The 70,557-nt window shown below is 34.0% G+C and overlaps 1 protein-coding gene across 1 annotated transcript; it reads right to left on the minus strand.

The window, feature by feature from the left end:
• Positions 1-31,763: 31,763 nt before the first annotated feature.
• LOC139904311 (probable pectinesterase 53) lies at positions 31,764-54,295 on the minus strand. The gene is made up of 5 exons (XM_071886246.1): positions 53,921-54,295; positions 52,685-52,874; positions 52,358-52,564; positions 34,132-34,367; positions 31,764-32,279 (listed from the first exon to the last, which is right to left on the minus strand). Exons 1-5 carry the CDS (start codon positions 54,280-54,282, stop codon positions 32,132-32,134), a joined length of 1,143 nt encoding a protein of 380 aa, XP_071742347.1. The 5' UTR covers positions 54,283-54,295; the 3' UTR covers positions 31,764-32,131.
• Between the last annotated feature and the right edge of the window lie 16,262 nt (positions 54,296-70,557).

Raw genomic sequence — 70,557 nt, forward strand, 5'->3', positions numbered from 1 at the left:
TTGTATTGTAGTTAACTTTAGAATCATTGTGTAACTGAAGAAATATGGAAGATATTAAGAAATATGGAAGAAGTATGGAAGATATTTGCAAGAGAAATCGAAACAGTAACTTCCAGCACAATGGGACGCCGTTCAGGGCTTCGGGACGCCGTCCAGCCCTTTTAACCGGGACGCCGTCTAGTGTTTTGGGACGTCGTCCTGAACTTTAAACTGGGACGCCGTCTGGGAAAATGGGACGCCGTCTTGCTCCATGAAACGGGACGCCGTCCATCCTTTTAGGACGCCGTCCCGTAGTAGGTTTCAGCTGACTTTTGTGCTTTTTACCTACTTTCTCCACTTTAAAACCTCATTATTGAAGATCAGTTAGAAAAGGGACGAACCAGGGAGTACAGAAACAGAATTTTCAGAGGCTTAGGTGACGATTCAAGGTGATCCTTGGAGTAATCCAGGATCACCTAATCCATCATTCCAATCCAAATTCAAGAATCATCAGGATCATCATCCAAGATTGCTTCAAGAGGTCGATTCTTTCAGTTCAATGAATTCTATCTTTATTTCCAGTTTGTTATTGTCTTTAAATATGATTGTTAGCTAGCTCTTTTATGCTTGTCTAGATTAATAACCAAGGTGTTGAATGTAATCTTATTGATTGAATGTATTATGCGTGATAGATTAAAGCTTGAATTAAGAACCATGCTTATTGCTGTTAAAAATCATTTGTATCTAGTTAATTGATATGTTGTTGATAAAGAGAACTCTTGTTGATGTATCATATTGATTTACAATCAACTTGTCTTAGATTGATTGCTTGCTAAACCGGACCAAGGGGGTAAACTAGATTAAAAAGGTTAAACAAAATAGGAATGAATTGTGTAGAGCGAACGCAAAGACAATTGTTATTCAAGTCTTTAATCTAGCTAATCAACTAGTCACAAACGAAAAGGTCTAAGTAATAGGGAACCCTCGCTTAGTAATTCTAGTTTGAGTACTTGCTAAAGAGAACTCTTGGCGAGTCGATTTAGGTGATTAGCATGCTTATAGTTGTTTGATTACAAATACAAGAACCATAGTGAAAAGGGAACCCTTGATCTTGTTATTGTGTTTGCGTGTTTATCCGAGAGAACTCTTAGTAAACCTATTAGATAACTTACACACATAATTATTCAATCAGGCCTTAATATCAAAACTTACATTCAATATCGAGGGTAAAAAGTCTAGATGAGCATATTCCTTTTATTTGTTATAAAAACTATCTTTCATCTTCATAAACCTAAAATACCAAAAATTATTGTCTTTAAACTTATTCCTTTATTGATTTGCCCATCGTTAAAGGGCAACCCAATATCTTGTACTTGTGTGATTCCTTTTATTTTAGCTTAATCACAATTTAGTTCATACAATCTTAATTTGCACATATAACTGTCCTTGGAACGATACACGGATTTTACCATTATCTATACTACTACACGATCGGGTACACTGCCCGTTAGTGTGTGTAATCTTTAAAACCGGTACTTTCCATACGATAAATTCATATACCACTTTCTGCACATCAACGCAACAAGATTCTGATCGTCCGAGTACGATGGAATGCCAAACGAGGACCTGAGTTTAATTGGGAACGAGAGGATCAAATGATGCGAAAGTATCCACACCTTTTCCCGACTCCTCCATCTACCTCAGCTTAAAATTTCGGGATGAAATTTTCTTTAACAGGTGGGTAATGTAACGACCCTGGTTTTTCCAACGTTATTTGTTAATAATTATTATTATTAATACTTGTGATTAAACGAATGCATGTTATTACATTTACTTGTTGCCATGATTAACCGTACTAGACTTTAATTGCCCGAAACGTCTTTGTGTCACGCGTACATTACACGAATAATATTTTCAAGTATTATTTACATTCATGATTGATTTTATTAATCATTTTAATTAACTATGGTGATTAGTTAGTTACTTGGGCTTTAATTGAATTTATTTGTTAATTAATAGAACTTGGACTTGTTTAATATTAATGGACTCATGAATATAGACTTATAAGCCCACCCTACACCTTATTGGATTAACTAGTCCATTTCTTCTACATGTAAGTATCACCTTGGAGTTTAACTAGTTAGTTGTTACACTTGGAATCTAGTTTACACATAATCCCCATGCATGGCCACCTATTAACCACACTTTTAAGGCTTTTCATGCAAGTGACCTTTGAACACTTCCCTCCCCTCCTCTTTTTTCTGCTGGCCATGGCCTAGGGTGCATCAAGGGTGGTTGTTTAATTTTTTTTTACATTACTTAGCTACTAGTTTCTCTCACACTTCATTCATTCTGAACACACACTTACTTGCATACTTTTTTTTCTCTCTTTTCTCTCTAAAATTTGTAAGTTACAAGGCTTCTTTTCTTTCTCTTTTCTTTGCAAAACCGATTTACATATACATACATAATCATCATCATCACTTGTCTTTGATTATTGTTACTTGTTGTAGTTGTTTACTTATTTGTTGTTACTTGCTTCATATTGTTGTTGTTTACTTACTATTTTCTAAGAAGCAAACTTGTTAGTTTGATTCTTCATCTAACTTGTTCTTACAAGGCATACAAGAACATAAAGTTTCTAGCTTATGTTCTTCATTTATTGTTTCAAAAGATTTAAGGTTCATGTGTTGTAAATCATACTTGTAATTCATGTTAGTAAACTTTAAAGTTTACTTTCTTAAAGATCAAACTTTGGTTTGAATCTTTAAAGTATGCAACCCATGAACTTATTTACTTGTGTACTTAGTTTAATTCTTCATATTATGCACTTTAATTTCATGTTTGTTGGTTGTTATTGGTCAAGTGTTACTAGTTAACCTTGATCTCATTAATCTTAAACTAAAAGTTAACTTTGAAGGTTCAAGAACATGTAAGTAAGCTTTCTTTAATTATAACTTTGTACACTTATGTTAGATCTAGACTTTTGAGTCTTGGATCTTCAAGATCAAAATAAGAACTATGTTCTACAACTCAATATCTTGATTTCATAAGATTACTTTCAAGTTTGTAACTTATTATTAGTTTTAAAGATCATGTATGTGTTAGATCTAAGACTTGATGTAACTTTGGTTCATCAAAACACTTGTAACATTTAAGTGAGTTGTGCTTCATGTCTTAGACTTACACTTGGGTTATGATGGTCAAACATTGGTGAAAATGATTCAAACACATCAACGAGTTGCACACTTGAAGCTATATGCATCAAGGATGAGAACCATGATAAGCATCGAGCACCAAGAACCACCGGAACCTACTGACCCTACTGTTCTACTGTTTCTGTGTCTGACCCGTATGACCTGGGCTACTGTAATTATGATTTTCAGATAGCTCTGTTCGAGTATATAACTTTTCATATAGGGCTTGTCTTAATCCGAGTTACGGTTTAGGATTTATGGCCCTCCGATCGTCACTATGTCCATTTAACGTTGTGCAGAAAATTCTGACCTACTCGCACTTAGACCGTCGCCACGGTCAAACGAAGATGAGTTTGCTTCTGTAATTTTTACCACCACTAAAGAACTCATATACGGAGCCATGGCCACTGGTATCACCTTATTTCAGTAGGTATAGAGGCCGTGGTGACTGACCGAACTCAACCTTTGTTTAAAACCCTTTACTTGAAAGAAACTTACTTTACACCTTTTGTTTGATGATGAATGATGATGACCCTTAAGACCTTATTTACATACTTTTAAACCTATTCGGACAATTTACTGACTTAGTACTATTTGACTTAGGTTGAGGACCCGTTTGGACAACCTACATTACTTGCTTACTTTCCGAGTCATACTTTACCGCTACTTTATCATTGTGAGTTATAGCATTCCCTTTTTACTTTAACTTATTTTGGGAACTGAGAATACATGCAGATTTTATGTTTTACATACTAGGCACGAGTTCTTAAACTTATATATGTGTGGGTTATACAACGGCATAAACATTCCCTTTAGCTCGGTAACGTTTAATCATTGGTTTTTGAACCGTGAACGCGAATCTTAGATATGGATCCATAGGGTTTGACATCCCCACTCGGGCTAGTCGCGCTAGCATTTAACGAGTGTTTAATACTTCGTAGACATACGCACTTTCCAAGTGTACTTTCAGGGGGTATAAACGTTAAGTTAGTTACCAAGTGCCCACGGTTAACATATACTTTATCATACTGTTTTGAAACGCTCTTTGTAGCACCGAAATCTCGTGGCCTACCTTACATACTGTTATACTTAAACTATAGCTCACCAACCTTTGTGTTGACGTTTTTAATCATGTTTTTCTCAGGTGCTTAAGGTTATTTGCTTCCGCTGTCGTGCTAGTCTTGCCGTAGACACCCGCTGCTCTAGTGTTATCACCGCATGAACTGTTTATCCTGCATTCATAAATTTTATACATTTGAAACTATGTTTTGTAACGACCTAAGGGTCACATACATTTATTCATGCTTGCTATTCGTAGAAGCATACTGTTGGTGTAAAACATTTGATGTTGGTTATGACGTCACCTTTTTATCGTGAATGCAACTTCTTTTATTACAGCATATAGTACTTAACCTTGTAATGATCCTGTTGTTGATGATTCGTACACGATGGTTTTGTACGGGGCATCACATTTGGTATCAGAGCATTGGTTGTAGGGAATTAGGTTGCATTAGTGAGTCTAAGACCGACCCGATTAGGATTCACTAATAGGACTAATCTACAACTTGCTAGTTTACTTGTTTCCGCTGACTTACTGCATGCTGCTGCTTACTTTTACTGCTATATGCCATATGCTACTACATGATTTCACTACTGTATGATATTACTTGCTTTCGATTGCATGCTACCTCTGTACGATTCGTTATTATTGCCATGCTACTTATTGTTATACATAATTTAAACTGTTGGCCTAATACATGCTTGCTTTATGACTTACTGACATGGAAAAATTTATTTTTCCATGTTCAGATGTCAGATATTCCACCTGCTATCGTTTTGGGCAGTTTAGACTCGTCAGCCACCCCACCTGCTGCTGATGCCGCCGACACACCGATCCCGCTACCCACGAGTGACCCCGACGCTTCATCTTTCGGGACTAGCAGCCAGGCGCCTGCCCCAGTGGTTACTTCTAGCGGAGCCCAGGACCCTTCGGAGATTTCAGCTCCATCTGCCCCCGGACCCTCAGGATCACAACCCCGCTCCGGTGAGATTGTGATTCCCGCGGAGTTCGGGGAAGGTCCTTTCCGTAACCGGTATCGCCATTGGTGGTTCATGCATTGAAAATTTGGCGCAACTACTTGTATGCCGTCAAGTGTACAATTTATTCGGACCTTAAGAGTTTGAAACATCTCTTTACTCAATGAGATCTGAATTATCGTCAACGTAGGTGGATGGATGTGGTAAAGGATTATGATTGTGAGATACTTTACCATCCGGGAAAGGCGAACGTGGTCACGGATGCATTGAGTCGAAAGAGTCAACATCCGGCGATACGAGTAGGATTGTTACGCATGATTATTACTAACGATTTCCTTGTAAAGCTTGGTGAGATTCAAATAGAAGCGTATGTTCACAACAAGCATGAAGAGCGGATTGTGGGGCAAACAGTGTTCATTTCTATGGGCTCGCGTGGTTTGTTGTCATTTCAGGGAAGAGTGTGGGTACCTAAGATGGGTGGTAACTGACAAGTGCTACTAGATGAAGCACATAAGTCGAAGTATTCCATTCATCCGGGTGCAACAAAGATGTACTATGACTTGAAGAAAGATTATTGGTGGCCCGGTATGTAGTGACCCGAACTTTTCCATGTTTATATATATTAATTGAGATTGATATTTACATGATTAAATGTTTCCAACATGTTAAGCAATCAAACTTGTTAAGACTTGATTAATTGAAATATGTTTCATATAGACAATTGACCACCCAAGTTGACCGGTGATTCACGAACGTTAAAACTTGTAAAAACTATATGATGACATATATATGGATATATATATAGTTAACATGATACTATGATAAGTAAACATATCATTAAGTATATTAACAATGAACTACATATGTAAAAACAAGACTACTAACTTAATGATTTTTAAACGAGACATATATGTAACGATTATCGTTGTAAAGACATTTAATGTATATATATCATATTAAGAGATATTCATACATGATAATATCATGATAATATAATAATTTAAAATCTCATTTGATATTATAAACATTGGGTTAATAACATTTAACAAGATCGTTAACCTAAAGGTTTCAAAACAACACTTACATGTAACGACTAACGATGACTTAACGACTCAGTTAAAATGTATATACATGTAATGTTTTAATATGTATTTATACACTTTTTAAAGACTTAAATACACTTATCAAAATTCTTCTACTTAACAAAAATGCTTACAATTACATCCTCGTTCAGTTTCATCAACAATTCTACTCGTATGCACCCGTATTCGTACTCGTACAATACACAGCTTTTAGTTGTATGTACTATTGGTATATACACTCAAATGATCAGCTCTTAGCAGCCCATATGAGTCACCTAACACATGTGGGAACCATCATTTGGCAACTAGCATGAAATATCTCATAAAATTACAAAAATATGAGTAATCATTCATGACTTATTTACATGAAAACAAAATTACATATCCTTTATATCTAATCCATACACCAACGACCAAAAACACCTACAAACACTTTCATTATTCAATTTTCTTCATCTAATTGATCTCTCTCAAGTTCTATCTTCAAGTTCTAAGTGTTCTTCATATATTCTACAAGTTCTAGTTACATAAAATCAAGAATACTTTCAAGTTTGCTAGCTCACTTCCAATCTTGTAAGGTGATCATCCAATCTCAAGAAATCTTTGTTTCTTACAGTAGGTTATCATTATAATACAAGGTAATAATCATATTCAAACTTTGGTTCAATTTCTATAACTATAACAATCTTATTTCAAGTGATGATCTTACTTGAACTTGTTTTCGTGTCATGATTCTGCTTCAAGAACTTCGAGCCATCCAAGGATCCGTTGAAGCTAGATCCATTTTTCTCTTTTCCAGTAGGTTTATCCAAGGAACTTAAGGTAGTAATGATGTTCATAACATCATTCGATTCATACATATAAAGCTATCTTATTCGAAGGTTTAAACTTGTAATCACTAGAACATAGTTTAGTTAATTCTAAACTTGTTCGCAAACAAAAGTTAATCCTTCTAACTTGACTTTTAAAATCAACTAAACACATGTTCTATATCTATATGATATGCTAACTTAATGATTTAAAACCTGGAAACACGAAAAACACCGTAAAACCGGATTTACGCCGTCGTAGTAACACCGCGGGCTGTTTTGGGTTAGTTAATTAAAAACTATGATAAACTTTGATTTAAAAGTTTTTATTCTGAGAAAATGATTTTTATTATGAACATGAAACTATATCCAAAAATTATGGTTAAACTCAAAGTGGGAGTATGTTTTCTAAAATGGTCATCTAGACGTCGTTCTTTCGACTAAAATGACTACCTTTACAAAAACGACTTGTAACTTATTTTTCCGACTATAAAAATATACTTTTTCTGTTTATATTCATAAAATAGAGTTCAATATGAAACCATAGCAATTTGATTCACTCAAAACGGATTTAAAATGAAGAAGTTATGGGTAAAACAAGATTGAATAATTTTTCTCATTTTAGCTACGTGAAAATTGGTAACAAATCTATTCCAACCATAACTTAATCAACTTGTATTGTATATTATGTAATCTTGAGATACCATAGACACGTATACAATGTTTCACCTATCATGTGGACACATCTATATATATTTCGGAACAACCATAGACACTCTATATGTGAATTTTGGAGTTAGCTATACAGGGTTGAGGTTGATTCCAAAATATATATAGTTTGAGTTGTGATCAATACTGAGATACGTATACACTGGGTCGTGGATTGATTCAAGATAATATTTATCGATTTATTTCTGTACATCTAACTGTGGACAACTAGTTGTAGGTTACTAACGAGGACAGCTGACTTAATAAACTTAAAACATCAAAATATATTAAAAGTGTTGTAAATATATTTTGAACATACTTTGATATATATGTATATATTGTTATAGGTTCGTGAATCAACCAGTGGCCAAGTCTTACTTCCCGACGAAGTAAAAATCTGTGAAAGTGAGTTATAGTACCACTTTTAAAATCTAATATTTTTGGGATGAGAATACATGCAGGTTTTATAAATGATTTACAAAATAGACACAAGTACGTGAAACTACATTCTATGGTTGAATTATCGAAATCGAATATGCCCCTTTTTATTAAGTCTTGTAATCTAAGAATTAGGGAACAGACACCCTAATTGACGCGAATCCTAAAGATAGATCTATTGGGCCTAACAAACCCCATCCAAAGTACCGGATGCTTTAGTACTTCGAAATTTATATCATATCCGAAGGGTGTCCCGGAATGATGGGGATATTCTTATATATGCATCTTGTTAATGTCGGTTACCAGGTGTTCACCATATGAATGATTTTTATCTCTATGTATGGGATGTGTATTGAAATATGAAATCTTGTGGTCTATTATTATGATTTGATATATATAGGTTAAACCTATAACTCACCAACATTTTTGTTGACGTTTTAAGCATGTTTATTCTCAGGTGATTATTAAGAGCTTCCACTATCGCATACTTAAATAAGGACGAGATTTGGAGTCCATGCTTGTATGATATTGTGTAAAAACTGCATTCAAGAAACTTATTTTGTTGTAACATATTTGTATTGTAAACCATTATGTAATGGTCGTGTGTAAACAAGATATTTTAGATTATCATTATTTGATAATCTACGTAAAGCTTTTTAAACCTTTATTGATGAAATAAAGGTTATGGTTTGTTTTAAAATGAATGCAGTCTTTGAAAAACGTCTCATATAGAGGTCAAAACCTCGCAACGAAATCAATTAATATGGAACGTTTTTAATCAATAAGAACGGGACATTTCAGTTGGTATCCGAGCGTTGGTCTTAGAGAACCAAAATTTTGTATTAGTGTGTCTTATCGAGTTTGTTAGGATGCATTAGTGAGTCTGGACTTCGACCGTGTTTACTTGAAAAATGATTGCTTAACAAATTTTGTTGGAAACTATATATTTTTAACATGTGAATATTATGTGATATATTAATCTCTTAACGCGTTTGATATTATGTGATAGATGTCTACCTCTAGAACAAGTCCCATTGACTCACCTAATAATAATGAAGAGTCAAATGTAAATTGGAATAATTCGTGGACTGATTCACAAGTTCCCGAAGAGGAACCGGAAGAAGAGTCGGAACCGGAAGAAGAATCGGAACCGGAAGAAGAATCGGAACCGGATGAAGAAATAGAACCGGTGGGGGAAATAATAAAATGGTTAAGTAAAAGAAAATCCTCAACCAACCGACCAGGGTTAATTATGGTCAATGGTGTTTCCGCCAAGGAAGCAAAATATTGGGAGGATTACCAATTCTCCGATGAATCGGATTCCGACGAGAATTCCGATGATGTTATAGAAATTACCCCAACTGAATTTAAAAAGGCAAAAGAAAATAATAAGGGAAAGGGCATAAAAATAGAGAAATCTAATTCCAACCCCGATGAACTTTATATGTATCGTCAACCCCCGAAGTCCTTAAGTTGTAACAATGACCCGGGAACCTCTAAACCACCAGGTTTTTCTAAACCAATGTGGAAAACGACGGCTCGTATTAGGGGAACATCATATATCCCTAGAAACTTGGCAAAACGAACCAAAATCGAAGAAGAAGAAACAAGCGAGTTGGAATAAGATAGTTGTATTCGTGTGGTGTAATATATGTAATATAGTGTGCTTATGCTTTATGATATATGTAAAAATTGCTTGTATTAATAAGTATTTTTTTTATGAAACTAACTCTTGTCTATTTTACAGTATAAAAACACAAAATGGATAGACAACCCAATATTTTAAGAGACCTACCCGGAGACATGATTGATGAAATCTTGTCTAGAGTCGGTCAGAATTCTTCGGCACAACTATTTAAGGCGAGATCAGTTTGTAAGACATTCGAAGAACGTTCCAAGAATGCCTTGGTTTATAAAAGGCTTTCGTTCGAAAGATGGGGGAATCACATTGGGACATCCATAAGTTACGATGTGTTTACTTTGACGCATATATTGCGGGGAACCCAAATGCTATTTTACGCAATGGGTTAAGAAATTATTTTGACTCACTATATCCGAATATTGGACTTCGTGATTTAGAAAAATCGGCTAACATGCAACATAAAGAAGCATGTTATGCTTACGGATTAGTAATGTTCGCTTCTCACCAAAGTGAGAACAAGAACATCGGGCTACAACTATTAAACAAAATGTTCCCACAAGTGACGGAGTCGGTAATTGGGGTAAGAAATGAGGTTTTTAGATTATTACGGGACTGTTGGACATTACGTAACCCTCGTCCCTTTGACGACGTTACAACACGCTGTCTTATCAACGGCCATAACGGTTATGTTCCACAAGACCAAGGATGGGAAGTAATCCTAGTAAAACCAGAATGCATGACTTGTTTCTGGACGTATGAATTACGTGTCTTTATTGCCTTTGCTGAACGACTTGTGTACTAGCTAGAATTATCTTCACAACCATCTTGTATCAAATTTATTGTGTGCTATATTTCATGCTATATATAAAATAAGCGGTATTGTAAGTTTGTAAAATATTGTGTAAAAGTTTGAACGCGAAATATTATTATAATCAGTTTTTCATATAGAATTGTAGTAGTTGAATTGTATATTAGCTACTAAGTATGAACTTAACGGGTAGGTACTACCCGAATTTAAACTTATAAAATGCTAATATGAAGAAAAAGCTTTTATAAATGAGTTCATATTATGCTACGAAATACTATTAACTACTCTTAATATTCTGTATGATTAACTTGTTCCATTTGACTATTTTGAAGGAAATGGCACCGACTACTCGACACACCGTGAATATGAATGAAGAGGAATTCCGTACTTTTCTAGCTTCAAACATAGCCACAGTACAGGCTGCGCTACATACCAACAATAACCTTGGATCTAGCAGTACAGGAAATCGTGTAGGATGCACCTACAAAGAATTCACTGCCTGCAAACCTTTGGAATTTGATGGAACCGAAGGACCGATCAGATTGAAATGGTGGACCGAGAAGGTCGAATCGGTGTTTGCCATAAGTAAGTGTACTGAAGAGGACAAAGTGAAGTACGCTACATATACCTTCACAGGTTCTGCGTTAACATGGTGGAATACCTATCTAGAGCAAGTGGGACAAGACGATGCGTACGCACTACCATGGTCAGCATTCAAGCACTTGATGAACGAGAAGTACCGTCCCAGAACCGAGGTCAATAAGCTCAAGACAGAACTTAGAGGGTTACGAACCCAAGGATTTGATATTACCACGTACGAAAGACGATTCACAGAATTGTGCCTATTGTGTCCGGGAGCATTCGAAGATGAGGAAGAGAAGATCGACGCGTTTGTGAAAGGATTACCGGAAAGAATCCAAGAAGATATAAGTTCACACGAGCCCGCCTCCATACAACAGGCATGTAGAATGGCTCACAAACTAGTGAACCAGATTGAAGAAAGAATTAAAGAACAGACTACTGAAGAGGCCAATGTGAAGCAAGTCAAAAGAAAGTAGGAGGAAAACGGTGATAAGAATCACCAATACAACAACAACAGTAATTACAACAATAATCGCAACAATTATCCCAACAATCGCAACATCAATCGAAACTACAACAAACGGCCCAACAACAATAACAACAACAACAGCAACTACAACAATCATCCTAACAACAATAATAACCGCAACAACAACAACAACAATCAGAAGCAGCTATGCCAAAGGTGTGAAAAGTATCACTCGGGGTTCTGTACCAAATTTTGCAACAAGTGTAAAAGAAATGGTCATAGCGCGGCGAAGTGTGAGGTCTACGGACCAGGAGTTAATAGAACGAAAAGAACAAATGGTGTCGGAACGAGTAATGGCGGAGCAAGTAGTGTCGGAGCAAGTTATGCCAATGTAGTTTGTTATAAATGTGGAAAACCGGGCCACATTATTAGAAATTGCCCGAACCAGGAGAACACGAATGGACAAGGCCGCGGAAGAGTTTTCAATATTAATGCGGCAGAGGCACAGGAAGACCCGGAGCTTGTTACGGGTACGTTTCTTATTGACAATAAATCTTCTTACGTTTTATTTGATTTGGGTGCGGATAGAAGCTATATGAGTAGAGATTTTTGTGCTAAATTAAGTTGTCCATTGACGCCTTTGGATAGTAAATTTTTACTCGAATTAGCAAATGGTAAATTAATTTCAGCAGATAAATATGTCGTAATCGAGAAATTAAACTGGTTAGCGAAACATTTAAGATTGATATGATACCAGTAGAGTTAGGGAGTTTTGATGTGATAATCGGTATGGACTGATTGAAAGAAGTGAAAGCAGAGATCGTTTGTTACAAAAATGCAATTCGCATTATACGAGAAAAAGGAAAACCCTTAATGGTGTACGGAGAAAAGGGCAACACGAAGCTACATCTTATTAGTAATTTGAAGGCACCAAAACTAATAAGAAAAGGTTGCTATGCTGTTCTAGCACACGTCGAGAAAGTACAAACTGAAGAAAAGAGCATCAATGATGTTCCCATTGCAAAAGAATTTCCCGATGTATTTCCGAAAGAATTACCGGGATTACCCCCACATCGATCCGTTGAATTTCAAATAGATCTTGTACCAGGAGCTGCATCAATAGCTCGTGCTCCTTACAGACTCGCACCCAGCGAGATGAAAGAACTGCAAAGCCAATTACAAGAACTTTTAGAGCGTGGTTTCATTCGACCAAGCACATCACCGTGGGGAGCTCCTGTTTTGTTTGTCAAGAAGAAAGATGGTACATTCAGGTTGTGTATCGACTACCGAGAGTTGAACAAACTTACCATCAAGAACCGCTACCCACTACCGAGAATCGACGACTTATTTGATCAACTACAAGGCTCGTATGTTTATTCAAAGATTGACTTACGTTCCGGGTATCATCAAATGCGGGTGAAAGAAGATGATATTCCAAAGACTGCTTTCAGAACACGTTACGGTCATTACGAGTTTATGGTCATGCCGTTTGGTTTAACTAATGCACCAGCTGTGTTCATGGACCTTATGAACCGAGTGTGTGGACCATACCTTGACAAGTTTGTCATTGTTTTCATTGATGGCATACTTATTTACTCAAAGAATGACCAAGAACACGGTGAACATTTGAGAAAGGTGTTAGAAGTATTGAGGAAGGAAGAATTGTACGCTAAGTTTTCAAAGTGTGCATTTTGGTTGGAAGAAGTTCAATTCCTCGGTCACATAGTGAACAAAGAAGGTATTAAGGTGGATCCGGCAAAGATAGAAACTGTTGAAAAGTGGGAAACCCCAAAAACTCTGAAACACATATGCCAGTTTTTAGAACTAGCTGGTTACTACAGAAGGTTCATCCAAGACTTTTCCAGAATAGCAAAACCCTTGACTGCATTAACGCATAAAGGGAAGAAATTTGAATGGAATGATGAACAAGAGAAAGCATTTCAGTTATTGAAGAAAAAGCTAACTACGGCACCTATATTGTCATTGCCTGAAGGGAATGATGATTTTGTGATTTATTGTAACGCATCAAAGAAAGGTCTCGGTTGTGTATTAATGCAACAAACTAAGGTGATTGCTTATGCGTCTAGACAATTGAAGATTCACGAACAAAATTATACGACGCATGATTTGGAATTAGGCGTAGTTGTTTTTGCATTAAAGACTTGGAGGCATTACTTATATGGGGTCAAAAGTATTATATATACCGACCACAAAAGTCTTCAACACATATTTAATCAGAAACAACTGAATATGAGGCAGCGTAGGTGGATTGAATTATTGAATGATTACGACTTTGAGATTCGTTACCACCCGGGGAAGGCAAATGTGGTAGCCGATGCCTTGAGCAGGAAGGACAGAGAACCCATTCGAGTAAAATCTAAGAATATAATGATTCATAATAACCTTACTACTCAAATAAAGGAGGCGCAACAAGGAGTTTTAAAAGAGAGAAATTTAAAGGATGAAATACCCAAAGGATCGGAGAAGCATCTTAATATTCGGGAAGACGGAACCCGGTATAGGGCTGAAAGGATTTGGGTACCAAAATTTGGAGATATGAGAGAAATGGTACTTAGAGAAGCTCATAAAACCAGATACTCAATACATCCTGGAACGGGGAAGATGTACAAGGATCTCAAGAAACATTTTTGGTGGCCGGGTATAAAAGCCGATGTTGCTAAATACGTAGGAGAATGTTTGACGTGTTCTAAGGTCAAAGCTGAGCATCAGAAACCATCAGGTCTACTTCAACAACCCGAAATCCCGGAATGGAAATGGGAAAACATTACCATGGATTTCATCACTAAATTGCCAAGGACTGCAAGTGGTTTTGATACTATTTGGGTGATAGTTGATCGTCTCACCAAATCAGCACACTTCCTGCCAATAAGAGAAGATGACAAGATGGAGAAGTTAGCACGACTGTATTTGAAGAAAGTCGTCTCCAGACATGGAATACCAATCTCTATTATCTCTGATAGGGATGACAGATTTATTTCAAGATTCTGGCAGACATTACAGCAAGCATTAGGAACTCGTCTAGACTTGAGTACTGCCTATCATCCACAAACTGATGGGCAGAGCGAAAGGACAATACAAACGCTTGAAGACATGCTACGAGCATGTGTTATTGATTTCAGAAACAGTTGGGATCGACATCTACCGTTAGCAGAATTTTCCTACAACAACAGCTACCATTCAAGCATTGAGATGGCGCCGTTTGAAGCAATTTATGGTAGAAAGTGCAGGTCTCCGATTTGTTGGAGTGAAGTGGGGGATAGACAGATTACGGGTCCGGAGATTATACAAGAAACTACCGAGAAGATCATCCAAATTCAACAACGGTTGAAAACCGCCCAAAGTCGACAAAAGAGCTACGCTGACATTAAAAGAAAAGATATAGAATTTGAAATTGGAGAGATGGTCATGCTTAAAGTTGCACCTTGGAAAGGCGTTGTTCGATTTGGTAAACGAGGGAAATTAAATCCAAGGTATATTGGACCATTCAAGATTATTGATCGTGTCGGACCAGTAGCTTACCGACTTGAGTTACCACATCTCGAATTTAAAGAAATGTTTTGCTAAAGAAGATCTCACTATTCCGTTAGATGAAATCCAAATCAACGAAAAACTTCAATTCATCGAAGAACCCGTTGAAATAATGGATCGTGAGGTTAAAAGACTTAAGCAAAACAAGATACCAATTGTTAAGGTTTGATGGAATGCTTGTAGAGGACCCGAGTTCACCTGGGAGCGTGAAGATCAGATGAAGAGAAATACCCACATCTATTTCCAGAAGATTCGTCAACACCTTCAACAGCTTAAAATTTCGGGACGAAATTTATTTAACGGGTAGGTACTGTAGTGACCCGAACTTTTCCATGTTTATATATATTAATTGAGATTGATATTTACATGATTAAATGTTTCCAACATGTTAAGCAATCAAACTTGTTAAGACTTGATTAATTGAAATATGTTTCATATAGACAATTGACCACCCAAGTTGACCGGTGATTCACGAACGTTAAAACTTGTAAAAACTATATGATGACATATATATGGATATATATATAGTTAACATGATACTATGATAAGTAAACATATCATTAAGTATATTAACAATGAACTACATATGTAAAAACAAGACTACTAACTTAATGATTTTTAAACGAGACATATATGTAACGATTATCGTTGTAAAGACATTTAATGTATATATATCATATTAAGAGATATTCATACATGATCATATCATGATAATATATTAATTTAAAATCTCATTTGATATTATAAACATTGGGTTAATAACATTTAACAAGATCGTTAACCTAAAGGTTTCAAAACAACACTTACATGTAACGACTAACGATGACTTAACGACTCAGTTAAAATGTATATACATGTAGTGTTTTAATATGTATTTATACACTTTTGAAAGATTAAATACACTTATCAAAATACTTCTACTTAACAAAAATGCTTACAATTACATCCTCGTTCAGTTTCATCAACAATTCTACTGCACCCGTATTCGTACTCGTACAATACACAGCTTTTAGATGTATGTACTATTGGTATATACACTCCAATGATCAACTCTTAGCAGCCCATGCGAGTCACCTAACACATGTGGGAACCATCATTTGGCAACTAGCATGAAATATCTCATAAAATTACAAAAATATGAGTAATCATTCATGACTTATTTACATGAAAACAAAATTACATATCCTTTATATCTAATCCATACACCAACGACCAAAAACACCTACAAACACTTTCATTCTTCAATTTTCTTCATCTAATTGATCTCTCTCAAGTTCTATCTTCAAGTTCTAAGTGTTCTTCATATATTCTACAAGTTCTAGTTACATAAAATCAAGAATACTTTCTAGTTTGCTAGCTCACTTCCAATCTTGTAAGGTGATCATCCAACCTCAAGAAATCTTTGTTTCTTACAGTAGGTTATCATTATAATACAAGGTAATAATCATATTCAAACTTTGGTTCAATTTCTATAACTATAACAATCTTATTTCAAGTGATGATCTTACTTGAACTTGTTTTCGTGTCATGATTCTGCTTCAAGAACTTCGAGCCATCCAAGGATCCGTTGAAGCTAGATCCATTTTTCTCTTTTCAAGTAGGTTTATCCAAGGAACTTAAGGTAGTAATGATGTTCATAACATCATTCGATTCATACATATAAAGCTATCTTATTCGAAGGTTTAAACTTGTAATCACTATAACATAGTTTAGTTAATTCTAAACTTGTTCGCAAACAAAAGTTAATCCTTCTAACTTGACTTTTAAAATCAACTAAACACATGTTCTATATCTATATGATATGCTAACTTAATGATTTAAAACCTGGAAACACGAAAAACACCGTAAAACCAGATTTACGCCGTCGTAGTAACACCGCGGGCTGTTTTGGGTTAGTTAATTAAAAACTATGATAAAATTTGATTTAAAAGTTGTTATTCTGAGAAAATGATTTTTATTATGAACATGAAACTATATCCAAAAATTATGGTTAAACTCAAAGTGGAAGTATGTTTTCTAAAATGGTCATCTAGACGTCGTTCTTTCGACTGAAATGACTACCTTTACAAAAACAACTTGTAACTTATTTTTCCGACTATAAACCTATACTTTTTCTGTTTAGATTCATAAAATAGAGTTCAATATGAAACCATAGCAATTTGATTCACTCAAAACGGATTTAAAATGAAGAAGTTATGGGTAAAACAAGATTGGATAATTTTTCTCATTTTAGCTACGTGAAAATTGGTAACAAATCTATTCCAACTCATCTACTCTAAGAGTGAAGAAGAGCATGAGCAACACCTCCGACTAGTACTTGAACTCTTGAGACAAGAGCAACTTTACGCCAGATTCTCCAAGTGTGAATTTTGGTTGAAGGAAGTACAATTTCTGGGTCATGTTGTGAGCGATCAGGGTATCAAAGTTGATCCCACCAAGATTGAAGCTATCAGCAAGTGGGAGACCCCCACTACTCCGACTCATATTCGCCAATTCCTAGGTCTCGCCGGTTACTACCGAAGGTTCATTGAAGGATTTTCTCTGATTGTGTGTCCTTTGACCGCACCGACTCACAAGGGCAAGAAGTTCATTTAGGAACCTGCACACGAATCAGCATTACAAACTTTGAAGAAGAAGTTAACCACCGCACCTGTCCTATCACTTCCTGAGGGCAGTGACGACTTTGTTGTTTATTGTGATGCATCGAAGAGTGGTTTTGGTTGTGTACTGATGCAACGATCAAAGGTTATCGCTTATGCCTCCTGACAACTGAAGATTCACGAATGGAACTACACTACTCACGATCTCAAACTTGGAGCCGTTGTCTTCGCGCTCAAATTGTGGAGACACTATCTTTATGGAACTAAGAGCACTATCTTCACCGATCACAAGAGTCTCCAGCATATCTTTGATCAGAAGGAACTAAATATGAGACAGCGTCGATGGATCGAGACGCTCAACGACTACGATTGTGAACTCCGTTATCATCCCGGCAAGGCCAATGTTGTAGGTGACGCTTTAAGCCGAGAAGAGAGGACGACACCTCTTCGTGTTAGGGCTCTGAACATCACCATCCATTCAAACCTCAACAACCAGATCAGAGTAGCCCAGGATAAGGCTCTCAAGAAGGAGAATATAACTCACGAACATGATAACATACTTGTCTCTCGATTCGAGGTTAGGGAGTCTGGACTCCGATGTTATGCCGGAAGAATTTGGGTACCTCTTTATGGAGATCTACAGAACCTTATACTTGATGAAGCCCACAAATCGAGATATTCAATTCATCCTGGAGCGGGCAAAATGTACCACGACCTTAAAGAACAGTATTGGTGGCCGAATCTTAAAAAGGACATTGCGACTTATGTTGGTAAGTGTTTGACTTGCTCGAAGGTTAAAGCCGAGCATCAGAGACCTTCTGGTTTACTTCAACAACCGGAAATCCCACAATGGAAGTGGGAAAGGATAACGATGGATTTCATCACCAAGCTACCAAAGATGGTGGGCGGATACGATACCATCTGGGTTATTGTTGACCGCCTTACCAAATCTGCACACTTTCTAGCGATGAAGGAAACGGATACAATGGAGAGACTTGCTCAACTATACATCAAGGAGGTTGTATCTCGTCATGGTGTACCGTTATCGATCATCTCAGATCGCGATCCCCGTTTTGCTTCTAGATTTTGGCGTTCTTTGCAAGAAGCCATGGGAACTCGTCTTGACATGAGTACTGCTTATCACCCTCAGACTGACGGGCAAAGTGAACGAACGATTCAGACCTTGCTGGACATGTTGCGTGCATGTGTCATTGATTTTGGAAAGGCCTGGGAAAGGCATTTGCCGTTAGCCGAATTCTCATACAACAACAGTTATCACTCAAGCATTAATGATGCACCTTTCGAAGCATTGTATGGCCGCAAGTGCCAATCTCCTATTTTTTGGGCCAAAGTAGGCGAAAAGCAAATCACCGGACCCAAGGTAGTCCATGAAACAACGGAGAAGATTGCTCAGATTCAAGCTAGACTTAAGACTGCTCGTGACTGTCAAAAGAGTTATGCCGATCTTAAATGTAAAGACTTTGAATTTAACGTCGGTAACCGTGTAATGTTGAAAGTTGCACCTTGGAAAGGTGTGATTCGTTTTGGAAAACGCAGAAAGTTAAACCCACGATACATTGGTCCTTTCGAAATCTTGGAACGTGTTGGACTCGTTGCTTACCGTTTGGATCTACCAGCACAATTGAGCTCAGTTCATCCTACCTTCCATGTGTCAAACTTGAAGAAGTGTCTTGCTGCACCTGAACTTATCATACCACTTGAAGAACTTACGATTGACGACAAACTTCACTTTGTGGAAGAACCTGTTGAAATTATGGATCGTGAGATCAAAACTTTGAAACGCAACAAGATTCTGATCGTCCGAGTACGATGGAATGCCAAACGAGGACCTGAGTTTACTTGGGAACGAGAGGATCAAATGATGCGAAAGTATCCTCACCTTTTCCCGACTCCTCCATCTACCTCAGCTTAAAATTTCGGGATGAAATTTTCTTTAACAGGTGGGTAATGTAACGACCCTGGTTTTTCCAACGTTATTTATTAATAATTATTATTATTAATACTTGTGATTAAACGAATGCATGTTATTACATTTACTTGTTGCCATGATTAACCGTACTAGACTTTAATTGCCTGAAACGTCTTTGTGTCACGCGTACATTACACGAATAATATTTTCAAGTATTATTTACATTCATGATTGATTTTATTAATCATTTTAATTAACTATGGTGATTAGTTAGTTACTTGGGCTTTAATTGGATTTATTTGTTAATTAATGGAACTTGGACTTGTTTAATGTTAATGGACTCATGAATATAGACTTATAAGCCCACCCTACACCTTATTGGATTAACTACTCCATTTCTTCTACATGTAAGTATCACCTTGGAGTTTAACTAGTTAGTTGTTACACTTGGAATCTAGTTTACACATAATCCCCATGCATGGCCACCTATTAACCACACTTTTAAGGCTTTTCATGCAAGTGACCTTTGAACACTTCCCTCCCCTCCTCTTTTTTCTGCTGGCCGTGGCCTAGGGTGCATCAAGGGTGGTTGTTTAATTTTTTTTTACATTACTTAGCTACTAGTTTCTCTCACACTTCATTCATTCCAAACACACACTTACTTGCATACTTTTTTTTCTCTCTTTTCTCTCTAAACTTTGTAAGTTACAAGGTTTCTTTTCTTTCTCTTTTCTTTGCAAAACCGATTTACATATACATACATAATCATCATCATCACTTGTCTTTGATTATTGTTACTTGTTGTAGTTGTTTACTTATTTGTTGTTACTTGCTTCATATTGTTGTTGTTTACTTACTATTTTCTAAGAAGCAAACTTATTAGTTTGATTCTTCATCTAACTTGTTCTTACAAGGCATACAAGAACATAAAGTTTCTAGCTTATGTTCTTCATTTATTGTTTCAAAAGATTTAAGGTTCATGTGTTGTAAATCATACTTGTAATTCATGTTAGTAAACTTTAAAGTTTACTTTCTTAAAGATCAAACTTTGGTTTGAATCTTTAAAGTATGCAACCCATGAACTTATTTACTTGTGTACTTAGTTTATTTCTTCATATTATACACTTTAATTTCATGTTTGTTGGTTGTTATTGGTCAAGTGTTACTAGTTAACCTTGATCTCATTAATCTTAAACTAAAAGTTAACTTTGAAGGTTCAAGAACATGTAAGTAAGCTTTCTTTAATTATAACTTTGTACACTTATGTTAGATCTAGACTTTTGAGTCTTGGATCTTCAAGATCAAACTAAGAACTATGTTCTACAACTCAAGATCTTGATTTCATAAGATTACTTTCAAGTTTGTAACTTATTATTAGTTTTAAAGATCATGTATGTGTTAGATCTAAGACTTGATGTAACTTTGGTTCATCAAAACACTTGTAACACTTAAGTGAGTTGTGCTTCATGTCTTAGACTTACACTTGGGTTATGATGGTCAAACATTGGTGAAAATGATTCAAACACATCAACGAGTTGCACACTTGAAGCTATATGCATCAAGGATGAGAACCATGATAAGCATCGAGCACCAAGAACCACCGGAACCTACTGACCCTACTGTTCTACTGTTTCTGTGTCTGACCCATATGACCTGGGCTACTGTAATTATGATTTTCAGATAGCTCTGTTCGAGTAGATAACTTTTCATATAGGACTTGTCTTAATCCGAGTTACGGTTTAGGATTTATGGCCCTCCGATCGTCACTATGTCCATTTAACGTTGTGCTGAAAATTCTGACCTACTCGTACTTAGACCGTCGCCACGGTCAAATGAAGACGAGTTTGCTTCTGTAATATATACCACAACTAAAGGACTGATATACGGAGCCATGTCCACTGGTCTCACCTTATTTCAGTAGGTATAGAGGCCGTGGTGACTGACCGAACTCAACCTTTGTTTAAAACCCTTTACTTGAAAGAAACTTACTTTACACCTTTTGTTTGATGATGAATGATGATGACCCTTAAGACCTTATTTACATACTTTTAAACCTATTCGGACAATTTACTGACTTAGTACTATTTGACTTAGGTTGAGGACCCGTTTGGACAACCTTCATTACTTGCTTACTTTCCGAGTCATACTTTACCGCTACATTATCATTGTGAGTTATAGCATTCCCTTTTTACTTTAACTTATTTTGGGAACTGAGAATACATGTGGATTTTATGTTTTACATACTAGGCACGAGTACTTAAACTTATATATGTGTGGGTTATATAACGGCATAAACATTCCCTTTAGCTCGGTAACGTTTAATCATTGGTTTTTGAACCGTGAACGCGAATCTTAGATATGGATCCATAGGGTTTGACATCCCCACTCGGGCTAGTCGCGCTAGCATTTAACGAGTGTTTAATACTTCGTAGACATACGCACTTTCCAAGTGTACTTTCAGGGGGTATAAACGTTAAGTTAGTTACCAAATGCCCACGGTTAACATATACTTTATCATACTGTTTTGAAACGCTCTTTGTAGCACCGAAATCTCGTGGCCTACCTTACATACTGTTATACTTAAACTATAGCTCACCAACCTTTGTGTTGACGTTTTTAAGCATGTTTTTCTCAGGTGCTTAAGGTTATTTGCTTCCGCTGTCGTGCTAGTCTTGCCGTAGACACCCGCTGCTCTAGTGTTAGCACCGCATGAACTGTTTATCCTGCATTCATAACTTTTATACATTTGAAACTATGTTTTGTAATGACCTAAGGGTCACATACATTTATTCATGCTTGCTATTCGTAGAAGCATACTGTTGGTGTAAAATATTTGATGTTGGTTATGACGTCACCTTTTTATCGTGAATGTAACTTCTTTTATTACAGCATATAGTACTTAACCTTGTAATGATCCTGTTGTTGATGATTCGTACACGATGATTTTGTACGGGGCATCACATTTGGTATCAGAGCATTGGTTGTAGGGAATTAGGTTGCATTAGTGAGTCTAAGACCGACCCGATTAGGATTCACTAATAGGACTAATCTACAACTTGCTAGTTTACATATTTCCGCTGACTTACTGCATGCTGCTGCTTACTTTTACTGCTATATGCCATATGCTACTACATGATTTCACTACTGTATGATATTACTTGCTTTCGATTGCATGCTACCTCTGTACGATTCGTTATTATTGCCATGCTACTTATTGTTATACATGATTTAAACTGTTGGCCTAATACATGCTTGCTTTATGACTTACTGACATGGAAAAATTTATTTTTCCATGTTCAGATGTCAGATATTCCACCTGCTATCGTTTTGGGCAGTTTAGACTCGTCAGCCACCCCACCTGCTGCTGCTGCTACCGACACACCGATCCCGCTACCCACGAGTGACCCCGGTGCTTCATCTTTTGGGGATAGCAGCCAGGCGCCTACCCCAGTGGTTACTTCTAGCGGAGCCCAGGACCCTTCGGAGATTTCAGCTCCATCTGCCCCCAGACCCTCAGGATCACAGCCCCGCTCCGGTGAGATTGTGATTCCCGCGGAGTTCGGGGAAGGTCCTTTCCGTAACCGGTATCGCCATTGGTGGTTCATGCATTGAAAATTTGGCGCCACTACTTGTATGGCGTCAAGTGTACAATTTATTCGGACCTTAAGAGTTTGAAACATCTCTTTACTCAACGAGATCTGAATTATCGTCAACGTAGGTGGATGGATGTGGTAAAGGATTATGATTGTGAGATACTTTACCATCCGGGAAAGGCGAACGTGGTCGCGGATGCATTGAGTCGAAAGAGTCAACATTCGGCGATACGAGTAGGATCGTTACGCATGATTATTACTAACGATTTCCTTGTAAAGCTTGGTGAGATTCAAATAGAAGCGTATGTTCACAACAAGCATGAAGAGCGGATTGTGGGGAAAACGGAGTTCATTTCTATGGGCTCGCGTGGTTTGTTGTTATTTCAAGGAAGAGTGTGAGTACCTAAGATGGGTGGTAACTGACAAGTGCTACTAGATGAAGCACATAAGTCGAAGTATTCCATTCATCCGGGTACAACAAAGATGTACTATGACTTGAAGAAAGATTATTGGTGGCCCGGTATGTAGTGACCCGAACTTTTCCATGTTTATATATAATAATTGAGATTGATATTTACATGATTAAATGTTTCCAACATGTTAAGCAATCAAACTTGTTAAGACTTGATTAATTGAAATATGTTTCATATAGACAATTGACCACCCAAGTTGACCGGTGATTCACGAACGTTAAAACTTGTAAAAACTATGTGATGACATATATATGGATATATATATAGTTAACATGATACTATGATAAGTAAACATATCATTAAGTATTTTAACAATGAACTACATATGTACAAACAAGACTACTAACTTAATGATTTTTAAACGAGACATATATGTAACGATTATCGTTGTAAAGACATTTAATGTATATATATATATATCATATTAAGAGATATTCATACATGATCATATCATGATAATATAATAATTTAAAATCTCATTTGATATTATAAACATTGAGTTAATAACATTTAACAAGATCGTTAACCTAAAGGTTTCAAAACAACACTTACATGTAACGACTAACGATGACTTAACGACTCAGTTAAAATGTATATACATGTAGTGTTTTAATATGTATTTATACACTTTTGAAAGACTTAAATACACTTATCAAAATACTTCTACTTAACAAAAATGCTTACAATTACATCCTCGTTCAGTTTCATCAACAATTCTACTGCACCCGTATTCGTACTCGTACAATACACAGCTTTTAGATGTATGTACTATTGGTATATACACTCCAATGATCAGCTCTTAGCAGCCCATGCGAGTCACCTAACACATGTGGGAACCATCATTTGGCAACTAGCATGAAATATCTCATAAAATTACAAAAATATGAGTAATCATTCATGACTTATTTACATGAAAACAAAATTACATATCCTTTATATCTAATCCATACACCAACGACCAAAAACACCTACAAACACTTTCATTCTTCAATTTTCTTCATCTAATTGATCTCTCTTAAGTTCTATCTTCAAGTTCTAAGTGTTCTTCATATATTCTACAAGTTCTAGTTACATAAAATCAAGAATACTTTCAAGTTTGCTAGCTCACTTCCAATCTTGTAAGGTGATCATCCAACCTCAAGAAATCTTTGTTTCTTATAGTAGGTTATCATTATAATACAAGGTAATAATCATATTCAAACTTTGGTTCAATTTCTATAACTATAACAATCTTATTTCAAGTGATGATCTTACTTGAACTTGTTTTCGTGTCATGATTCTGCTTCAAGAACTTCGAGCCATCCAAGGATCCGTTGAAGCTAGATCCATTTTTCTATTTTCCAGTAGGTTTATCCAAGGAACTTAAGGTAGTAATGATGTTCATAACATCATTCGATTCATACATATAAAGCTATCTTATTCGAAGGTTTAAACTTGTAATCACTAGAACATAGTTTAGTTAATTCTAAACTTGTTCGCAAACAAAAGTTAATCCTTCTAACTTGACTTTTAAAATCAACTAAACACATGTTCTATATCTATATGATATGCTAACTTAATGATTTAAAACCTGGAAACACGAAAAACACCGTAAAACCGGATTTACGCCGTCGTAGTAACACCGCGGGCTGTTTTGGGTTAGTTAATTAAAAACTATGATAAACTTTGATTTAAAAGTTGTTATTCTGAGAAAATGATTTTTATTATGAACATGAAACTATATCCAAAAATTATGGTTAAACTCAAAGTGGAAGTATGTTTTCTAAAATGGTCATCTAGACGTCGTTCTTTCGACTTAAATGACTACCTTTACAAAAACAACTTGTAACTTATTTTTCCGACTATAAACCTATACTTTTTCTGTTTATATTCATAAAATAGAGTTCAATATGAAACCATAGCAATTTGATTCACTCAAAACGGATTTAAAATGAAGAAGTTATGGGTAAAACAAGATTGGATAATTTTTCTCATTTTAGCTACGTGAAAATTGGTAACAAATCTATTCCAACCATAACTTAATCAACTTGTATTGTATATTATGTAATCTTGAGATACCATAGACACGTATACAATGTTTCAACCTATCATGTTGACACATCTATATATATTTCGGAACAACCATAGACACTCTATATGTGAATTTTGGAGTTAGCTATACAGGGTTGAGGTTGATTCCAAAATATATATAGTTTGAGTTGTGATCAATACTGAGATACGTATACACTGGGTCGTGGATTGATTCAAGATAATATTTATCGATTTATTTCTGTACATCTAACTGTGGACAACTAGTTGTAGGTTACTAACGAGGACAGCTGACTTAATAAACTTAAAACATCAAAATATATTAAAAGTGTTGTAAATATATTTTGAACATACTTTGATATATATGTATATATTGTTATAGGTTCGTGAATCAACCAGTGGCCAAGTCTTACTTCCCGACGAAGTAAAAATCTGTGAAAGTGAGTTATAGTCCCACTTTTAAAATCTAATATTTTTGGGATGAGAATACATGCAGGTTTTATAAATGATTTACAAAATAGACACAAGTACGTGAAACTACATTCTATGGTTGAATTATCGAAATCGAATATGCCCCTTTTTATTAAGTCTGGTAATCTAAGAATTAGGGAACAGACACCCTAATTGACGCGAATCCTAAAGATAGATCTATTGGGCCTAACAAACCCCATCCAAAGTACCGGATGCTTTAGTACTTCGAAATTTATATCATATCCGAAGGGTGTCCCGGAATGATGGGGATATTCTTATATATGCATCTTGTTAATGTCGGTTACCAGGTGTTCACCATATGAATGATTTTTATCTCTATGTATGGGATGTGTATTGAAATATGAAATCTTATGGTCTATTATTATGATTTGATATATATAGGTTAAACCTATAACTCACCAACATTTTTGTTGACGTTTTAAGCATATTTATTCTCAGGTGATTATTAAGAGCTTCCGCTGTCGCATACTTAAATAAGGACGAGATTTGGAGTCCATGCTTGTATGATATTGTGTAAAAACTGCATTCAAGAAACTTATTTTGTTGTAACATATTTGTATTGTAAACCATTATGTAATGGTCGTGTGTAAACAAGATATTTTATATTATCATTATTTGATAATCTACGTAAAGCTTTTTAAACCTTTATTGATGAAATAAAGGTTATGGTTTGTTTTAAAATGAATGCAGTCTTTGAAAAATGTCTCATATAGAGGTCAAAACCTCGCAACGAAATCAATTAATATGGAACGTTTTTAATCAATAAGAACGGGACATTTCACGGTATGAAACGTGATGTGGTTAAGTATGTTGAACAATGCGTCACGTGTTTGCAAGTTAAAGCCGAACACAAAAGCTGTACAGTAAGTTACAACCCTTGGAAGTCCCAAAATGGAAATGGGAGCACATTACCATGGACTTCATTACTAAGTTACCGAAGACGGCGAGAACCCAATATGATACGATTTGGGTGATAGTTGATCGATTGACGAAAAGTGCTTTGTTTCTTCCCATTCGGGAAACGATATCATCGGAGACTTTATCCAAGTTGTTTATCAAGGAGGTGATATCGAGACATGGGGTTCCTATATCTATTGTTTCGGATCTAGATACTCGTTTTACATCCCAGTTTTGGAACAAGTTTCATGAAGATATGGGTACTCAATTGAAAATGAGCACGGTGTATCATCCTCAAACGGACGGTCAAACCGAGCGTACGAACCAAACATTGGAGGATATGTTAAGGGCATGTATTATTGATTTTGTTGGAAGTTGGGATGAGCACTTACCCTTGGTGGAATTCTCATACAACAATAGTTACCATGCTAGTATTGGAATGCCACCTTATGAGATGCTCTATGGGCGTAGGTGTCGAACTCCCATTTGTTGGGGAGAAGTGGGTCAACGAGAAATCGGAAGTTCCGATTTGGTTTTGGAGACAAATAGTAAAATTGAGATGATTCGGGCTCGACTTAAAGCGGCGCAAGATAGACAAAAGTCTTATGCCGACAAAGGTAGGAGAACGATAGAGTTTCAAGAAGGTGACATGGTGATGCTTAAGGTTTCTCCATGGAATGGTGTTATCCGGTTTCGGAAACGAGAAAAGTTAGCTCCTCGGTTTATTGGTCCTTTCAAGATTTTGGCACGTTTTGGTGAGGTTGCTTATCGACTAGACTTACCCGAAGAACTTGCGGGAATTCATAACACATTTCATGTTTCCCATCTTCGTAAGTGTCTTGCGGATGACTCGACTTGGGTGCCTTTAGATGAGATTACGTTGAATAACAAGCTAGAGTATGCAGAAGAACCGATTGCGATCCTTGATGAGAAGGTTAAGATGTTGCGAAACAAGGAAATTAGAACTTTCAAGGTGCAATGGCGACATCGAAAAGGTTCCGAGTTTACATGGGAATCCGAAGAGTTTGTCTTGGTCTATCTTCCGGCTTGTCATGCGGCTTGGATCGCGAGGACGCGCTCCGATTCAAGTGGGGGAGAGTTGTGACATCCCGTTTTCCCTATACGTATTGAAAGGTACATACTTAATCATTTGTACGTTTATAACTCGTTAGCTTATGCGTAAATGTATGAAAATATGTATAGATATATATAAATGTATACTTGATAATGTGTGCATATGCAAGTCTATACGTGGGTTTTGATAGCGTTAAGTCTTGTGAGACTATTGTTGAAGGCTAGGTGAAAATAGGAAGCGGGTTTGGGATGTACAAATTAAATTAATTCAAAACTTGTTTAAGATGGTCGAACTGTCTAGTTCCAGCCTTAGGCCGCGCCGCGACCAACTGGTCCGTGCCGCGGCATAGCAAGCAAACCAGGAACAGAAGTTGAGTTAAGAGTGGTCGATTTTTATGTTGTTCGTCGCGCCGCGACGATTTGAGCCGCGCCGCGGCATTTCTGCCAGACTGGTGTCGGACTTAGATCTTTTTAAGGGATTTTAAGGGGTAAAATGGTAAATTGACATGTGGATCTGATGGGAGCATTAAATCTCATCCACTAGTTCATTTAATTCATTTTCTTTATCTTTTCTTTCATTTTCTCTCCCAAAAAAACTCAACACCCATTTAGATTAAAAGTGAGATTTGAGAGGGAATGATTGAGGGTTGATCTTTGGAGCAAGAATTAAAGTTGTTCCTTGTATCTCTAGCTACGCGTTGATAGTCTCGGTAAGTCCTAACTCTAAGTTTTGAGTTTCAATTGGTTAATGGCTAGGGTTTTGGTTACTAGAGACTTGTTTGACCCATTTAAGGGTAAAATGGGCGAATTGGGGTTATGTTGTTGTAATGAAACCCTAATAGCCACAAGCTAGGGTTTGGTCTAATGAAAATAGGATTTGTAAGTGTTAATGGTGTTATTGAGCATTAAACACTTGTTAAAATGTTGTTGAAATGGTAAATATGTCATGTTTGACAAGTTTGGTAGTGTAAGAGTTAAAATGGGTCAAAAAGAGTAATGTTGACCTAGTTTGGGTGAATTGGGTATGAATTACCCTAAGTTTGTGTTAGTTGAAGTTAGTAGACTTTAATTCACTAGCTTTAGTGATTAAAGGCGTGTCTTGGCCATTTAAGGGCGGTTGTGGTGTGATTAAGTCATTTAATGCGAGTTGGGTCATTAAATGCTCAAGTAGGTGTAATGTGGTTAATTCCACTAGTTGTGTATTGAAATTGTACTTAATGTATTAGGTACTTTGCTTTGAAGCTCGGAAGTGCATAATCATCACCGAAGTACTAAGGTGAGTGGGATAATTATGTGCGTGTATATATGATGTATTTATTTGTGTAGTATGAGTTGTGAAGTGTCAAGGTGTTAAGACACCACTTCTCATGTGATGGGTGAAGCATCGAGGTGTTAAGATGCCACTCGGGGTGAAGCATCGAGGTGTTAAGATGCCACATAGGGGTGAAGTGTCGAGGTGTTAAGACACCACTCCGTAGAATAGATGGGTGAAGCATCAAAGTGTTAAGATGCCACTCGGGGTGAAGTATCGAAGTGTTAAGATGCCACCCGTGAGGTTAGTGTACGAGGTGTTAAGTGCACTAATGGTTGTTATGAACTCTGACGGTCCTTTAAATACCGTTTCCTCGTTCGATTGGTTAACCATGGTTGTGTGCGGATTGTAGCATATTATATTGTTTAAATTATATGCTATTGTTATGCTAGCTTATGTTGTTAGAAGTTTAGTATTATAATTGCGATGGTATGCTTAATCATATTGCTAGCATGTATGCGGAAATGTGTAAGTGATTGCAAGTAAGTAGGTTGTATATGTAAACATATAATTATTGCACTCACTAAGCGTTAGCTTACCCCCCCTCGTTGTTCATATTTTTAGATGCAGGTGCGGATAAAGGCAAGGGGGTTGTTGGGCACTAGGTGTCCCCTGTTGATGTTATGATGAAGCTTTTGGAAGTTGGCCTACGTTTTGGGTAGTTTAGTCCCAAACCATGCTCAAGAGGTCGTTTGGATTATAAACTATCATTTGTAGTTGGTCAAACTTGTATCACATTCGTTAATGGCTTTTGTGCCTTTTTGTAAACATTAAAATCGTAGTATGTTTTAACGAAACGTGTGGAATGGTTTACATATTTAATTGGCGCGTAAATGTGTATAAAAAAAAAAATTATCGTACGGAGTACGGGTTGGGTTGTTTCATTCGAGGAACTACTGATTTAGGATTATTTTATTCTAACGAATCAAAACAAGATTTGGTTGATTATGTAGATGCAGGTTATTTATCTGATCTACATAAAGCTAAATCTCAAACTGGATATGTATTCCTAAATGGAGGTACCACAAAATTATGGCGTTCTTAAAACAAACACTTGTTGCAACATCATAAAATCTTGACGAAGTGATTGCATTATATGAAACTACTCAAAAATGTGTTTGGTTGAGATCAATGACACAAATCATTATTGATTCTTGTAGACTAGAACGCTATAAAAGATCAACAACTATCTTCACCAACAACTATATATGAAGATAATGCAGCTTGCGTAATACAAATGAAAGAAGAGTATCAAAAGTGACAGAACAAAATATAAATGCTGACGAGGCGTCAAAGCCATAGACGGTCTTAACGGTCATAAGTTTGATGGAAAAGAATAGTATGTTAGTAAGGCTCAGAAAAGACTAAATGGGAATAGGAATTGAAACAAGGGTTTGAGCAAACCATGAAGGAGATTGTAGACAAATCACAGGGGCTAAACTTGTACATAAAAGATTTAGATGATACAGTTTCAGATGAAAACCTCAGATTCTTCTCATATACTCAAGATCTCGTAAAAGACAACCAGATTAAAATGAGATACGTTCAATCAATAACTCTGCTGATCTTTATACCAAAGCACTGTCAACCGCTGTTTTCAGAACATACTTTCACAATATTGGCATGAGGCAAGTTCAAAAGATGTGACGACTAAGCGATGTCTACTTGAGGGGGAGTCAACTCTATACTGCACTCTTTTTCCCTTGACTAAAGTTTTTATCCCACTGGGTTTTTCTTTAGCAAGGTTTTTAACGAGGCAGTACTAGTTGCTCTTTAATAAAATTGTCATCCAAGGGGGAGTGTTATAATATAATATAAATGTAAACAAAGTCAAATATGGATGGCCAATTTTTAGTATAAATACTACATCAATGTAAGCTTGTAAACATACAATAATTTCATAATCAAAATTCTCTAAACTTATTCTCATTCTCTTTGTTCATGAATATTAGTAAATAAGTATTGCTTGCAAAAGGGCCATAGTAATTATTAATAATAATTAAAATTACAACACAAACCAAATTTACGAAAATCAATTCCAATATAACATGACATGATCATGTAACTAATGTCAACTTTCAAACCAAAATAAAACACAAATCAACCCATATGAAAAAACACACTTGATAAATTATATTATTTGATGTAAATACTTTATCTCACTCAATCCCATATCCTTCAACTGTGCTAAAATCGACATGAGAAGGATATACGAGGGTCCAAATCCGATCACATTCGTTGACCTCCGAATGAACTTTAGATATAGACTTGTTAGGAGGTACACAATCTAACATCATAATCGACTTGGGTGATGGTCGATTTGTTGTCTGTATTTCAACTTCCTCAACCCAAAAGAAGACTTTAAGAAAATCAACAAAAAAAGATTATTGCTGTATTTAACTATATACAAAAAAGTTTATGTGATAAACTCGTCACAATTTGATCCATTCAGAACCATCAATAAAGCTAAGTGAGAGGAAAGGCTTAGCTTCTTCGTCAGTGAGTTCTCTTGACCATGACACTCTTCCTGCAAATGTTGCCCCTGGTCCACTACATTTATATTGTCCATAATACACAGTCCTGCATTTATATAACCATATAGGTTAATTTCACAAATCATTTTATCACAAAATAAGAATTGTAATTGTATAGTCATTCTTAACCGATAAAATAAGAATTGTAAAATTAATCAATTTAGTGAACCAAATAATTATCAAATAATTAAAGATTCTTTTTCAGCACACATAGTAGTGTCGGTTTCGAGGGAGAACACCAAAACCAACACCTGCAAGTGTCGGTTCCGAGGGGAAATAGCAAAAACCGACCGATATTTTTTAAGGTTGGATTGTTAATCCTGTTTTCAATCCGAAAATACACACCATCAAGGAATCCGAGGACTAAAGTTGTCAAAGGTTTTGAAGAACCAATTTTGTAATTTTTTCCACCTATATATACTCATCACTTACCATTTCAACATACTCAAACACTTCACCCAACACACTAAAAAACACTTACATCCCATACTTTATATTTTTATTTGTAATTAATTACTAATCACTCCGATTAGTAATTAAGGAGGTAATCAAGGAAGTGCGCTAGATGGTCTTCTCCATTAGAGTAGCTAAATCATTAGGTTTAGGTTCTTAGTTTCTTCTTGCCTGATAGATTCCCTGAACTTGGCACGACCGTTATATTCCTAACACCTCGTACGTTCATCGGAAATAAGGATTATATATTTAGAGGTAAATTCAACTTGTAAATCAAGCAATCCATACTTTGATATGAACGTCCCCCATCATGATAAGGGAATAAGATTTGAGCATGCCTGTTATTCTTCCTGAACTATTAATTGAAGAGACCTTCTGTCAATTACAACATTACAATCCAAGAACCCTAAGTGACATACCTGACCCCAAGTTTTGGACAACCTTCAAACCAGAGTCTGGTAGGCTTGTTAGTTTGACTCATCCTTTATGATAAATTTATCTCTTCCTTAGCTTTTAAGATATTTAACTACTTAGACCCAACACGGGTAACTGTCATAGGAGCCATGCCCCCGATCAAAGCATACCTCATGAAACCTCCATTCTATTTACTTTTACGCATTTTATTTCACTAGCAATATAAAAACAAATTCAACCTGCACTACTAAAACCCCATCTAATTAATCGAAGATTTATGAATTGCCTAACTTCAAATTCGCGTCTTTTTAAGGAACGATCTTAGATCATACTTTCGCTACTACTCTTTTAGGATTAGAAGTGATAGTTATATTTCGACTCTAGCCTTATAAATATTAGAACCAAGTCTGATACAACTTTAATTACCCTTACACCCAACGATACGTAAAAAGTAACTAATCGAGGCGTATTATCCTTCAACATTTGAAATAGATATTTCTTTATTATGGAGTATATATAAAGTCCTTAACAATCTGCACTGTTCGATACACACAATGATATTCACATAAAATAAAATAAATTATTAATTAATATAATATCATTATTTAAGTGGATTATTTTTTGTCACATCATCCTTTTTTTCCAATCCTACAAAATACCTAGTAGTAGGAATTAAGTTGCACGCGAGCACTCTTTCGATATTAATGCTTACGTGGTTACTCACTTTTGCCTATAATTCAACAAACCTAAGCTAAAGAAACAAAACCACATTACAAAAGGTGACATTTTAATTTTAATTTATTTTAGAGCGCATACACAAAAAGCAAATGAACCACCGCCCCATTCCATTACCCAATTACCCACCCCAAAAGACAATGCACCCTAAAAATATATGGTACAGTATATATCTATATATACACACCACACAAATCACAACATATAAATATAAATATAGTATTTATCTATTGAAAAGAATGATCCACTAAAGTTTGTCTAACACTATATATGAACAATGAGAAATGGGTACTTACATTTCACGGTTTGGGTCACCCCAATTGTACCAGCCTTTTGGGATAATAATGTTATCCATGTACGTATAGGCGAACACGACCCTTGAAAACGGCCCCCATGCCCTACCAAGATAAAGCGCACCCGACCCTGTGACCTTACATCTCAAGAATGAGAACCCGGTGTCCTCTAGTAAACTACCTCTTCCTTGTGCCGTTACAGCCCCTGTTACCGGTGCTATTGCGTGCACTTGACACCCCTGATGTTAAATCACAATCACAATAGTTATTATAATCTCGACGTGCTTTGTTAGTTGTACAATGTACTAAGGACGTGTATACTGGGCAAGAAATGTGTTGTAACATACATAAGCCTAAGAAGTTAAGATGACTTTTGAAAAATGACGTCTCAATCAAAATTATCAGGTGCTATATTAGTCTTTTGGGAACAAGGTTATTCTAAATTATGCTAAAAGATACAAGTAATAATTAGGCACTTTTTATTCTACTAAATTTAAAAATGTTGTAATATACGGGTTTCAGTAACTTACAAAAAAGATTTGGTTCGGGTCCAATGTGGGTCCACGGTGTAGCATGTTATTGGTCCTAGAGAATTCAATTCAATTGGAACTGAAATGGGCCCTGTTGGTTTGTTTGAAATATGAACTTTGTTTATCATATGCTTATTATCCTATTATAGGCAGTGTTGTAAATCTCCCGAGATCTCTTGATAATGCTAAAAACGAACATATATTTCATAGCATTATTCCTCAAGAAAGACAAGCTTTTAGTTGCAATTGTTCTATTTACAAGTGATATTCGTTTAAATAATAAAAGGTGAAGACAAAAGACAGATTCGACGATTTGAAGACGCAAACGACCAAAAAGCTCAAAAGAACAAAAGACAATCAAAAAGGTTCCAATTATTGATAAGAAACGTCTCAAAATCACAAGAGTACAAGATTCAAAACGCAAAGTACAAGATATTAAATTGTACGCGAGGACGTTCGAAAATCCGGAACCGGGACCAGAGTCAATTCTTAACGCTCGACGCAACGGACTAAAAATTACAAGTTAACTATATATATAAATATAATATAATATATAATTAATTATATTAATTATATATATATATTATATATATATATTTAAAACCGTCGGCAGCAGGAAACTCCAAGGGTGTAAACTGTAAATACCTCTCCGCGACTCGCGGAGTTTTAAGGGTATCTGGCCGCGAGTCGCGGAGCCCCAAATTTCAAGTCTGGCTATAAATCAACCCGAATTCTGATCAAAATCATCATCATTTTTTTCTTCTCATTGATACGAAGTAATATATATTTATATTTATAATTTATATTTTAATTTTAATTATAATTCTAATAATAAGGGTAAGGGTATGTTAGCGAATGTTGTAAGGGTGTAAGTCGAAATTCTGTCCGTGTAACGCTACGCTATTTTTAATCATTGTAAGTTATGTTCAACCTTTTTATATTAATGTCTCGTAGCTAAGTTATTATTATGCTTGTTTAAAACGAAGTAATCATGATGTTGGGCTAATTACTAAAATTGGGTAATTGGGCTTTGTACCATAATTGGGGTTTGGACAAAAGAACGACACTTGTGGAAACTAGACTATGGGCTATTAATAGGCTTTATATTTGTTTAACTAAATGAAAGTTTGTTAATGTTAATATAAAGATTTACAATTGGGCGTCCCTATAAATCACCATATAAACTCGATCGGACACGATGGGCGGGGTATTTATATGTACGAATAATCGTTCATTTAACCGGACACGGGAATGGATTAATAGCCACTAGAATAATTAAAACAGGGGTGAAATTACATTCAAGGGTAATTGGTGTAATTGTTAACAAAGTAGTAAAACCTTGGTTTACACGCAGTCGATAACCTGGTGTATTCATTAAACAAAGTATTAAAACCTTGTTACAATTCGAATCCCCAATTAGTTGGAATATTTATCTTCGGGTATAATAATAATTTGACAAGGACACTTGCAATTTATATTTATGACTGATGGACTGTTATGGACAAAAACCAGACGGACATATTGAATAATCCAGGACAAAGGACAATTAACCCATGGGCATAAAATTAAAATCAACACGTCAAACATCATGATTACAGAAGTTTAAATAAGAATAATTCTTTTATTTCATATTTAATTTCCTTTATTTTATATTTAATTGCACTTCTAATTATCGCACTTTTATTTATTGTTATTTTATTTAATCGCACTTTTAATTATCGTACCTTTTAATTATCGTAATTTTATTTTATCGCATTTTTATTCGCAATTTCATTATCGTTATTTACTTTACGCTTTAATTTAAGTCTTGTATTTATTTTATATTTTACATTAGGTTTTAACTGCGACTAAAGTTTTAAAATCGACAAACCGGTCATTAAACAGTAAAAACCCCCCTTTATAATAATAATATTACCTATATATATATTTGTATTTTTATAAAAGTAAACTAATATAGCGTTGAGCTTTGTTTAAAGATTTCCCTGTGGAACGAACCGGACTTACTAAAAACTACACTACTGTACGATTAGGTACACTGCCTATAAGTGTTGTAGCAAGGTTTAAGTATATCCATTCTATAAATAAATAAATATCTTGTGTAAAATTGTATCGTATTTAATAGTATTTTCCTGCTAAAATTTAATAGTATTTTATACCCCTCTGCTTTGACATCAAGTATTTTTGGCGCCGCTGCCGGGGAACTATCTTAAAAGCCGGAAGCGCAACGCTAATATAATAAAATTAAAAAAAAAAAAAACAAGATTTTTAGTTACTTTTATTAAAAATTTGCTTTTGTAGAAATACGTTTTAATTATTCAAAAATATAAAAAACAAAAATATATGTATTTTTAAGATTTTGTTAAATATTTAAGTTTTATAAGTTTCTTTATTTTTATTTTAGTTTATAAAAATATAAGTTTTAATTTTAATATCTTTTATTTAATTAAAAAACAGAAAACAAAAGAAAAAAAAAAAAAATAATAAGAAAAACGCGTAAAAACAAAACCTGTCAACTGAATTCCTGAACCCCGCGACTCGCGGGGTTTTCCTCTTTATTTGCCGCGACTCGCGGAGACCTTCTGACACACGGACAAAAACCCTAATCACGGGTTATTTTTAATTATTATTATTATTAAAACCTAATTATTATTATTATTATTATTATTAATTTTAATTTTACTTTTACTTTTTATTTAATTTGTTATATTTAGTATAAATAAGTTTATTAAAATTGTAAAATTAATAGTTTTATTAAATAAATAATATAAAAATAATATTTTTATAAAAATTGTACTTTTTACAACTTTTTGTATATTTTTATATTTTGTCCCTTTTTAATCGTTGTAGCGTAATATTTGTATTTTTTAGCTCATATTTAATTTTAAACTTAGTTTTTGCTATAGTTATTTTTACTCCTAGATTTTTAGGCTTTGCCGTAGAATTCCTTAAGTGCTTTTTCTTTAGACTAAGATTTAGGTGCTTTAGAATTTTGCGACGCCTTTTTAAGTTTTAGTTTCTTTTTAAGTTATTTCCATTTGGGATTTAGTTTTTCCTGTAAGCTTTAATATTTTTAGACCTTTTACTATGTATCAATTATCATTCCAATTAGTAATTTCAATTTGCGATTATAATTTTAAGTTAGTTGTAGTAATAAGGTTAAATTAGTTAAGTATTTTTAAGTTTTTATAAGTTTCTTTTATTTTTCCGTCACCTTTTATTTTTCAACCATTTTTTTTCTTTTTCGACCTTTTTCGACGCAATCTTTTTCTCTCTTATTTCTCGTTATTCTAGTTTTTAGGACATAGATTTTTATTCTACTTCTTATCTAAATTTCTTAAAATTACGAAAATTTATTTTAAGTGGTTAAATTAATAGACATCAAAATTTTCTGGTTCGTAGTAATAGTTGGATTTGTACGTGGACCGGGTTATTGGAGCCAAACAGTCCTCAATTATATTGAGACCAAACGAATCCTGCCCCTCTGCTGCATCTTTTGGCTATTCGAAACGTGGGCAAAATCAGAAAAGTCTATTGATTGGATAACTTATTATAATTTTTCTTTCCTTTTTAAAACTAATAGAATATTCAGTGAATGCACCGAGCAAGACGTTCACCACCTTTTGTACGTTCACCACCTGTAACTCGATCAAGACATCGTTTAACAAATATAACCGCCGTTGATTTTTCTTTAGAATCGTCATCCAGTCGACCAAGTACTTCAGTTCAAATTTCCGATAATCCATTTTTTGAACCCGACCTCACAATTGAGAATCCAGAAAATATTCAGGAACGGTTCGTAGATCCTGAACCATTAAACTTTCCTCCGGAACCACCAATCATTCAAATAGAGATTGTTGAGGAACGAACTATTAAATCAGAATCATCTATTGATACCGAGTCAACAAATTCAATTATGGAGAATCTGGAACCTTTAAGTATGGAAGACCGAATGAGAGCTAAACGCACTGGCCAAGGTCACGCAATTACTCATCCAGACATTAATGCGCCAGATTATGAAATCAAAGGACAAATTCTACACATGGTGACTAATCAATGCCAATTTAGTGGTGCGCCGAAGGAAGATCCAAATGAACATCTACGTACCTTTAATAGGATCTGCACACTATTTAAAATCCGAGAAGTGGAGGATGAACAGATATATCTCATGTTATTTCCCTGGACTTTAAAGGGAGAAGCCAAAGATTGGTTGGAATCGTTACCTGAAGGGGCGATCGATACATGGGATGTTTTGATTGACAAATTTCTTAAACAATTCTTTCCTGCATCTAAAGCCGTAAGACTTCAAGCAGAAATTGTTACGTTCACACAAAAGCCAAATGAAACTCTTTATGAGGCGTGGACAAGATATGGAAAGTTATTAAGAGGATGTCCGCAACATGGTTTAGACACCTGTCAAATAGTACAAATATTCTACCAAGGATGCGACATCACTACAAGGAAAGACATAGATATAGCAGCTGGTGGTTCGATTATGAAGAAAACCGAAACTGATGCTTACAAAATTATTGATAACACTGCTTCCCACTCACATGAGTGGCACCAAGAAAAAGACATCATTAGATCATCTAAAGCAGCTAGAGCCGATTCTAGCCATGACTTAGATTCCATTTCCGCAAAGATAGATGCTTTCGAGAGACGAATGGAAAAGATGACTAAGGATATTCACTCTATACGAATTAGTTGTGAGCAGTGTGGAGGACCACATTTGACAAAAGATTGTCTCAGTATTGAATTAACAATGGAACAAAGAGAGAATATTTCATACATAAACCAAAGGCCTGGAAATAATTATCAGAATAATTATCAACCGCCAAGACCGATTTACAATCAAAACCAGAATTATAACCGAAATATTCCATACAACAACCAACAAGGTCCTAGCAATCAACAAGTATCCAATAATACTTATAATCAGCAAAGACCTAATTTTCAGAACAAACCACCACAACAAACCGATGATAAAAAGCCGAATTTAGAAGATATGATGACGAAGCTAGTTGAAACTCAAACGCAGTTTTTCACATCTCAAAAACAAACCAATGAACAAAATGCTCAAGCATTTAGAAATCAACAAGCTTCTATTCAAAATCTGGAACAAGAAGTGAGTAACCTAGCAAGGTTAATAGGTGAAAGAAAACCGGGAAGTTTACCTAGTGATACAAATGCTAACCCCCGGAATGAAACAGCTAAAGCTATTACCACAAGAAGTGGTACAACACTTAAACCACCTGAAATACCTGTAACTTCTGATGAAACTATTCCTACTCCACAAGAACCACAACCTGATCAAGATAAGGAAAAAGAACCGGTAGTTGAAAAGGTTAATGAAGATAACACAGTTAAGGATAAACCTTATGTTAAACCATACCAACCACCACTTCCTTATCCGAGTAAAATGAAGAAGGAAAAACTTGAAGCCGAGCAATCCAAATTCTTGGATATGTTTAAACAGATAAATGTAAATCTTCCTTTCATTGATGTGATTTCAGGAATGCCAAGGTATGCTAAATTCTTGAAAGATCTAATCACGAATAGAAAGAAAATGGAAGAACTCTCGGCTGTTACTATGAATGCTAATTGTTCAGCAGTGCTGTTGAATAAGATACCAGAAAAACTATCTGATCCAGGAAGTTTCACAATTCCATGTTTTCTGGGTACCCTTAGTTCAATAGAAGCATTGGCTGATTTAGGTGCTAGTATAAATCTAATGCCGTATTCACTATACGCTAAACTAGACCTTGGAGAATTGAAACCAACCAGAATAAGCATACAACTAGCCGATAGATCAATAAAATATCCTAGAGGGATAATGGAGAACATGCTAGTTAAAGTTGGTACTTTAGTATTCCCAGTAGATTTTGTTGTTTTGGACATGGAAGAAGATTCTCAAGTTCCTCTCATATTAGGAAGACCATTCTTAAACACGGCTAAAGCAATGATAGACGTGTTCGGTAAGAAACTGACCCTAAGTATAGAGGATGAGAGTGTTACCTTTTCAGTTGATAGAGCAATGCAACAACCACAATCTGCAGATGATACATGTTATTATATTCAAACTATAGATGCACATGCAGAATTATTAGAAGAATTTCCAGAATTACAAGGAACAGGAGAATGTTCTTTAGGAGAAGGAAATGAACCAATTGATGAAGCTGAAATGTTAGCTACACTTATAGCTAATGGATATGAACCAACAACAGAAGAAATTCAAATGCTAAAAGAAGAAGACAGATATCGATATAAATCATCGATAGAAGAACCTCCGAAATTAGAGTTAAAGCCACTTCCAAACCATTTGGAATACGCTTATTTACATGGTGAATCTGAATTACCTGTAATAATATCGTCTTCTCTTACTGAAAATGAGAAATCACAACTCATTTCTGTGTTGAAAGCTCATAAACCAGCCATTGCATGGAAGATTCATGATATTAAAGGAATAAGTCCTTCGTATTGCACACATAAAATCCTTATGGAAGAAGGTCATAAAACGTATGTGCAACGCCAACGAAGACTAAATCCTAATATGCAAGATGTAGTTAAGAAAGAGATTATTAAACTGCTAGATGCAGGTTTGATATATCCAATTTCTGATAGCCCATGGGTAAGCCCAGTTCAATGCGTGCCTAAGAAGGGTGGCATGACTGTCATTACAAATGAGAAAAATGAGCTTATTCCTACTAGGACTGTAACAGGATGGCGTGTATGTATTGATTATAGAAAATTAAATGACGCCACCAGAAAAGATCACTTTCCCTTACCTTTCATAGATCAAATGTTGGAAAGATTAGCCGGAAATAGTTACTATTGTTTTCTAGATGGATTTTCCGGATATTTTCAAATTCCAATAGCACCCGAAGATCAAGAGAAAACCACATTCACGTGCCCTTATGGTACTTTTGCTTACAAACGCATGCCATTTGGACTTTGTAACGCCCCTGCAACCTTTCAAAGGTGCATGATGGCGATTTTTCACGACATGATAGAAGAATGCATGGAAGTATTCATGGATGACTTTTCAGTCTTCGGTGATACATTTAAATCATGTCTAGTTAATCTGGAACGAATGCTAATTAGATGCGAAAAATCAAATCTAGTACTTAATTGGGAGAAATGCCATTTCATGGTTAAAGAAGGCATCGTTCTTGGACATAAAATTTCAAAAGAAGGAATTGAAGTGGATAAAGCTAAAGTAGATGTAATTGCTAAACTTCCACATCCCACAAATGTTAGAGGAGTTAGGAGTTTTCTAGGGCATGCCGGTTTTTACCGACGTTTTATAAAAGATTTTTCTAAAATTGCCACTCCTATGAATAAACTCCTAGAAAAGGATGCTCCATTCATCTTTTCAGATGAATGTATCAAATCTTTTAATATTCTTAAAGAAAAACTCACTAATGCACCGATCATGATAACACCAAATTGGAATCTACCATTTGAACTAATGTGCGATGCAAGTGATTTTGCAATGGGAGCCGTTTTAGGACAAAGGATTGAAAAACGATTTCAACCTATATATTATGCTAGTAAGACATTACAAGGAGCACAAACGAACTATACAACTACTGAAAAAGAACTCCTTGCTATTGTCTTTGCTTTTGACAAATTTCGATCATATCTCGTTCTAGCAAAAACGGTGGTCTATACCGACCATTCTGCTCTTAGATACCTATTTTCAAAACAAGATGCTAAACCAAGATTAATCCGTTGGATCTTACTCTTACAAGAGTTTGATATTGAAATCCGAGATAAAAAAGGAGCAGAAAATCTCGCCGCTGATCATCTTTCTCGTCTTGAAAATCCCGAATTAGAAGTTCTGAATGAATCGGCCATACAAGACAACTTTCCTGATGAATATCTATTGAAGATAGATTATAAAGAAATCCCATGGTTTGCAGACTATGCAAACTACTTAGTTTGTGGATTCCTTGAAAAAGGATTATCGTACCAAAGACGAAAGAAATTCTTCAGTGATATAAAACACTATTTCTGGGAAGATCCACATCTGTTTAAAAGTTGTCCCGATGGAATAATACGCCGATGTGTATTTGGAGATGAAGCTAGTAAAATTTTAAACCATTGTCACACAGGACCAACAGGAGGGCATTATGGGCCTCAACTAACAGCAAGAAAAGTTTATGAAGCTGGATTCTATTGGCCTACAATTTACAAAGACACACACCTTCTTTGCAAATCCTGTGATGCATGTCAAAGGGCCGGAAAAATAAGTCAACGTGATGAAATGCCACAAAATGTCATCCAAGTATGTGAAGTATTTGACATTTGGGGTATTGACTTTATGGGTCCATTTCCAAAATCTCATAATAATCTATATATACTCGTAGCCATTGATTATGTATCTAAATGGGCGGAAGCACAAGCTCTCCCAACTAACGATGCACGAGTTGTAGTCAACTTTTTAAAACGTCTTTTTGCAAGGTTTGGAACACCGAAAGCTTTAATAAGTGATCGGGGTACTCATTTTTGTAATAATCAACTTGAGAAAGTTCTTAAAAGATATGGAGTAACTCATAAAATCTCCACCGCATATCATCCACAAACAAGTGGACAAGTTGAAAATACAAACCGAGCTTTAAAACGTATTCTAGAGAAAACCGTAGGATCAAATCCGAAGGAATGGTCCATTAAATTGGAGGATGCACTCTGGGCTTTTAGAACAGCCTACAAAACTCCAATTGGAACCACACCTTTTAGACTTGTGTATGGAAAAGCATGTCATCTTCCAGTAGAAATTGAACACAAAGCATTTTGGGCTTTGAAGACATGTAACCTTGATTTACATGAAGCCGGACGTCTACGATTAAGTCAACTAAACGAATTAGAAGAATTAAGACATGAAGCATACGAGAATTCGTTAATCTATAAAGAAAGAACGAAGAAATGACATGATAAAAGAATCAGAAGTTCAAAAGAATTCAAAGAAGGAGACAGAGTTCTTCTTTTCAATTCACGATTCAAGCTATTTCCTGGAAAATTGAAATCAAGATGGTCTGGACCATTCATAGTCAAAAGAGTTTTCCCATACGGAACGATAGAATTGATAAATTCAAATGGGATTGAATTTAAAGTTAATGGTCACAGAGTTAAACATTACATACATGGTCCGATGGAAGTCGACAACGAAGTTAATCACAATTTCGATACCACAGCTAACTAAGTGTGGGGAGAATCAAGTCTTTAAAGGATAATATATATTTCTGTTAGAGTTAGATTGTCTGTTTTCGTGTAGTTCTCGAAAATGGAACACGTATGGTCTTTCCCTAGCAGACCCTAAAGAACTAGTCTTCTCCCCCCATTCTGAATTTTTATTTTTTTTAGGTTTTTACGAAATGAAGACTGCCTGTGAACTAAACCATGGTCTAATGCTACACGCTTTGATCACTAAACGTAATAATGACATACTCCCGAGTGAAATAGTATCAGTAATCAGAGAAAGAATGGACGGAGTTAGAAAAGGATCCAGATGCGAAGATAATAAGTTACAATTTGGTAAAGGAAAATCAAAATCCGCAGCGAAAAGAAGAGCACGACACCTAGAAAAATGTCACAAATGCGGAAAATGGTCACATGGAGGTAAATGTTCAAATAATCAAACCTATTCAAATACCGAATTTGTTACTTTATGCAGAGACGGACCGTTCATATGTTTAGAAGAAAAGACAATGAATGCTCGAGGTTACGCCTATGCAGCCATGGAAAACCAATTAAACCGACTATCTTATGAATATAATAGATCATATAACTAAGAAATCTATTTCACAGGTATGTCTGTACAGTTTTTATTTTTATTTTTATTTTTAACCTTTTGATAATAAACGCTAATTTGTTCGCTAAAAAGTATTAAATTGGTATTAAATAAAATTAGGTTTGGCGACCGAAATTATTGATATCGTTCAAAAATTTATTACATCACTGCGAAATTTAACGTTTATTCTTAAGGTATAAATATCTTTAATCAATCAACCCAAAATATTTCAAAAATTCGTCATGAGTTAAATTAGGTCTTGGAACCGAAATTACTTTACCGAAAAGAGGGGCGCATATTTTTGATAATATTTGATTGATTAAAGTGGGATAAAAAGACAAAAAGATTTTTAATTTTATTTTTACCATGTTTTTAAAAATTAATATTTAAATCTTAAATTAATATTGTAAACTTTGTAAAAACAATATATTTAAAATTGTAAATATTTGAAAAATTAATATAAGTTTGGTATGAATTTATGAATTTTTAAATTAAGTTTGGTGTGAATTTTTAATTTTTAAAATATGAAATTTTAATTTTATGCATTTCAAATTTTAAGTTTGGTGTGAATTTTTAATTTTTTAATTTTTAATTTTGAATTTTATATTTAAGTTGTGTGAATTTAAAAACAAAAATTTACTTTATCTCATTAAGTTAAGAATATGATTTTTAAAATTCGTCGTAAGTTGAAGACTAGGTCTTTGAACCGAAATTGCTTTACCCGAGGGAGGAACGAGAACTTTTATTATCATTATTTTTAATCTTATTGAATTAAAGTATGCCAAAAACATTGAAAAAACCCAAAAATCTTAGCTTTTAAAACAATCGCTACAAAGAGACAAATTTTAAAATTTTGTCGAGGGACGGACTAGGACATCGATCCGAAACGACCTCGTCCTAAATAACAAGGGAAACAAAATTTTAAAATTAATTTCTTAATTGTTTTAATAAGTTATTAAAAAAAAAAAAAAAAAAAAAAAAAAAAGTAAACTCCGCGACTCGCGGAGTTTGCAGTGCAAACCTCCGCGACTCGCGGAGGGACCAAAACACAGAAAAAAAATAAAACAGCTGAATCGATCAGTAAACTCCCACCACCAAAAACACAGAAATTTTCTGCGAAAAAGCACTCGAAAAAACCCGAAAATCACCCCCAAAAATCTCAATTTTTAACCGTTAATCACCAAATTTTTTGCTAAAATCATGTTGAGAAGGATGATATCTAGGAACTACTCAAGAAAAACGGTAAATTTCTACACCTAAACACCATTTAATTCGAATTTTAGTGTTCTTGAGCTAATTTTTACCCAATTTGATTTTGATGCTTTTTAGTGTAATTAGACTTAAATTGTTTATATATTATGCTTGTATAACCTAGATTGATGCTGATTAACATGATTAGAAGCCTTAAACTTCAAATTTTGAATAATCTAGGGTTTGTGTTCTTGAGCAATTTGGGGCTTTTTGATATAAACAGGTTATGGCCGATTTTTGTCATAAATTGTTGCTAAATTGAGTAGTGTAACATGTCTAGGTAGTTAAAAGATCCAAACTTTGAGCCTAAACATGATTTTGAGAATTAAAGTGGACTTTTTCAAGTCCAAAATTCATGAACTTGATTTTTGAAAGATAATGCCATTTGAGACTTGTTTATTTGCTAGTAATGATTATTTTGACATGTTATTTGAGTTGAATGCTTATGAACTTGGCGAAAATTTTCGTATATGCTTATTTGAAAAAGTGTAGATTTGATAAAAATGTGAAAATGAGCTTAAGTTTGATATAAATTGATAATGTCATTGTGATTATTTTGATTGATGATTTTGCTGACACTAATGCATATTTGGATGCACAAAATTTGTGTTTGATGTGTTTTGCAGAATGAAAGGGGTGAATCTTCATCCCAAGCCCGCCATGCTCCTGCTGAGAACTTGGAACAACAGGAGGTAGATAACTACTACAGGCAGGATGTACCTCATCCAGTCATGACCTTTTCAGATATGCATTTGGAACAGTTGCACCCGAACCTGAGATTTGACAGACTTTGGATAGATTATCCAAAATATCAACGGGGTTTGCATACTCTTCATTCCAAGGTTGTTGAGGTACCGAGGGTCATAGAATGGGGACCCTTGGAAGCTGTAGAATTGGCCGGGCCAATTAGGGAATTACTGGTACAGAGGTATGGTAATTCTTCTTTTAATGACTGGATATGTTTATTCACCATACGCAGACCTGTATATAAAGTATGGTGTGAAGAGTTGTTATGTAGTATAGAGTTGAATGATCGGGTAGCTAGTTTAACCGATCGTTCTTTTATTAGATTTTTGTTAGGCGGTTCGATGCGCCACATGTCTTTACTGGACATGGCTCAGGCTTTACGTATATATACGCCTGAGGAATTAGCGTCTGCCGATTGTAGAGGATTGATACTAAACGGTAGGAAAATAGATGAGAATTTTGATACACACGGTGTGTGGAGTCAAATGACAAGCCACCACCGTTTCAAAGGGGGAAACTACTCTTATTTGGATATAGATAGAGCCGAATTAAGAGTAATACATAGGTTTTTAGCTAATTCGATTACACAAAGGGGTAAAAACAAAGAAAAGGTAAATGAACAAGATTTGTTTTACCATATGTGTATTCGAGACCCACACAGCGCTGTAAGTATACCATATTGTGTGGGTTATTATTTATCAGCTATGGTTCGAGGGATGCGTCCACATAGCATAATAGGAGGTGGTATTTTTATTACTTTGATTGGTGAATATCTCGGTGTGGATATAAGTCGGGGGGGATTATTAGAAGAAGAGCCGGAACCCCGCGACACTATAGGTTTAAATGTATACCATGGTGCGAAAGTTTTGAAGCGGCGAAATAACGCCGCAGTACGATACAATGGTAGACATCCACAGGTAGAGAGAAACCAGGAACAAGGTAATGTAGGAGGGGGGAACCAGATGCAAGAAATGCATAGGTTTATAGCTTCTCAGGAATACGAAAATGCTAGACAGAGAGCATTTGAAGATTGGCAAGTTCATCAGAACCAGATCATAGCGCATTGCCAACATATAGGTAGAAACTATATTCCTACTCCGAAACCCGTCTTCCCTCCTTGGTCGATAGAGATGCAGCCACCATATCCTACGTATGACCCTGCCGAAGCATTCTATAGCACGTATGGGTATGCCTGGAACCCCTATTGGTACCAATATCATCCTTAGTTTACTTATTTTGTTTTATTATTTTGTAATTTGTAATTATTGATATATTTAATATTTTTGTTAATATTGTAATCATTTTTATAATTATCTAACTTTTATTCTTAGATTTTAATAATTTTTGAATGTGGGGTAATATACCAAACTTCAAAAATATGTATATATGTTTGCAGTTTATCTTATGTACACAACAGGGTAAAACAACGCATTTTCAAAGACTGGCATTAAGTTCAGCAAAAGCAAGTAATTTTGACGACAAAGATGCAAAATATATGTGAAATAACAACAAGACGGAATGAACAAATGATGTGCACCATTTATCATTCAGCAAACAAACGCCAATATATTTGGAAACTTTGGTAAAAATTTAATCATTTTCACACAAATCACCCTCAATAATTTAAATTGTTACTGATTTCTTGCAAATGAGGGCATTGCAAGATCTTAAGTGTGGGAAGGGGTTAAATTCTTTCGGATTTTAAAAATTTTTTACTTTATACACTTGGTTACCATTAAAATACTAGTAAAGCAGTAGTTGTATTAGAATCTAGTGCTCTCTGATAAAAAAGAACAGCCCTAGTCTTATATACTGACTACCCAATTCTAGTAAAATTTTTCAAAATTTTTAATTAAATGAATTCAAATCATGTTTATACATATTTATGAACGATAAAACTAGGTTTTAACACCGAAATTATTGTTACCTCGGAAAGGACATAAATTGAGAAACAAACTAAAATGTTAAAATTCATTTAAATTGGAATAGAGGACGATAAAAAGAAAAATAAAAAGCCAAGTGTGGGAAAATTTACCAAGTTATTTTAAACATATGTCACATATATTTGTAACAAATAACTGAAAATACTTTTGCTTTGAACTAAACTAAACTGTTTTACCCGATGAAAGAAAAGAAGAGATGGATCTACACGATGAATCAATTCCATCATTAAAAGGAAGTAAAGTCTTCCGAAAAAGACACACGCTTCTTGATTTAGGTCATGAAGTTGTCGTCCAGACCAGCTGTAGGTTGACGAAAAATCTAGAAAAGTCATCACTAAAATCAGCAGGAAATCCACGGACCTCAGCATCAAACAGGGTCGCCAAGTGGTCAGATTTATCCTAACCATGAGAAGGATTTATCTCGTACAATGGGGAGGCACTGTGCAAATTAGCTGGATAAGACTAATGAATCAGATCCCCAGAAAGGATAATCTCCTTAAAGATTAAAAATCAGCTTTTAAGACTGATATTACTCAATCCTAGAGATTGACCTTAAAGATTGAGAATTCAAACTCATGGAATTCAATGATATCTAAACTCGAGCTTGAACGAGAAAATATTTTGATAAAAATACAAACCGATTTGTTTTCTGAAAACCCTATTTTCAATGCGTTCATTACCATTGAACGTAAAATCCTAGGAATTCACCTGGAATTCATTAGGTCACCTGAACTAAATCGGGTGTCAACCGTAAGAACGGTGGTTGCATAGCATGGTCAAAGACAGGACCTCGTGCCAAACCGACAAATTATAAGGGTGAGCTTTACTATTGCTCCTACCAAGGATAGTAATTGCGTCCGACACATTATAGACCATAATCAAAAGCATGTCACGGGACATTGCCTTAAACAGTTGCTTGTTCAACGCTTTCCTTTACAACCGGACGGTAGTTTGCCGAAAGGTAATATACGGAACAAGTAAACTGGACGTGTTGCTTTCCAAATACAAGGTTAGCAAGTGGGTGACACAAAACCGCAAGTTTTGAGCTAAAAATTTCAAATCTGAAACCCACCAAACCCACAAAAATATTTTGCAAACACCGGTAAAGGGTTATTCCGGAAAACTTATCTAGGGTAAAAACTAGATTTAATTTTCAAAAGATCAAATGTTTTCATAAAGATCCAATTTCCTTAATGGATCTAAATTTTTATAGTCATGTGGGACTGTAAACCATATCGTTACTACCATTGTTTATACCGCCGTATAGAAATCACTGATGTACAAAGTGTGAAGAATAAAGAAGTGATTCTAGTATTTCAAGACAATATTGCTTGAGGACAAGCAACGCTCAAGTGTGGGAATATTTGATAATGCTAAAAACGAACATATATTTCATAGCATTATTCCTCAAGAAAGACAAGCTTTTAGTTGCAATTGTTCTATTTACAAGTGATATTCGTTTAAATAATAAAAGGTGAAGACAAAAGACAGATTCGACGATTTGAAGACGCAAACGACCAAAAAGCTCAAAAGAACAAAAGACAATCAAAAAGGTTCCAATTATTGATAAGAAACGTCTCAAAATCACAAGAGTACAAGATTCAAAACGCAAAGTACAAGATATTAAATTGTACGCGAGGACGTTCGAAAATCCGGAACCGGGACCAGAGTCAATTCTTAACGCTCGACGCAACGGACTAAAAATTACAAGTTAACTATATATATAAATATAATATAATATATAATTAATTATATTAATTATATATATATTATATATATATATTTAAAACCGTCGGCAGCAGGAAACTCCAAGGGTGTAAACTGTAAATACCTCTCCGCGACTCGCGGAGTTTTAAGGGTATCTGGCCGCGAGTCGCGGAGCCCCAAATTTCAAGTCTGGCTATAAATCAACCCGAATTCTGATCAAAATCATCATCATTTTTTTCTTCTCATTGATACGAAGTAATATATATTTATATTTATAATTTATATTTTAATTTTAATTATAATTCTAATAATAAGGGTATGTTAGCGAATGTTGTAAGGGTGTAAGTCGAAATTCTGTCCGTGTAACGCTACGCTATTTTTAATCATTGTAAGTTATGTTCAACCTTTTTATATTAATGTCTCGTAGCTAAGTTATTATTATGCTTGTTTAAAACGAAGTAATCATGATGTTGGGCTAATTACTAAAATTGGGTAATTGGGCTTTGTACCATAATTGGGGTTTGGACAAAAGAACGACACTTGTGGAAACTAGACTATGGGCTATTAATAGGCTTTATATTTGTTTAACTAAATGAAAGTTTGTTAATGTTAATATAAAGATTTACAATTGGGCGTCCCTATAAATCACCATATAAACTCGATCGGACACGATGGGCGGGGTATTTATATGTACGAATAATCGTTCATTTAACCGGACACGGGAATGGATTAATAGCCACTAGAATAATTAAAACAGGGGTGAAATTACATTCAAGGGTAATTGGTGTAATTGTTAACAAAGTAGTAAAACCTTGGTTTACACGCAGTCGATAACCTGGTGTATTCATTAAACAAAGTATTAAAACCTTGTTACAATTCGAATCCCCAATTAGTTGGAATATTTATCTTCGGGTATAATAATAATTTGACAAGGACACTTGCAATTTATATTTATGACTGATGGACTGTTATGGACAAAAACCAGACGGACATATTGAATAATCCAGGACAAAGGACAATTAACCCATGGGCATAAAATTAAAATCAACACGTCAAACATCATGATTACGGAAGTTTAAATAAGAATAATTCTTTTATTTCATATTTAATTTCCTTTATTTTATATTTAATTGCACTTCTAATTATCGCACTTTTATTTATTGTTATTTTATTTAATCGCACTTTTAATTATCGTACCTTTTAATTATCGTAATTTTATTTTATCGCATTTTTATTCGCAATTTCATTATCGTTATTTACTTTACGCTTTAATTTAAGTCTTGTATTTATTTTATATTTTACATTAGGTTTTAACTGCGACTAAAGTTTTAAAATCGACAAACCGGTCATTAAACAGTAAAAACCCCCCTTTATAATAATAATATTACCTATATATATATTTGTATTTTTATAAAAGTAAACTAATATAGCGTTGAGCTTTGTTTAAAGATTTCCCTGTGGAACGAACCGGACTTACTAAAAACTACACTACTGTACGATTAGGTACACTGCCTATAAGTGTTGTAGCAAGGTTTAAGTATATCCATTCTATAAATAAATAAATATCTTGTGTAAAATTGTATCGTATTTAATAGTATTTTCCTGCTAAAATTTAATAGTATTTTATACCCCTCTGCTTTGACATCATCTCTCCGAGATCTCGTTTTTAGAAGGCAACCGAGACGAGATTTCATCTCTCGAGATTTCTCGGTCAATGGGTTCAAACTTAGTCAAACGATTTCTCGGATTTTTCTTGCTAATATGTAAGATAGTCTTGTAAAATTCGTAATTCAAATATTTTCTAGCTCATTTCTCGGATATTTTTGTAAAATATCGTAAAAACGTATATAAATATACATATATTTATGTTTTTATGTTTATTTTTATTGAAAAAACTATAAAGTCAACGTAAGTCAACGTCCGAGATCTCCCCGAAATTATTCCGAGATGCCGAGATCTCTCTAAGAAAGTCCAAACGAGATCTCCCCGAGATCCGAATTCTCCAACCTTGATTATAGGCAATGAATTTTCTTAAATGTGTTGCATAATAATAAAAAATGAAAATACATAAAATAATTCAGTTATGCAAATTCAAGGTTTAATTTAAAATATATAAAGTCATATATAAGTGCACTGTGCAAAATGATAATCAACTAGAAATAGTTCATTATACTTAAGTATATATTTAGATTTAGAATTTAGATTTTAAAATTAGAACACTTATATAAATATATATTTATAGATAAAACATTTTTAAAACAGACCTCGAAAAGGGAGAGACCGTTGCCAAAAATGAAATCCACAGAACCTTCAATGTAACACTCTTTGTAATAATGCCTACCCAATTGATCATAAAGTGTGTCTTGTGCACCCAAAAATCTACACCCCACAAATGCGGCTGTATCTGCTGATATCCTAAACGCTACCGCTTGTTTGCCTATAGCCCCTGGTTTTGGCACCGGTGTCGTGTTCTGCATTCATCACATACTCAATTATTGAGCTTTCATAATAACTTTATTAAATCATGGTGTTTTATGTACACCGTTCAACAAAAAATAATCTGATTTTTTTTTTTTTATGAAATTTGTTACCTGAAATGTGATGTTTTTGGCAATGAAATAAGGGGAATTGACAGCAAAAGTGGCTGAGCCATAGGTGCCAATGGGTTGACCTTTGGGTCCAATGGTTTGAGCCGTGTCACCCCATTGAACAATTGTTTTGTCTGCACCTGCCCCTTCTATTGTTATGAATGATTTCAGTGGAGGCACATTTACCTTCTCCCTATGTCAATATAAAATAATGATGATTAAATTAACTATAAGTAAATGTTTCATGAACCTAAAGCAACAACAGTGTGACCAATACTCTTAATTACGAACAATCTAGCCATTTTGCATACTTAATTCTTTTACAATAGTTACAGAAAAGGGATTTTTATGTACTTTCTACCAGGAAGAATATTTAATAATTAATACGAGATTAAAAAATAAGTGCAGAAACAGAACGTTTGACTAAAAACTTAAAGTTTTTGTAGTAAGCAATAACGTTATATTATTATGATCTAGTTTGCGGGTACGAAAAAGATATATTCTTTTTACATAAAAACAACTGAAAAGGCCATTGCAAAAATACCACATGCTAAAATACTTGAGCCATAATTAATTTAATTAATTAACTCGTTAGACTTGATGCATGGAATTCGGTAGTCTAATTATCTCATTTTAAAGTCAAGAAAAAGCACATTCAGTCAGCATTATTAGATTAGCTAATTAGCTACTCGTAATTAAGTAATAATGATTGTAAACAAAGCTAACAATCTTGAATAACATTTATATATATATATATATATATATATATATATATATATATATATATATATATATATATATATATATATATATATATATATATATATATATATATATATATATATATATATATATATATTATAAAACTAATAGGAAATCACTAACAAATAAGAAAAGGCAAATAAACCGCGTTCCATATTTCTTCCATTTATATCAAATTATGAATTATGATGACGATCACAGGTTCATGTAATTTCTTGATCACAATTAGACGACATTTTTGTAATTTAAGACGTAAAAATGGTTTTAACTTAAGAGAAAGAAATTTTGAACCTTTTTTTTTTTTTTTTATCACAAATGCAATTAAGTTCATGATAACTATTGTCCATGAAAGGACAAATTCTACCTCACAATCACTCATAAGTTATCTTATCAATATTCTACGTACGAATCTTGGTCACAATTCACACACAACTAAGTGAAACAAACCATAAGTAAATAATAAAAATAAAAACTTACTTGTAGACTCCTGCATGAACTTTAATGACAACTCTAATAAGATTGACAAAAGGGAGAGAATCAATAGCTCCTTGAATGGTAGTAAAGTCTCCGGTTGCAGGGTTCCGATCAACGGTGAGGGTATAAGAAGGAAAAAGCTTGTTTTTGGCGGTGGAAAAAAGGGAATGATTTAAAGTTCCAACAAAATTGACCCACTTCATGAATTGTTGTTCTGAATATTGGGTTTGGGTCAAATTGACCCCGAATTGTTTCCATGTGTTTCTATTTGGTTTCAAGCCTTTGGTATGACAAAATGTTGGTGTAGTAGAGTTAAGCACAATTAAAAGAATGATAAGGGAGAAAATGTGCACAAATTTGGCCATGAAAATGTATGTGGAAAATGATGTGTAAAACCAAAGGGAAAACCAAAGAATGTTGGATGTTGGAACACAATGAGATTTTGTTGGGTTTATGGTTAAGGGTTTATATGTGCATTTATTGAGGTATTGGTGGAATATGATAACAAGAAAAGGGGTATAAAGAATTGTTTATATTAACATGTAAAACAATTATTTTTCCATTAAAAAACCTTGATGTTGGTTTGTGGCAGGATATACTATTAAACTTATTTGTATAATAGAGAATAGAGTATACATAAGGTTATTACTTATTTGTCACTAATCTTTAATGATCATATAATCATATAATGTAATTATGTTAAATGCATAATTTTGGAATGTTGGTGAGAATGATTAAAGAATAATGGAATCACGGGTGTTACAACTGACATTTATACAATCACAGGGGTGAATTTTAGGCCACAAGTGTACCTATTCATCATGCTATTTTTTTTTTCTCCCTATTTTCCGTTTTTTTTTCTCACATTAATTTTGTTCATGGTGGTGCCCGTGAACACTTTTTTTATGTGTGTGTGAACACTTTTTTATGTGTGTGTGTGTGTATGAGCTTTTGAAGAGTATATTCTTTCAAGATGTGTTGACAATAAAAAACAATTCAACCTAATTAAAAGTTGTAAACTATTTTTCGTATAACGTACACAAGTGATATGTAATATGCTATTCACAATAACATATGGTCAATGTAATGTATATAACAATATACTCTATATTATAACATATACGGAGTATATAGTAGCCGTTAAAAAAAATGCACTCTATATAAGAATATATGTACCAAAGGGCCATTGGCCTAGTGGTATCGAGGTGATCCCTTCAACCTATAGATTGGGGGTTCGAGGCTTCGGGTGGGCATGTTATATTCGTGTTTAAATTCATGTATGGATGTGTGTGTGTGTTTGCCTTTAAAAAAATATATATAAGAATATATGTAGATACATGATTTAGAGTACGTAAATAAATGATATTGAAATTGAAATGAAGTGAGAAGGAATGATCTAATCATCTTCTATTTTATCTAATAGATTTTAGAAATTTGATCTTCCCTTTGCCATAAAAAGAGAAGGGTATTTTCCATTTTCCTTTTTTTTATTGTCTTTTTTTAACATCTCAAATATTATTAGATCAAAACCTTCATAGCAATACACTAGAAAAAGGCCAAACATTACAACGACTTCACAAATCAGGAATTCCAAGTTACATCATTTTTGTCTATACTACTATATCAAATGAAAGACGTAAAATAGATGGAATCTAAGAGAAAGTTTTTCTTCATCCGAGGCTGAAATACCACGTTGTTCTCATATCTCTAAATGTGTCAAACCACCACAACAACAATAGGGTAGAGCTTGTCCTTCACTTCCTTTCTTTCCCGCCAATTGTCGAACCATAAAATCCACTTTGTCCACTCTTTGAACATCGACATCGCATCATCCATCCATATACTAATATACGTATACGTATCATTCTCCAAAGGTCAGTTGCAATTTGACAGTCGAACATCACGTAATTGATAGACTCAACTCCATAATTGCATGACACACACTCAAATTGCTATATCTCTAAACTCATGTTCGATAAATTGAGATGAATAGGTGGTCCATCATTTGCTAACCTCCATAAATGAATATTAATTTTCTGAGGAACACATTTAAACCGTATAGTGTGTTGTTTAATCGAAGGGAGTCGAACCTCATCCATGTGTAGTCTTGTCGTAGCGACTGATTAATCAACCTCCTCATCCACCATACATTTAAACTATCCATGTGAAGCCTTGAACGTTATTGTTAATGATGACGATGATGAATAGTAACTCTCTTAATAAATGTTACTATAAATATAAATTTACATAAAATTAATATTCAACATGAAAAATAATAGTATATAGTATATTCTTATTATTATTTAAGACCTACAAATTATGACAATATAAACTCCTCATTATAAACATTAATAGATTTACATATATTTAATATTTAATTATCACGAGACACAATAACATTATGGAATAAATATATAAAATATCAACTCTCTTTACTTTCACGTTGAAAAACACACGAACTTGACTGAACTGAATGACGAGTCCGAGGCCGGGGTATAAGAAGAAAATACTTCACCATTTTTTAGATGAGGTCTTCCTAAAATTGACTTTTACTTTTCCCATAAAATGTTAAACAACTTTTGGTGTGACCCAAATAAGCATACGATTCAACTTATATATGATTAATAGATGATCATGTATTCATGCCAAAACACTCAATAAATATTGAGTTATACCAAAAGTCTTTTAACATATATAAAATTGTGGTGTTAAATCAATTTTAGTGTCGTATAATCTAACACTGATATCTTATTTGCCTAAAAATTTGTATCTATTTGAACATTGAATTAAAAATGTATTACTGCGTATAATTTTCCTTGCTTATCAAAAAAAAAAAAAAAAAAAAGTATAATTTTCTTCTTTAACTGAAAAAGATAAATAAATAAATAAATAAATAAATAAATAATAAATACTCGTAATAGAGACTTGTATCGTATACCTTTGTAATCACATTCCAACACAGAAAAGACACCTTCTCCCTTTGGAATCACATGAACAAACTTTCACATGTGATAGACCAAACAAAGACAACAAGAAATTTCCAAAGCATAAATCATCAAACAAGTGACACGTTCATCTCTTGATTGCACTTTTTATTTTGTCTTTTTCCTTTCTAAAGAAAATACATTAATAATTATACATGCCTATAATATATCATACATGTACAATATATGTGTGTATGTGTGTGCGCGTAAAGAAACAATCAAGGGGAAAATTGATTTCTAAGAGGAAAGGAGAAGTAAAAGATTTTTTAAAAATAATGTTATTATTTCACCATTCATTTGTATATTCAACGTTATATTATTTACAATTTCTTGATATACGTGAAAAAAAGTAGTTTATACGAATAAAAACATATTTTTTTATATCAAAATCATAAGAATGACATTATTCACGATAATGTTTTCAAAAACTAAATTCTAACTGGTGATTGATACATTTTCTTGTTGCCCTTAAAACATTATATGTAATGAATCTTATTGATTTTGTCGAAAGCATTACCATTTTTACTGTAAAATGATATTCATTTTATGTATATTGATAAATTTTCAATTTTTCACAAAAAATTAATATTTCTTATGAATATTTACAAATTTTTACTTAATAAATAGCATTATATGTTCTTTTACTTATCTTCTCCCTCCAAAAATTAACATCCTGATCTCAAGGCATTAGGGTCATTGCGGAGCTCATCATGAATCAATTTATTTAGAAATCTTTAAAGTAGTAAATTAATTAATGACTTAGTCTTGTTGGCCAATTTTTTATATTTAACTGATGAAATTTTGTTGGATTTCATTGCCTTTTTATTTTACGTACGATGTTTCCATATGGTATAAGTACAATAGATTTAATTTATGATCATATTTATTAGAGGTATAAACGTATTAGTTAGGGATCAAGTTAAAAGTATGTATACTTGGAGAACAAGTTATGCTTAGGGAACAAGTTATGAGAAAATATTGTATAGATTTAGTTTCCATATATTGTATTCTAGCTTATTGTACAAGTCTTGTATGTATTATAAATATCAATGAAATCATCCTCACAATGTGTGGAGAATTATTTTCTAATATGGTATCAGCCTAATCGATCCTCTCATTCAACCGATCAATCGTATTACTGCAATTTTTTTGTCTTCTGTTTCTTTCTCTTTTTTCTCGCCGATCATTCTACATCCCACATATGCTACCTGCCATTAATCTATTTACATGTGTCCATGTTGATTACTACACATACTCACGTGCGGACATCATATTGATTACATAATTTACATCATCGATCTCTGTCTCTTTTGTGTATTCTTTTTTTTTTGGCGATTAAACATTAAACCTTTTCTTAATATCGCAACGGTTGTCAATTCTCCACCCGATCATTGAGTACTTATAATCATGATCGTAAACTTAATACTTTTGTCGAGCAAGTTTTTATCTAGAGATCGAGTCAGACCCTATGTGTGTGCCGCCATCTCTACAGCGAGTCCGAGTCAGGCCCCCCGTGTGTGTGCCGTCGTCGCTACATCAAGACCGAGTCAGGCTATCTCTGTGTCGCCGTCTCTTGACAACGCCGACACATCTAACTTCTTATTCTTATTCTTCAAACTTTCTTAAATTTCTTTTCTCAAAAAAAAAAAAAAAAAAAAAAAAATCATCTTTTCTATTCTATTTTTTGTCGTGCTCAGTTTTGTCTAAAAAAAATAAACGTATTAGTTAGGATAACCTTGGAAGAAGCACTGTCTGACGTGCTCAGTTTGCACACCACTCGTGAAGTTAGGACAACCTTAAAAGAAGTATTACAAGAGCTTGCATTGTCCGTTGGTCAAGTCTTTCCGCACCAAGCTTGAGTTGGTTTCTCACCTCTTCGCTTGAAGGGAGGGGAGGGGGGGGGGGTATTAGAGGTGTAAACGTATTAGTTAGGGATCAAGTTAAAAGTATGTATACTTGGAGAACAAGTTATGCTTAGGGAACAAGTTATGAGAAAATATTGTATAGATTTAGTTTCCATATATTGTATTCTAGCTTATTGTACAAGTCTTGTATGTATTATAAATATCAATGAAATCATCCTTACAATGTGTGGAGAATTATTTTCTAATAATATTGATTACAGTGACGAATCAAGTGTTACTGTGTTAGAACTCAAGGGGATATCATATTATACTACTCTATAAAACAATTGAGAGTATTAATAACAGATCTTTTTTTTTAAAATGGTAATTTTTTTGATCCCACTTTCAAAAATGGAAAAATCGTAATTTTTGCTGCAAAAATGGTAAAACCGAAGTTTGGAACTTCGGTTTTGCCATTTCCGAAGTTTCAAACTTCGGTTTTGGGTGACCTGTCAGCAGAAACCCTAAACCGAAGTTTGGAACTTCGGTTTTGCAGGTTAACAGTAAAACCAAAGTTTCAAACTTCGGTTTTGCAGTCTGCATCATCAGTCACAATTATGGACTGAAACCTGCAACCCTAGTCTCAATTATGGACTGAAGCCTGCTAACCTATCATGTCAAAATATGATTTATCATCTTTTTACATTTATTTATATCACCCTTATCATGGACTCAAACACAAACATCACCAAGAACACAATTCAAGCATTTCAAAGTCAGTTTCAAACACCAACAACACAATTCAAACTAATCTTAATTAGTTTCATACATCAACAATTATAAAAATGTCTATAATTCATCCATTCATGGTTCATTTTCTTTAGGGAGGCCAAATTTCATTCTAAAATGGTTGGCTTACTGGTGATAACACAACGGTTAGAAGGAGTTTTGTGTTAAAAACCAAGGTTAACTGTATGTAGTTAAACCAAATGGCGTATAATTATGTAGGTGTGAGTCAAAGATCACACACGTTAAAAATGTTCTTGTGGGTTCTTTTCCATGGAAATGAATGGAAAAATGACCTTACTGATGATAACACTTTGAAAACAATATATTTTTATTCTCAGAATGATCCGAATTACGAGGCTCAAATTGAAATTCAGTTTGAGAAAGTTTTTTCAACCACCCAAGGTTCGAGTTATATGGATCTTATTCAAACTTTGGAGGGTGGTCCATCAACATCAAACCACCATTCAACAGTTGTTGAAGATGAACAAGAACGAAGAGACGGAGTAGAAAATGTAGTAGACTCAGATGATGGTACGTCTACTGCAACCAACGATACATGTGACGACCCGAAAATTTCCGACCAAATTTAAACTTAATCTTTATATAATTCCGACTTGATAAGCAATGAATTTTAATAAATCTTGAACCTCCGGAAATAGTTTTACACAAGCTTTTGGTCACCCTTTTATTCCGACGATTCGCGAACGTCATAACTTGATTTAATTGTTTAATTGTTTAATTATTGTGTATATATATGGATTTATATATATTTAACTTGAAAATATGATAATTAAATATCTCATTAAGTATATTAACAAAGTATTATATATATATTTTTCATACTACTAATTTAAAGAGTTTTCAAACAATATATATGTTACTATTTAAACGACGTAATTAACTTATGTTAAAATGTATTTACATATAATGTATTACGAGTGTAAATACATCCTTACAAGTATTTAATACACTTTATAATATACCAATACATATAAAGGATAGCTATACTCTTATTTCCGTTCAATTTTCTCAAGAATTCTACTCGCATTCATACGGTATTTTTACCCGTATTATACACAACTTCTAGAAGTATTTACTATTGGTATATACCAATAGAAATATGCAATTATTTGTGTAATATGTCATCCATGACCTAATCAATTTAATATGTCATGCATGACTTAATACAATTTAACTTATCTTAGATATTTTCACTAAAATCCAAAATTATAAGCTTATAAATAAGGACCATTTTAACTCATTTTTACTCCACATTTTCTTAAACTAAAAACACACACTTGAATGCTCTCATATCATACTTTAATCTCAGAAACTTTCCTCTTCATAATCAAGGTAAAATACTTCTCAAAATTCTTGTTCAATTTCTTGTATAGTTGCTATCTTATTATACTTATAAAACTTGTAAAAACTAGAACTTATTTTGGTGAACGCCAAGCTTGTTTGAAAAACTAATCTAATCTTTCTAACATAACTCTAATAACACTTTTTTATATGTATTATGATGTTATATTAAGTTAATATAAGAACTTATAACTTGTACATATGAAGAACACCTTGAAACTTAACATATATCATTTAATCTCCATTCGGTAAAAAGCGGACTGTTTTGGGTTGGGAATTAAAAACCTATCTTAGACTTTGAATTCGAGGCTAAGACTTTGTAAATATGTTAATATATGTAAATAAGACTTCCAGTATTTTTTTTCATGATTTTAGACAAAGTGAGTATTTTATCAAAAATCATATATTGGGTGGATGTCGGGATTTTTCCAAATCTGTCCACCAACACAAAAAGAGGGTAAAGCTCTAAAAATTACTACTTGGGATGAACTTTTCGAATTGATTTTATAAAATTTACTTCTTAAGGAATCCATAGCAATTTGATTCACTTTAAACGGAGTTGTAATGAATATTTGGCGAGCAAAACAAAATCTGCTAAAATTAACGTTGTATGGACGAAATTTATATTATAAAAACTATATTAACCATATCCTTGTTAACTTTTCCTATATCATATATATATATTTGGACATGTTATCAGTAGTATAACAAAATATTATAATCTTGGTTAATTCTGTGATTGTATATATGTATAATAATATTCTTGGTACGTCCTAACACAATTAAATCCTAAGACAATACGTACACAATACGTCTTAGTTAATTATAAGACAATACGTATACAATACGTCTCTGGGTTGATGCAAAGACAATATGTATACAATACGTCGTGGGGGTAATTCTAAGATTATATATATATATATATATATATATATATATATATATATATATATATATATATATATATATATATACCGATTATTAGACTGTTGGACTTTTCGGACTATTTTGGACTACTAACAAATGACTACTAACAATGGACTACTAACATAAAATGTTAAAAAATATTATATAAGTATTCTATGAACTTGCTTTATTTTATTCATATGTCGTATTATTATCTGAATCGTTATTATTGTTATAGGTTCGTGAATCCAAGGACGACGGCTATATTTTTAATAAGTTGAAAACTTATTATTAATATACTTTTACTACTCTGAGTATATAGTCCCATTTTTAAACTCTAAAAATATTTTGGGATGAGAATACATGCATTTTATGTTTTATGCCATGGACACAAGTACTTAAAATATATTCTACGTTGAGTTGTACCACATTGCATATATTCCCTAATAGCTTGGTAACTAATATTTACATATTGTAAGAACATGTAAGCGCGAATCATATTGATAGATCTATCGAGTTTGACAACCCCAACCGGGCTAGTCGCTCTAGTATCGTAAACGGTTGCATAGTACTTCGTTTTTACTACACTTGGTACAGTGTAGGGAGATTTCATAATAAAGGGAATATGCCACATTAATGGTTAAGTATGGTTACCGAAGCGCTCAACAACTTGTAGAATACTTTTATACACTTGCGAGTGTACATATATTAATAACTATGAAATCTTGTGGTCTATATTTATATCGATGCTAAACCTATATATCTCACCAACCTTTGTGTTGACTGTTTAAGCAAGTTTATTCTCAGGTCCTTAAGAAAGTCTTCCGCTGTTGCATTATCTGAGCAAGCTGTGCATGGAGTCTCATGCTTTGGTTTAACTAAATTGTTGCGTTCAATAAAACCTTTGTCATGTATTATATTCGACTGTTATGTCACGTGTGTAGTATTTAGAAACCGATGTATTTTGGGGAATATTTCTTAAATAATCACCCACTTGTTTAAAACATGCATTATGTATAATAATGGTGTGTTTTTTTAGGAACGAATGCAATATTTTCTAAAACGTATCATATAGAGGTCAAATACCTCGCTATGGGACCAATGAATAACGTACCGCGTTTATAGTAATATGGACGGGTTGTTTCAATACAGTTTCTGAATATAGCGTTGAAGTTAATGTTTTCGGTGATGAAGGTAGAGAGGAGCAAGTGGAACCACAAATTGAGCCTGCCCCAGTTTCACGTTTCGGGTTTGTTAATGAAGGTGAGGGTAGTAATAGTTTTCCATTCGATGACGACCAAGAAGCTTCATAGGTTTTTTATAATAAGGAGATCGGTATTATTTCCAAAGGAATGGTGTTCCAGAACAAAGCTGAACTTATTTATGTTGTTCGAAAATGGAATATACACCATAATAGAGAAATAGTTGTTACACAAAGCAAGCCGGGTTATTGGCAAGCACATTGTAGAACAACTAGCTCAAGTTATAAGGGTCCATAAAAAAGATACCATTGTGTCTGAAGTGTTAGTGGTTCGTCTCACAATCGATCGAAGGTATGGAAAATAACAAAATGGAAAGATGAACACACGTGTTATGGACACGTATCAGAAAACAACAATCGTTGTTTAACCTCTAGCTTAATTGCTACTGAAATTGAACATCAAATATGTTTAAACGTTGCTTATCCTGTTGCCAACATCCAAGCCCAAATAAAAAATACATGGCATGTGGATATCCGTTACGGCAAAGCATGGAATGCTAGGCGTATTACAATCGAACGATTGTTTGAAACTTGGGAAAGTAACTTTATTCATTTACCAAATTATATAAATGAATTAGTTACTACCAATCCAGACACAATTGTTGTGTTTGAAAATGGACCTGAAATTGAAGAAGGTTTCGACACCTTTAAATTTGTGTTTTGGGCATTCGATCCAGCCATTAAAGTGTTTAAAATGTGTATTCCAATGATTTGCATCGATGGCACCCATTTGAAAGGTAGTTATAAGGGTAAATTGTTTACAGCGGTTGCTAACAATCAACTTTTACCCATTTCCTTTGCCCTAGTTGATGAAGAAAGTAATGAAAGTTGGGTTTGGTTTTTGCAAATGCTCCAAGAAAATGTTATTGGAAACGAAAAGTTATGTGTCATCTCTGATCGACACCCAGGTATCTTACATACAATAGGTGCTCAAACATATGGTTGGGAACATAGGTACTGCTTGCGCCACATTCGTAGCAACTTGTTGGGCAAATACACTAAAGTGAAATCGCTCAAACACTTGTGTTGGACAGTCGGTTCAACAACAAATCAACTATTGTACAAGGATGCTTTCAGAGCCCTGAAACAAGCTAGTGTTGAGGCTTGGCAATATTTGCAAGATGCTGATGTAGCCAAATGGACTGTGTATAGGGACAGTCGGAGGAGTCGTTTGGGTAACACAACGAAAAATATTGCTGAGTCCCTCAACAATGTGTTCCGTCATGCCCGTATGATGCCGATCAAAGCGTGTATCTCATAAATAAGTTGTTTAAATATTAATTGCAAATTCAAAAGCAATTCAATTAACGTTAATCATAATTCAGTTGTCCATATCTTTTAATTCGTTCATCGAAATTACGCGATTTCTAAATGAAAAGTTATTGATTTTTCGCCAGCTTTTCAATAACATGCACATCATATACCTTTTATTAGTAGTATAAGTATTAAATTCGTGATTCATTATAAACTGTTTAACGACGAAAATTAGCATACAAGCATGCATAAACATATATACTCGAGCACTAGACATGTATACACTATTAATATATAAAAGATAAGATATGTATGCTCACTTATCAATATTGTGATTCAATATTGCAGGAAAGTACGTTGACGCAACGGAGATGATAAACACTAGGTTTGACTTTACGAGCATACCCTCGAATCATACCCATAACCTCCATAGCTATAACCCATAATTTCCTTAGCTCTGCCCCGCTCGTAAAACCCGTTTTTAAATTACTCAAAAAGTACTCCGTCATAGTATTTTATGTATAATACTAATAATAATAATACTCATAACCATAAGATTAATAATAATATTAATCTTAATAATAATAATAATAATAATAATAATAATAATAATAATAATAATAATAATAATAATAATAATAATAATAATAATAATAATAATAATATAAATATATAAATATATATTACAGAGGGAGATAGATGGATGTGTGTGTGTCTCGAAGCAAAACTGATCGAATTTATAGATGTCTCATGCATTCAGACCCCATGCGATCGCATGGGTCTTCCTTGCTTTGGCCATGCGATCGCATGGCCACCTGGCTCCAGCACATTTCGTTTAACTTCTTGTTTGTCGACATAATTTTATATAATATATATAATATATTTAATTTATATAATTATTTATTTATTATATTATATTTACGTGCATAGTTAACTTGTAACTTTTGTTCCGATAAGTCGTACGTTGTCACTTGACTTATGTCCCGGTTCCGGTTTTTCGAACGTCCTTTCGTACACTGAGAAAACTTGTGATTTACGTTTCGTGACTCGTACCTTTGTCAAAATATAGATTTAAATTATCCATAAATTATATCACTTGAAATATAACTTATACATTTGAGTGTTTTGGTCATTTACTTCTATAAATCAACGTCTCTTTATTTATTAATATATATTTAATAATATTATTTTAAATCAAATCATTTTAAGATTAAGTTAATATTTTATTTTATCACCTTGTAAAATATATATATACATTTTCATTTTGAAATAGTGTTTTACTATAGCAAAATTACTGTAGTAAATTAGTGTGTATATACATTATCATAGTTACTGAAATAGTATATATACATTATCATAGTAAATTAGTGTTTTACTATAGCAAATTTGCTGTAGTAAATTAGTGATTTTGGAAAACACTGTAGCATTTTGGGTACCGTAGCAATTCGAAAATACTGTAGCAAATAGTGATTTTTGAAAATACTGTTGCATTTTGGGTACTGTAGCAATTAGAAAATACTGTAGCAAATTAGTGTTTTACTTGTTCATCTTAAACGTTTTAGTTCACTTATCTAAATATCAATCGAATCAACAAACGAATGTTACTATCGTTTACTAAATAACTTAAAATTATATATATGTATATATCTTTTTTTAATATACATAAATCAGTTTTTAAATACACATTGCAAGTTATTTATAATTAATTTTAATAATTAATATTCCAACTTATTGTATATATATATATATATATATATATATATATATATATATATTGTATATATATATATATATATATATATATATATATATATATATATATATATATATATATATATATATATATATATATATATATATATATATATATCTATTTACAAATAGATGTTCGTGAATCATCGGTTAATAGTCAAAGGTTAACTGAATATATAACATTAGTTCAAAAATTTTGAGAATCAATATTACAGACTTTGCTTATCGTGTCGGAAATATTAAATCATTTAAAGATAAAGTTTAAATTTGGTCAGAAATTTCCGGGTTGTCACAGTACCTACCCGTTAAAGAAATTTCTTCCCGAAATTTGGTTGGGATGGTCATGGATGACAATAAGTATGTTTTCATGACTTATACGGGTTAAAAATTAAAGTTTTATCATCATTAAGTTATATAGATGAAACAATTTGATTTTGTGTAGAGTACGAGTGAAGCTATCACAAAAGAGTGAAATGAGTAAATGAAGGTTTGTCTTAACCGGTGATGTAGTCACAGTTGATTTCCGAAATTCAGGGGATTTGGAGAAAATCTTCGTAATTTGATTTTTCGGTAATTAAGGAAATTATGATCCTCTTCGATTTAATGCGATGATCTGTCTTGATTTTCCTGTCTGATTTTATACTATAAATCTACCCCCTTCGTTTCCTTATTTTCCACAGCTCATACCTTTTATTCTTTCTCCCTCAATTCATATTTTAAAGCATTCGTCAATATGCTCCATCCAGTTCTGATTCTTGATATACTTCTAACCTTCATATCCGTCATTCTTCTTTTCCATCTGCCGCCAGAAGAATCTATTCACTTCTACTATACTCTTAGTTTTATAGTGTTTTTAGTCCTCCCTTGTCTTTATATTGCTATATTCATCGATATATACGGTTTATAATTTCTGGGTGGTTGTTGGGTTTTATATTTTCCCTTATATTTCGATGTCTCTGCTTCTGTCTTTCCATAATCATTAACATCCACAGTTAATACTCTTTCCAATGTACTATGATTTATACTTCCATTGATATTTTGAAGCTTCATGCTTTTGTTTTCTCTTCCCGACTTTAAGTCAAGCGGATAATAGTCCAGAATTCGTAGATATGAATTTCGGAATGAACATAATTAATGTTCTAAGAAGGAAATTGTAATGACACGATCTTGATTTGTCAAATTACCAGAATATCTGGAAAAATAGAACTATTAAGAAGATACGTTCTTAATATGTTTGGAGATGAGGTAGAATGTAAGAGTCGTGTAACATGGCACATGATGACGATATGGTCTGTGAACCATCACGTTTCATTTAGAAACTCAGCATGACTTACTGTAATATAATCACATTGATCAAGTGTCATTATATTATACTAACTCATGCTTCAGTTCCCAACACTGCTTCAATAACATTCATAATTTAAGTTCAAACTTTTCAGATTTTAGAAACTAAAACAGTTTCCTTTCTGATGTAACACTGATATCACGAAGAGATAAAGGATTTCAGATAAGAATAGTTATGAAAATATCTTCAGAAATATCGAGGATATTTATAATGAAAGATACGATGATATCTTAGAATTTCTAATATCGAAAGATGATAAAGAAGATTTGTCCGTAAAGGTATAGAGTCAGGAGCAAGGTATCCGTTAATGACTTCAGCAGATACTGAATCATTTGGATTCTTTGAAGGCAGGTTTAGTCTTTGTGATTTATCCACAGCCTCCTTCATACTTTGCTCAATCTGTTTTCCAGTTCTAAACTTTCTCTTTTTCTGAGCTTTGCCAGCACACTATTCTTTATCATCAACTTTTTACTATTAAAGTCGTTTACAGTTTTTGCTGCTTCATCAGCTTTTTCAACATTCATAATATTGATTCGTAGATTGGTTGGTTTTCAGATTTTCAGAATGAAAGCTCATAATTCTAAGAGATGAATGTTATATGTATACATATGATGTTCTAGTACAGTTTTGAATTCAAAGTATGGCATTTGAAAGATGTAAGAATCTAAGAGTGATGTTTTCTGTTAAATCTGGGCTTGGATTCTGATTTTTCAAAATCAGAATATGTAATCAAATTTGGATGCGAATGGTTTTTTTTTTGATTTCTATGAAATAATGTATATCGTTGTGAAAGTAGTGAGTATAGTTGATGATTTACTGAATCAGAATCGAAGAATGTAACATATTAATTGTGAATTTATATATCTTTCGGGTATTACCTACCCGTTAAAAGTTTCACAAGTAATATTTTGTACTAGAAAATTTTATTACAGTCTTTATGAAAATATATGTATGTATATTTTCTTCTGATGTAATATAGATTTAATGAGTTAATATCATATTAAGCTCATTTGATTTTCGGCTGGATTAGAAATGAATAATCTCTAAAACATTAAAGATTTAATAATCTTCACGGAGTATTTCACTAATGTAATCAATACTTCGTTATTCAGTTTTATTGATATTTCCTCAGTGAATCATGTTGGTGCTCATGGAACTCTTGCTAACTTCGCAAGGTACGAATGATGTTTTCTAGAAAGTTTCGAATACATCGAAGATGAAAGTATAAAAGCAAACATATAATTGAATAATATACTTAGTTTATTATGAAATGGAATTCATTGAGTTGAAACGGTGATTATGGTTAACGAAGGATGTACATAATAGCATATCAGTAACATGAACTAACCGAGTAGTACCTACTAGTTAAGATTCACACGTAATAGCTTAGTACGAAAAGATTTATTTTGATTTCATAATTCATATATATTAAATATACATATAATTTCGTCAGGGGAAATGAGTTAATACTTCGTAACTCGTTGATATAATATACGCGTTGTTGATTTGTGATGATGTTGGTGATTATGAAATTGGCGAAACTTGTAGTGCTACAGGTTTTGCCGGTGTTGGTGATACTGACGGTACTGTTGATGCTGCTGGTAAAACAAGTCTAGCTTGTAAATCTTGCACCATTCCGGTCAGGGTTTCTATTTCATCATTTCTATTCGCTCACTCATCTGGTTTACAATTAGAACTAGAATAAGCAATCTCTAAAACTTTTAGAAACTACATATTCTCTGCAGAATATTTCTTCGATGAAATTATGAATCAATACTTCATCGTTTGTTGTTGTTCGTATTCCTTGGTATCTATTGTGCGTATGACGTTGATGTTCGATTTACAGATTGTGATGTTGAGGTGTGGGATGCGGATGTTGTTGTTAGTGGTGGTGATGGTACTGTTGGTGTGGCTGATGGTGCAACTGTTGTCTCCGGTGCTGCTGCTGGTGCTTGTAACCCTTGCACCATATTCTCTAAATCCACTATCCGAGCGCGAAGCTCGTTAACTTCTTCTGTTACACCGGGGTGATTGTCGGTTCAGACGAGCAGATGAATAAGATCTAGAATGTGAGATAGTATATAATCGTGACGAGACACTCTGGAGATGAGAGAGAAAATGGTGTCTCGAACAGGTTCGCCGGTAAGTGCTTCAGGTTCTTCTCTAAGAGGGCAATGTGGTGGATGAAAGGGATCACCTTCTTCTTGTCTCCAATGATTGAGGAGGCTACGTGAAAGGACCCGGCCTAATCCATCCGGACGAAGTCCATATCGATTATAAACGATTCACAACAGTTGATTACATCGCGAGGTACTTGACCTCTATATGATACATTTTACAAACATTGCATTCGTTTTTAAAAGACAAACTTTCATTTACATCGAAAGTTGACGGCATGCATACTATTTCATAATATATCAAACTATAATTGACTAATCAATAATCTTGATGAACTCAACGACCCGAATGCAATGTCTTTTGAAATATGTCATGAAAGACTCCAAGTAATAACTCTAAAATGAGCAAATGCACAGCGGAAGATTTCTTTCATACCTGAGAATAAACATGCTTTCAAGTATCAACCAAAAGGTTGGTGAGTTCATTAGTTTAACATAAATAATCTTTTCATAATTTTAATAGACCACAAGATTTCATATTTCCATTTCTCATAAACATACGTCCCATGCATAGAGACAAAAATATCATTCATATGGATTGAACACCTGGTAACCGACATTCACAATATACATATAAGAATATCCCCATTATTCCGGGATCCTCCTTCGGACATGATATAAATTTCGAAGTACTAAAGCATCCGGTACTTTGGATGGGGCTTGTTGGGCCCGATAGATCTATCTTTAGAGTTCGCGCCAATTAGGGTGTCTGTTCCCTAATTCTTAGATTACCAGACTTAATAAAAAGGGCATATTCGATTAGATAATCCAACCATAGAATGTAGTTTCGATTACTTGTGTCTATTTCGTAAAACAGTTATAAAAGCAGCGCATGTATTCTCAGTCCCAAAAATATATATTGCAAAAGCATTTAAAAAGGGATTAATGAAACTCACCTAATGTATTTTGTAGTAAAAATACATATGACAAAATTAAACCATGCAGGGTTGGCCTCGGATTCACGAA

This window comes from Rutidosis leptorrhynchoides, chromosome 4 (assembly GCF_046630445.1).
Source record: "Rutidosis leptorrhynchoides isolate AG116_Rl617_1_P2 chromosome 4, CSIRO_AGI_Rlap_v1, whole genome shotgun sequence".
Taxonomy (NCBI): domain Eukaryota; kingdom Viridiplantae; phylum Streptophyta; class Magnoliopsida; order Asterales; family Asteraceae; genus Rutidosis; species Rutidosis leptorrhynchoides.

Bases quoted from the DNA above. Each gene is read 5' to 3' on its own strand.
- LOC139904311 (XM_071886246.1), bottom strand. From the start codon at position 54,282: ATGGCCAAATTTGTGCACATTTTCTCCCTTATCATTCTTTTAATTGTG. The intron at 52,875-53,920 runs GTAAGTTTTTAT...ATATTGACATAG, and splicing joins GTTCATGCAGGAGTCTACAA to GGAGAAGGTAAATGTGCCTC. The intron at 34,368-52,357 runs GTCTGTTTTAAA...ATTTAACATCAG, and splicing joins ACGGTCTCTCCCTTTTCGAG to GGGTGTCAAGTGCACGCAAT.